Source organism: Arachis hypogaea, chromosome 3 (assembly GCF_003086295.3).
Source record: "Arachis hypogaea cultivar Tifrunner chromosome 3, arahy.Tifrunner.gnm2.J5K5, whole genome shotgun sequence".
Lineage (NCBI taxonomy): Eukaryota > Viridiplantae > Streptophyta > Magnoliopsida > Fabales > Fabaceae > Arachis > Arachis hypogaea.
Genome location: NC_092038.1, coordinates 99,153,701 through 99,225,789, shown reverse-complemented (window position 1 = coordinate 99,225,789; position 72,089 = coordinate 99,153,701). Strand labels below are relative to the sequence as shown.

Genomic DNA, 72,089 nt, shown 5'->3' with positions numbered 1-72,089 from the left:
AACACAAAGAAGACTCAAGAACACTTTGAAGACTCACAAGAACAACAAGAACATGAAGAAAGAACACCAAACTTAAAAGTTTTGGAAAACCAAAATAAAATTTTTGAAAATTAAAGAAAAATTAACAAGAGAACACCAAACTTAAGGTTTAGCACAGGATTTAATCAAAGAAAAATTATTTTTGAAAAAGTTTTAAAAGGAAGATACCCAATTACCAAGAACACAAGCACACGCTTTAACCAACTGAGCAATAAATTTAACGTGTTTTAAAAAGGTATTTTTAAAGGAAAACAAAAACATGCAATTCGAAAATTGAAAGATAAAGAAAAGCATGCAATTGACACCAAAATTAAAATATGACACTAAACTCACAGAAAAAACTCAAAATTAAAAAAGAAAAATAATATTTTTGAAAAATTTTTGAAAAGAAAATAAAGGACTCTGACCCAAAAGACAAAATTTTCCTAATCTAAGTAACAAGATTCACCGTCAGTTGTCTAAACTCAAACAATCCCAGGCAACGGCGCCAAAAACTTGGTGCACGAAATTGTAAATCACACTTTCACAATTTGTACCACTAACCAGCAAGTGCACTAGGTCGTCCAAGTAATACCTTACGTGAGTAAGAGTCGATTCCACGGAGATTGTTGGCTTGAAGCAAGCTATGGTTATCTTGTAACTCTTAGTCATGATATAAATTATAATTATCAGTTGACTTGCAAATGAACAAGAGAGCATGGACTAAATAATACTTGTTATGCAGTAATGGAGAATATGTTAGAGTTTTGGAGATGCTTTGTCTTCTGAATCTCTGCTTTCTCCCTGTCTTCTTCTTCACGCACGCAAGGTTCCTCCTATGGCAAGCTGTGTGTTGGTGGATCACCGTTGTCCATGGCTACCATGCGTCCTCTCAGTAAAAGTGGTCCAGGTGCGCTGTCACCGCACGGCTAATCATATGTCGGTTCTCACTCATGCTGGAATAGGATCCATTGATCCTTTTACGTCTGTCACACCGCCCAACCCTTGTGAGTTTGAAGCTCGTCACAGTCATTCAGTCCCTGAATCCTATTTGGAATACTACAGACAAGGTTTAGAATTTTTGGATTCTCAAGAATGCTGCCAATGGATTCTAGCTTATACCACGAAGATTCTGATTAAGGAATCCAAGAGATACTCGTTCAATCTAATGTAGAACGGAGGTGGTTGTCAGGCACGCGTTCATAGGTTAAGAATGGTGATGAGTGTCATGGATCATCACATTCATCATATTGAAGTACGAATGAATATCTTAGATAGAAACAAGCGTGTTTGAATAGAAAACAAAAATAATTGTATTAATCTATCGAGACACAGCACAGCTCCTCACCCCCAACAATGGAGTTTAGAGACTCATGCCGTCAAAGAGTACAAAGTTCCGATCTAAAATGTCATAAGGTACAAAATAAATCTCTAAAAGTTGTTTAAATACTAAACTAGTAACCTAGGTTTATAGAAAATGAGTAAACTGAGATAGATAGTGCAGAAATTCACTTCTGGGGCCCACTTGGTGTGTGCTGGGGCTGAGACTTGAGCTTTTCATGTGCCTGGGCTGTTTCTGGAGTTAAACGTTAGGTTGTAACCTGTTTTGGGCGTTTAACTCCACATTGCAACCTGTTTCTGGCGTTTAACGCCAGAATGGAACATGGAACTGGTGTTAAATGCCAGTTTACATCATTTATCTTCGAGCAAAGTATAGACTATTATATTTTTCTGGAAAGCCCTGGATGTCTACTTTCCAACCCAATTGAGAGTGCGCCAATTGGACTCCTGTAGCTCCAAAAAAGACATTCCGAGTGTAGGGAGGTTAGAATCCAACAGCATCAGCAGTCCTTTTTCAACCTTAATAAGATTTTTGCTCAGCTCCCTCAATTTCAGCCAGAAAATACTTGAAATCACAGAAAAATATACAAACTCGTAGGAAAGTCCAGAAATATAAATTTTGCCTAAAAACTAATAAAAATATACTAAAGACTAACTAAAACATACTAAAAACTACATGAAAATACCCCCAAAAAGCATATAAAATATCCACTCATCAATAGCTCGTACAACTCAACCAAAAAGAAGAGTATGTAGCTGTTGAGGAGCAATATACTTTGGCTGATTGGTAGGGAATGAAATACCACTATTCTTTATATGTCAAGTGACTCATTCTTCAGTAGAATTTACCTTAAATCTTATATGATAATAGAAAGTTGAAAACTCACTGCTGAGTTTTGAAAAACATAATATAATGATTTGATGATGAAAAACATTAGTAGTTTAGGTTAAAAACCCAATAGAGAGTGTAATGTATTTAGTTTTTGTACAGAAAATTGTTATTGCAACCAAACAGGCCCAAATGCATTGACAAACATTTCATATCCCTCAACAGGCCTTGATGCCTAACGAAACTATGCTCTTCAACCTAGGTGAAAGGGACTTTGCAAACAAAAACAATCATGTTCAAATTAGGTTCAAGCAAAATAAAAAGGAGATCACCCAGCCTTATCACAATAGAAGAAATAGAGGGAAAGGTCAAATGTTGGATCCAAAAGGAAAATCAAAATCTAATTTGGTGCATAAGCTAATCAAAGAGTTTGAGTTGCCATTCTTATGCAAACTAATAGCTTGTTGGAGTTACCATTTTCTCTACTACACTACTTTGAGTAAGAAGAATAAAAAGGAACTCTTTTCTTTTGATTCAAATGGAAGGCTTCAATTGAAACTTAGAGCCAAAGAATGCATCAACGATACTGATCCTTTGAAGGCAAAAGAAAAGGAAGAAAGAGAAGAAGCTAGGTCAAAAACCAAGTCAACTCTACCAGCCATGAAGCTCTGCTGAAGTCACATTTCTCCTCTGCATTTTTGCTTTGATTTTGCGGAAGAAGACAAAGTCAAAAGGTGCTCCACTGTTCAGAATCGGCATCCACACCAAATTCAAGTTTTGGAAACTTTACCCATATATGAAAGAGTAAACGAACAGGAATTAAAGTAATGAAAGAGAGCACACTATTTGGGTCCTTATAGAATTTCAGCTATACCGTCTTTTTCTTTATGGTTATTCATTGAATATTCTGTTCTTCAGGTTTATCTTTCTTTATTTCAATCAATGGGAAAAGGAAAATTAGTGAGGTATCAGTAAAATCCATTGAGAGAAAAGGTAAAGAGAGGTAGGTTGGACAAAAGCCAAAAAAATTATGTCAACCTCTTTTGTAATCATTTCGGTTTTGGTATCATAAATTTGAGAGGTTTTCCTTGCTAAGTTGGGTGATCACTTAGTGTTGAGAGTCTAGGGAGTGAACCTAGCCAAATGAAGCTTGGTTAGAAGTTTGGTTTGTCCTTGATAGGAATAGGAAGAATTTTTTGGAATTGTTGTTTGTAATATTTGAAGAATATATTAAAAATTCTACCATAGTTGTGGTGGAGACTGGATGTAGGCCACATTACTCAAGGTGGCTGAACCAGGATACATGGCTGTGTCTTTTTCTCTTATCTGCTCTTTCTGATTCACTCGCTATGAGACAAAATGAAATTGTCTCTTTCATAATCAACTTTGCAGACATCACAACAACACATGTTAATTCCTCGTCTCTAATTTGATTCTGTTTCATTCATTAAGAGACAAAATAAAATTGTCTCTTGCATAATTAATAGTGCAGACATCATATCAACATTGTCTGAAAATTTTGGTTTGAAGTTTAAGTTCACAAGTTTAAAAGATGTCATATATTCAAACCCCCTTTCTGGTTTTTAGGCCATTGAAAATCTTCAGTCAGATATAGTTGTCTTCATGTGAAGTTAATATTTAAAAATTTTTAGATGATTTAACAAGTTTAACTAAATCAACATCTAATAACTCTCAATTATCAACTTTATACAAACACATTTATATGTGAGAAACAATGAATGTTTGATATATACACTAAAGAATGATGATTGTAAATTTTAATTTATTTTTTAAATTATTTATTTAATATTTAAATAGATAAAAATTTAAATATATATTATTTTTTAAAATATTAAAAAATTAAAAAACTAAATTTTTTATTTAAAATTAAAAAGATAATTAAAAAGATGAATTAGGACATCTAATTATTTTTTTCTCATATAATAAATCCAGGGGACCATGTTATTTCACTTGAGCAATTGCGGAATAAATTCCCACACCTTCTTTTGCTTAAATTTTTTTTAACAAGACGCAAATAAACCAACTTTAGTTTATATATTAGTAAGCATGTCATTGTCTAGTAGTAGGTACTAGGTAGTGCATTAGTGATCTCATCAACCCACATATAACTTTTGTTTTGTTTAGAAAAATATAAAAATAAATGACGGACTAATCATCACCGTCCAATTTGCAGGTGCTATAGGCATTCCAGGCTAGTGTGAATAGCATCTTTAGTACGAAACAATAATCTTATGTAACATACTAACGTATCATTGACTTCACAATTTTTTAACTGAACAAAAGAAAAAAAAAATCTGTATAATTCTTACCTATCACAACCAAACTGCGTTTAATATGATTTCCTATGTTGCTTTACTACTATGTGCAAAGTCCATGCATCAAAGGCTGAAAACTAATACAACCACTACAACATTTTAGGTCTATAGTCACGGTTTTTTTAGTCACGGTATAAAATTGTGATCATAGACCCTCTATAGTCACGGTTTTAGAGTGACAAAAAAAAATTATTGTTACGGTTTTTTTGGAAAGAATAACCATAGAGTACTTATGGTCACGGTTTTTTAAAAAATGATAGCCTAAAAAGATCTATGGTCACGGTTTTGAGGGGTGACCTAAATGAGTCTATGGTCACGATTTTTTACAATGATCAAAAAGGGTCTATGGTCACGGTTTTTCAAAAAAGAGTGACTTAAAAGGGTCTACGGTCACGGTTTTGGGGGGTGGCCTAAAGGGATCTATGGTCACGGTTTTGGGAGGTGGCCTAAAAGGGTCTATGGTCACGGTTTTTTACAATGACCAAAAAGGGGCTATGGTCATAGTTTTTCAAAAAAGGGTGACCTAAAATGGTCTATGGTCATGGTTTTGGGGGGTGACATAAAGGGGTCTATGGTCACGGTTTTGGGAGTGGCCTAAAAGGGTCTATAGTCACGGTTTTGGGGGGTGGCCTAAAGAAGTCTATGGTCACGATTTTGGGGGGTGGCCTAAAGGGGTCTATAGTCACGGTTTTAGGGGTGACCTAAAGGGGTCTAGTCACGGTTTTTTACAGTGACCAAAAAGAGGCTATGGTCACAATTTTTAAAAAAAGGGTGACCTAAAAGGGTCTATGGTCACGGTTTTGGAGGGTGACCTAAATGGGCCTATGGTCACGGTTTTGGGGTGGCCTAAAAGGGTCTGTGGTCACAGTTTTGGGGGTAACTTAAAGGTGTCTATGGTCACGGTTTTTTATAGTGACCAAAAAGGGTCTATGGTCACGGTTTTGAGGGTGACCTAAAGGGGTCTATGATCACAATTTTTTAAAGTGACCACAAAATGTCTATGGTCACGATTTTCCAAAAGGGTAACCTAAAATGGTCTATGGTTACGGTTTTGGACGGTGGCCTAAAGGGGTCTATGATCATAGTTTTAATCATTTGAGTTTAAATTAATGAAGATTTTTATGTATTTTTTTATAATTTTAAATATTTTATCTTTTAAAAATTTTAATAATTAAAAACTAATAATAATTTTATATGATTTATTTTAAATATTAAAATTTTAAATTTAATTTTATAAATAAAAAATTAAGTTGAATACTATTAATTTTAAATTAAAAAAGATTTAAAACTTAATAAGAGCTTGAGAAACAGTTACAACTTGCACAGGAAACTATTGCTAACCAAGTATTTGTATGGATTCATCTTAGACTAGTTTTTGAAGGACTTATAGTTGTACTTATTAATTACAAGGCTTAATAAGAATTCAGTGAACCATTAAGATATGCTTTTAGCCATTTTTACTTCTTATGTTTCTAGAGCGCATTATTATGGATTCATGGTTCTCCCTATTTGGCAAATCGAAGAGCACGTTAGGCAACATAATGCTCTAATATATGGTTGTATATGTTTTCAGTTATTCTGATATTCAACAGAAGAATTAATGTAAACATGAATTCTTATTCTCTCGTTTCCTCGATAAACTTGAGCTCTTATTCAAAATTTTCTTATGTTATTCTTGTGACCAGTTGAGCTGGAGAAGTAATCATTTTGTGATCTTAAAGTTGTGAATAACAAAGAGAACTATGTTGCTTTCAAGGTACTTTTTTAAACTACACATTCTGCTGTGAATTTTATGATGCTTGTATTTGTTTCTCTCCACCCGAGTGCTGTTTCTTTCTGATTTTATCTAATTTCAATGTTATGTTATTGCTGTTTTGTAGGTCAAGACCACTTCACCAAAGAAGTACTTTGTACGGCCTAACACTGGTGTTATACAGCCATGGGACCCATGTATCATCAGAGGTGCTCCTTGCTAATATTGCCTAGTCATTTTTAAGCCCTTTTCTTTATTCTTTAACCAAAAACTATTATCTAGTTCTTTGATAGATATATTCTTTTATGCTGTCATTAATAGATTAAGATCTTTTCTTTTTATATTGATTATGTATTATTATACTACTCTTTTTATAAACTGTTTAGAGGAATGGTTCTGGTTCTTATTTTTTCCTTCCTAAAATGTATTTTGCTCCATCCTCAGCCCGCAGCTCTTACTCATTTTCATGATTAATTGAACTTGATTTTTACTGAAGAAGTTCTATTGATTTGTCATGAATATCACAGCCTTCACAATATTTTGTTGTTAATGGTGAAAGTGAAAAATTGTACAATTTGCAGTAGGAATTTCTGCATATATTGATTCTGTGTTTATGTCTAATGTGACTTTATTTTGCATATTAATGAAGTAGGTGCTGAGCTTTCAAATGGTAAAGTGGCTGAAACAAAAGTTCTCGAGCGTTGAGAAGAAAGAATAGCACTACCAGAAACAATTTATCCTAGCAGAGTCTAAGTTGTATTGCTCTCACGCCTATGGAACAATTCTGTTAATAGTGTCTATTTAGTGTTAGTGTATATATCACCGTGTATAAAACTAAGGTTGAGACAAGTGTATTCACTGGTGCACGAAAATTACACTCACACTATGTAATTCCACACAACTAACCAGCAAGTGCACTGGGTCGTCCAAGTAATACCTTACGTGAGTAAGGGTCGATCCCACGGAGATTGCCAGCTTGAAGCAAGCTATGGTTATCTTATTATTCTTAGTCAGAATACCAATAGGGTTCTTTAGTTTCAATTATAAAAAGTGAAAGAGCATGAAATGAGTGTTTGTTACATAGTAATGGAGAATATGTTGGAGTTTTGGAGATGCTTTGTCTTCTAAATTTCTGCTTCCCCCTGTCTTCTTCTTCACGCACGCAAGGTTCCTCCTATGGCAAGCTGTGTGTTGGTGGATCACCATTGTCAATGGCTACCATCCATCCTCTCAGTGAAAATGGTCCAGGTGCGCTGTCACCGCACGGCTAATCATCTATCGCTTCTCACTCATGCTGGAATAGAATCCATTGATCCTTTTGCGTCTGTCACTACGCCCAACCTTGTGAGTTTGAAGCTCGTCACAGCCATTCAATCCTTGAATCCTACTCGGAATACCACAGACAAGGTTTAGACTTTCCGAATTCTCAAGAATGCTGCCAATGGATTCTAGCTTATACCAGGAAGATTCTGATTAAGGAATCCAAGAGATACTCATTCAATCGAATGTAGAACGGAGGTGGTTGTTAGGCACGCGTTCATAGATTGAGAATATTGATGAGTGTTGGTGCATGAAATTGTGATCATCAATGGCGCCATCAACATGGTACGCTCAATTGCAATCTCAACTCTTTATCACAACTTCACACAACTAACCAGCAAGTGCACTGGGTCGTCCAAGTAATAAACCTTACGCGAGTAAGGGTCGATCGCACGGAGATTGTTGGTATGAAGCAAGCTATGGTCATCTTGTAAATCTCAGTCAGGTGGATTCAAATGGTTATGGAGGATTAATGATTAAAAGATAAATAAAACATAAAATAAAGATAGAGATACTTATGTAATTCATTGGTGAGAATTTCAGATAAGCGTATGGAGATGCTTTGTCCCTTCCGTCTCTCTGCTTTCCTACTCTCTTCATCCAATCCTTCTTACTCCTTTCCATGGCAAGCTGTATGTTGGGCATCACCATTGTCAATGGCTACAATCCCGTCCTCTCAGTGAAAATGCTCAACGCGCTCTGTCACTGCACGGCTATTCATCTGTCGGTTCTCGATCATGTTGGAATAGAATCCAGTGATTCTTTTGCGTCTGTCACTAACGCCCCACAATCGCGAGTTTGAAGCTCGTCACAGTTATTCGATCCCTGAATCCTACTCAGAATACCACAGATAAGGTTTAGACCTTCCGGATTCTCAAGAATGGTTGCCAATGGATTCTAACTTATACCACGAAGATTCTGATTAAGGAATCCAAGAGATGTCCACTCAATCTAAGGTAGAACGGAGGTGGTTGTCAGGCACACATTCATAGGTGAGAATAATGATGAGTGTCATGGATCATCACATTCATCAAGTTGAGGTACAAGTGATATCTTAGCACAAGAATAAGCTGAATTGAATAGAAGAACAATAGTAATTACATTAATACTCGAGGTACAGCAGAGCTCCACACCTTAATCTATGGTGTGTAGAAACTCTACCGTTGAAAATACATAAGAACAAGGTCTAGGCATGGCCGAGAGGCCAGCCCCCATGATCTAAGAACTAGACGTCCAAAGATTAAAATACAAGAGCAAAAGGTCATATTTATAGAGAACTTGTAGCTTAGGATTTACAAAAATGAGTAAATGACGTAAAAATTCACTTCCGGGCCCACTTGGTGTGTGCTCGGGCTGAGCATTGAAGCTTTCATGTGTAGAGACTTTTCTTGGAGTTAAACGCCAGCTTTTGTGCCAGTTTGGGCGTTTAACTCCAGTTTTTGTGCCAGTTCTGGCGTTTAAACGCCAGAATTCTTAAGCTGACTTGGAACGCCTGTTTGGGCCATCAAATCTCGAGCAAAGTATGAACTATTATATATTGATGGAAAGCCCAGGATGTCTAATTTCCAACGCAATTGAAAGCGCGCCAATTGAATTTCTGTAACTCCAGAAAATCCACTTCGAGTTTAGGGAGGTCAGAATCCAACAGCATCTGCAGCCCTTTTCAGCCTCTGAATCAGATTTTTGCTCAGGTCCCTCAATTTCAGCCAGAAAATACATGAAATCACAGAAAAACACACAAACTCATAGTAAAGTCCAGAAAAGTGAATTTTAAATAAAAACTAATAAAAATATAATAAAAACTAACTAAAACATACTAAAAACATACTAAAAACGATGCCAAAAAGCGTATAAATTATCCGCTCATCACAACACCAAACTTAAATTGTTTCTTGTCCCCAAGCAACTGAAAATCAAATAGGATAAAAAGAAGAGAATATACAATGAATTCCAAAAACATCTATGAAGATCAGTATTAATTAGATGAGCGGGGCTTTTAGCTTTTTGCCTCTGAACAGTTTTGCCATCTCACTTTATCCCTTGAAGTTCAGAATGATTGGCTTCTATAGGAACTCGGAATCCGGATAGTGTTATTGATTCTCCTAGTTAAGCATGATGATTCTTGAACACAGCTACTTTATGAATCTTGGCCGTGGCCCAAAGCACTCTGTTTTCTAGTATTACCACCAGATACATCCATGCCACAGACACATAACTGGGTGAACCTTTTCAGATTGTGACTCAGCATTGCTAGAGTCCCCAATTAGAGGTTCCCAGGGTTCTTAAGCACACTCTTTTTGCTTCGGATCACGACTTTAACCGCTCAGTCTCAAATTTTCACTTGACACCTTCACGCCACAAGCACATGGTTAGAGATAGCTTGGTTTAGCCGCTTAGGCCTGGATTTATTTTCTTGGGCCCTCCTATCCATTGATGCTCAAAGCCTTGGATCCTTTTTACCCTTGCCTTTTGGTTTTACGGGCTATTGGCTTTTTCTGCTTGCTTTTTCTCTTTTTTGTTTTTTGCCATTTTTTTCGCAAGCTTTTGTTATTCACTGCTTTTTCTTACTTCAAGAATCAAGTTTATGATCCTTCATATTATCAATAACATTTCTATTGTTCATCATTCTTTCAAGAGCCAACAATTTTAACATTCATAAATAACAAGATAAAAAATATGCACTGTTTAAGCATTCATTCAGAAAACAAAAAGTATTGTCACCACATCAATATAATTAAACTAATTTCAAGGATGAATTCGAAACTCATGTGCTTCTTGTTCTTTTGTATTAAAAATATTTTTCATTTAAGAAAGGTGAATGATTCATGAAATTATTCATAGCCTTAAGACATAGCCACTAGACACTAATGATCATGTAATAAAGACACAAACATAGACAAACATGAAGCTAAAAAAACCGAAAAATAGAAAAATAAGAGCAAGGAGATTAAGGAATGAGTCCACCTTAGTGAGGTAGTGTCTTCCTCTTGAAGAACCAAAGGTGCTCTTGAGGTCCTCTATGTCTCTTCCTTGCATCTGTTGCTTGATCCCTAGTGATTTTGGTGCTCCTATCCTTAGTTGCTTCTAATAATTGTGTGGAGGAAAATGTATCCCCTGAGGTATCTCAGAGATTTCTTGATGAGAAAATTCCTCATGCTCTTGTTGAGGTCCATGAGTGGCTTCTCTTGATGTGCAGTCAAATGCTCTACTACTGAGCTATGGACCCTTGAGATGAATCTCTCCATCTCTCATGACTTAGAGGTGGAAGCTTTTGTCTTCTCTTTCCTCTTTCTAGTGGTTTCTCCGGCCTTAGGTGCCATAAATGGTTATGAAAAAAAAAAGCTATGCTTTTACCACACCAAACTTAGAATGTCGCTCACCCTCGAGCAAAAGAAGAAAGAATAGAAGAAGAAGATATGGAGAAGATGGAGAGAGGTGTGGGTTTCGGCCAAGGGGGAGAAGAGAGGGTAGTGTTGTGTGAGAATGAAAAAGAGATAAGTGGGGTAGGTGGGGATCCTGTGGGATCCACAGATCTTGAGGTGATCCTGTGGGGTCCACAGATCTTGAGGTGTCAAGGATTTCTCATCCCTGCACCTTTCTGGCGTTAAACGCCCAAATGTAGCCTGTTTCTGGCGTTTAACGCCAGCCTGATGCTTATTTCTGGCGTAAAATGCCAGACAGATGCTTGTTTCTGACGTTTAAACGCCAGACAGCTCTTCCTCCAGGGCGTGCTATTTTTAATTCTGTTTTTTATTTTTCTTTAATATTTGCAATTATTTTTGTGACTTCACATGATCATCAACCTAAAGAAAACACAAAATAACAATGGAATTTTAACATGGATAGATAAAATTGGGTTACCTCCCAATAAGCGCTTTTTTATCGTCTTTAGCTGGACTATTACTAAGCTTTAATCAAGTCTCAGTTTTGAGCATTCTTGCTCAAAAATTTCTTTCAAGATAATGTTTGACTCTCTGTCCATTAACAATAAATTTTTTGTTAGAGTCATTATCCTGAAGCTCTACATATCCATATGGTGACACACCTGTAATCACATATGGTCCTCTCCACCGAGATTTCAATTTCTCGGGGAATAATCTGAGCCTAGAATTAAACAACAAAACTTTCTGCCCTGGCTCAAAGACCTGGATGACAGCTTCTTATCATGCCATATTTTTGTTTTCTCTTTGTAGATTTTTGCATTTTCGAAAATATCGAGTCTGAATTCCTCTAGCTCATTTAACTGGAGCAATCTTTTCTCTCCAGCTAACTTTGCATCAAGGATTAGGAATCTAGTTGCCCAGTAGGCCTTGTGTTCCAGCTCCACTGGCAAGTGACAGGCTTTTCCACACACAAACTGGTATGGAGAGGTCGCTATAGGAGTCTTGAATGCTGTTCTGTATGCCCACAGAGCATCATCCAAGCTTCTTGCCCAATCCTTTCTACGGTTAATCACAGTCCGTTCCAGGATTCTTTTAAGTTCTCTATTAGAGACTTCAGCTTGCCCATTTGTCTGTGGATGATATGGAGTTGCCACCCTGTGGCTAACTCCATATCGAACCATAGTAGAGTAAAGCTTTTATTGCAGAAATGAGCACCCCCATCACTGATCAGTACTTTAGGGACACCAAATCTGCTGAAGATGTGTTTCTAAAGGAATTTCAGCACTGTCTTAGTATCATTAGTGGGTGTTGCAATAGCCTCCACCCATTTGGATACATAATCCACTGCCACCAGAATATAAGTGTTTGAGTATGATGGTGAAAAAGGCCCTATGAAGTCAATACCCCATACATCAAACAACTCAATCTCCAAGATTCCTTGTTGAGGCATGGCATAACCGTGAGGTAGATTGCCAGGTCTTTGGCAACTGTCACAATTACGTACAAACTCTCGAGAGTCTTTATGGAGAGTAGGCCAGTAGAAGCCACATTGGAGGACTCTTGTGGCTGTTCGCTCACTTCCAAAATGTCCTCCATACTGTGATCCATGGTAATGCCAGAGGATATTCTGTGCTTCTTCTTTAGGCACACATCTACGAATTACTCCGTCTGCACATCTCTTGAAGAGATATGGTTCATCCTATAAATAGTACTTTGCATCCGAGATCAATTTATTTGATTGCTGCCTACTATACTCTTTGGGTGTGAATCTCACAGCCTTGTAGTTTGCAATGTCTGCAAACCATGGTACTTCCTGGATGGCAAAAAGTTGCTCATTCGGAAAGTTTTCAGAGATCTCAGTAAGAAGGAGGGACGCCCCTTCTACTGGTTCTATTCGGAACAGGTGATCTGCTACTTGGTTCTCTGTCCCTTTTCTGTCTCTTATTTCTATATCAAACTCTTGCAGAAGCAACACCCATCTTATGAGTCTGGGTTTTGAATCCTACTTTGTGAGTAGATATTTAAGAGTAGCATGGTCAGTGTACACAATCACTTTTGATCCTACTAAATAAGATCTGAACTTGTCAATGGCATAGACCACTGCAAGTAACTCTATTTCTGTGGTTGGGTAGTTCTTTTGTGTGTCATTTAAAACACGACTGGCATAATAAATGACGTGCAGAAGCTTGTCATGCCTTTGTCCCAACACTGCACCAATGGCATGGTAACTGGCATCACACATTAGTTCAAATGGTAATGTCCAGTCTGGTGCAGAGATGACTGATGATGTGACTAGCATAGCTTTTAGAGTCTCAAACGCCTGCAGACACTCCTTATCAAAGATAAATGGTGTGTCAGCAGCTAGCAGATTACTTAGAGGTTTTGCAATTTTTGAAAAATCTTTTATAAACCTCCTATAAAATCCTGCATGCCCCAGAAAACTTCTGATTGCCTTAACATTGGCAGGTGGTGGTAATTTTTCAATTACCTCTACCTTAGCTTAATCCACCTCTATTTCCTTGTTCGAAATTTTGTGCCAAAAGACAATTCCTTCAGTCACCATAAAGTGACATTTCTCCCAGTTTAAAACCAGGTTAGTCTCTTGGCACCTTTTTAGAACAAGTGCTAGATGGTTAAGACAAGAGCTGAATGAGTCTCCAAATACTGAAAAGTCATCCATGAAGACTTCCAGAAATTTTTCCACCATATCAGAGAAAATAGAGAGCATGCACCTTTGAAAGGTTGCAGGTGCATTGCACAGACCAAATGGCATTCTTCTGTATGCAAATACTCCAGATGGACATGTGAATGCTGTTTTCTCTTAATCCTGAGGATCTACTGCAATTTGATTATATCCTAAATATGCATCCAAAAAGCAGTAGTAATCATGACCTGCTAGTCTTTCTAGCATCTAGTCTATGAATGGTAAAGGAAAATGTTCTTGTAGGAACTAGTTCATTTTTTTCATTATGAACCATTGTCATGCCACCCTTCTTAGGGACGACTTGGACAGGACTCACCCAGGGGCTATCAGAAATAGGATAAATAATCCCAGCCTCTAGTAATTTAGTGACCTCTTTCTGCACCACCTCCTTCATGGCTGGATTCAGCCGCCTCTGTGGTTGAACCACTAGCTTAGCGTCATCCTCCAATAGGATCTTGTGCATGCTTCTGGCTGGGCTAATGCCCTTAAGATCACTGATGGACCACCCAAGAGCTGTCTTGTGTGTCCTTAGCACTTGAATTAGTGCTTCCTCTTCCTGTGGCTCTAAGGTAGAGCTTATGATTACAGGAAAAATGTCACCTTCTCCCAGAAATGCATATTTCAGGGATGGTGGTAATGGTTTGAGCTCGGGTTTAGGAGGTTTCTCCTCTTCCTGATGGATTTTTAGAGGTTCTATTATTCCCTCTGGTTCCTCCAGATCAGGATGAACATCTTTAAAGATATCCTCTAGTTCTGATTCGAGACTCTCAGTCATATTGACCTCTTTCACCAGAGAGTCAATAATATCAATGCTCATGCAATCGTTTGGGGTGTCTGGATGCTGCATAGCTTTGACAACATTCAACTTAAACTCGCCCTCATTGACTCTCAGGGTTAATTCCCCTTTTTGGACGTCAATGAGGGTTCCTCCAGTTGCTAGGAAAGGTCTTCCTAGAATGAGAGTTGCACTCTAGTGTTCCTCTATTTCTAGCACCACAAAGTCAGTGGGACAGGCAAATGGCCCAACCTTGACAATCATGTCTTCAATCACGCCTGATGGGTATTTAATGGAGTCATCAGCAAGTTGGAGACATATCCGGGTTGGTTTGACTTCTTCAGTCAAACCAAGCTTTCTGATAATAGATGCAGGTATTAGGTTGATACTTTCTCTAATATCACATAGAGCTTTCTTAGTACAAGTACCCTCTAATGTGCATGGTATCATGAAGCTTCTGGGATCTTTAAGCTTCTCTGGTAAGCTTTTCAGAATGACTGCACTGCATTCTTCAGTGAGGTAAACTTTTTCAGTTTCTCTCCAATCCTTCTTTTGACTTAAGATCTCTTTCTTGAACTTAGCATAAGAGGGTATTTGCTCTAGTGCTTCTGCAAACAGAATCTTTATTTCAAGAGTCCTGAGATAGTCTGCAAAGCGGGCAAATTGCTTATCCTATTCCGCTTGGCGGAGTTTCTGACGATAAAGCATTTTGGCTTTGTATTCCTTAACCTTAGTTGCTGCAGGTTTATTTCCTACAGAGGTGGTTGGGAAACCCTTCTTAGAGGGGTTGCTATCAGCACTTGTATGTGTTTGATCCCCCACTAGCGTTTGAATCCCAGGGTTGGAAGCTGGAGTGGCGTTAGACGCCAACTCCTTACCTGTTTCTGGTGTCTGAACGCCAGAACTGAGCTTCCTTTGGGCATTCAACGCCAACTCCTTACTTGTTTCTAGCGTTTAAACGCCAGAACTGAGCATGGGTTGGGCGTTTAATGCCAGCTCTCCACCCTCTTCTCGCGTTTGAGTGCCAGGATTATTCCTCTCTGGGCTCTTACTGTCCTCAGAGGGATTTTGAGTAGCAGTTTGTTCATTGCTTGGCTTCCTGCTACCTTGAAGTGAGGTATTTAGTGTTTTCCCACTTCTTAATTGAACTGTTTGGCATTCTTCTATTATTTGTTTTGATAACTGTTGTTCTGTTTGCTTCAACTACACTTCTATATTCATATTAGCCATTCTTGTGTCTTGTAGTATCTCCTTGAATTCGGCTAGCTGTTTTGTTAGAAAATCTAATTGCTGATTGAATTCAGTAACTTGTTCTGCAGGACTGAGTTCAGTAGTTACTGTTTTAGCCTCTTCTTTCATGGAGGATCACTACTCAGGTACAGATGCTGATTTCTAGCAATTGTATCAATGAGCTCTTGAGCTTCTTCAATTGTCTTTCTCATGTGTATAGATCCACCATCTGAGTGGTCCAAAGACATCTGAGCTTTCTCTGTAAGCCCATAATAGAAGATGTCTAACTACACCCACTCTGAAAACATTTTAGAAAGGAATTTTCTTAGCATCTCTTTGTATCTCTCCCATGCATCATAAAGAGATTCATTATCTCCTTTTTTAAAGCTTTGGATAGCCAGCCTCAGCTGTGTCATCCTTTTTGGAGGGAAATATTGATTCAGGAATTTTTCTGACAGCTGTTTTCATGTCCTTATACTAGCCTTGGGTTGGTTATTTAACCACCTCTTAACTTGATCTCTCATAGAAAATGGGAATAGTAACAGTCTGTAGACATCCTGATCTACTTCCTTATCATGTACTGTGTCAGCAATTTGTAAGAACTGTGCTGGAAACTTACTAGGATCTTCTTGTGGAAGACCAGAATACTGGTAATTTTGCTGCACCATGATAATGAGCTGAAGATTTTTAACTTAAAACTACTGACTCCGATGGAGGGTATACAGATACTACTCCCGTATGAAGCAGTAGTGTGGTTAGCATATGACTCCAGAGTCCTTCTGGACTGTTCATTTCTACTTAGGTCCATGATGGAGAAAGGGAGATGACGTGGATATATTTTATTTATTTTATTAAAAACTTCTCGAAATAATAAAATAAAATAAAATAAAATAAAATATTTTTGAAAATATTTTATGAAGATTTTCGAAAAAGTGAGGAGAGAGAAAGTGGTTAGGATATTTTTGAAAAAGATATGATTTTAAAAATCTTAAAAGGATATGAGTTGAAAAATTTTGAAATTGAAATCTGAATTTTTATGAAAAATTTCGAAATAATTGCTTAAAATAGTTAGAAAATATATTTTGATTTTTGAATTTTATTATGAAAGAGAAAAACACACAAAAGACACAAGGCTTAAAATTTTTAAATCCAATGCTCCTTGTTTTCAAAAATTTTGGAGGAAAAACACCAAGGCACACCAAACTTAAAAATTTTAAGATCAAAACACAAAGAAGACTCAAGAACACCTTGAAGATTCACAAGAATAACAAGAACAAAAGAAAGAACACCAAACTTAAAATTTTTAAAAAACCAAAATAAAATTTTCGAAAATTAAAGAAAATTAACAAGAGAACACCAAACTTAATGTTTGGCACTGATGACAAGTCATCATATGCCTATTTTTCAAGCTAATTTCACTTGTTTCACTAGTTTTTATGCACTTTCTTGAACTCCAAGTAATTTGGAATGGAAATGCATGGTTTCTTTGAATCAAACAACCACCATTTAATTGATGCTAAATCATGAGGTTTAAGCTAAATTTAATTGTATTTTAATGATTTATAAACCTTGTGAATTTGGTGATACTTTGATTGGTTGTTTTGATTATTTGTAGGTGAAGAAAAGAAGAAAAGAAGAAAGTGTGGAAAAGAAAATGAGGAAGCGCGACGCATGGAAGGTGGAAGCACACTGCTTTCCCCAAGAGCACAATGCTCTCCAAGGGAGCACAACAATGAACCAAGCATGCAAAGCTTCAATGCTCTGCCCTCCCTTGAGAGCGGAGTACAAATTTAAGCCAAGAAACAAGGAAGAGCAAAACATTGCTCTACTCTCCTTGAGAGCATTATCGGGCTCCATCCAAAACAATTCAAAGAAAAAAGGTTTGCCAATGCTCTCCCCAAGGATCAAACCAAACACCTAAGGGAGGAAGGGGAGCACTACTCACAAGGAAAATAAGCCACACTTGGCCAAAATGCCACCTCCAAGGATCGAACACAGCACCTTGAGGAAGCAAGGAGCAAGGCGCTACAAGAAACCAAGGAAATTTGCACCAAAAAGCCACCCAGCAAGTTTCGAACTTGGGACCTCCCCTTGGAAGCACCAATGCTCCGCTCCCAAGGAGAGCAGAGCGCAACAATGACACGGCCAGGGAGATTCGAGCGCGCACATTGACTCAGCCAGGGTGGCTTGGAGCGTGCAAGACATGAGAACAAGCCACTGCTCCACTCTCCACAAGAGCAGGGCAATCTCCTGATGCCTCTCGAAGCCTTGGCGCAACAAGGATCTCCATCATAAGCCACTGCTCCGCTCTCCACAAAAGGAGAGCAGCCTCCTAGGAGCAACTTGGGCTGAAATTCAATTAAAAATACAACTTAAGTTACTTCTTCACCAAATTAAAAGCCCATCCAAATTCTAAAATCCAAGAATAGAAAGTGTATAAATAGAGGCTAGTTTGATTTAGTTAGAAGATCTCTTTTTACCTTCATTTTTTACTTTTACCTCTAGACTCACTTAAAAATTTTCTTTTGGGAGCTTTTACTTTTAAATTTAGATCTTAGAGAATTGGGAAGGAGAATTGATCTCTCTTCTTCCTTGTTCTTGTTTGAGCACTTTTTATTTTTCTTGCTTTGGATCTTGGGTGGAGAATTGAAGAACTTCTGTTTCAATCTCACCTTGAGATCTCTTGTTTACTTTTTCTGCATAATTGAATTTCAATTTCTGTTTACTACTTCATCTCTTCTTTTCTTCTGCAATTCACTTTTCCATTCTCCTTTGCAATTGTTCTTGTTGGATCAAGGAAGGATTTGAGATCTAGACTTCATTTCTAGTCTCTTCCACTCCTGAGATCTTCAACCATCTTTTAAATTGCTGTAATTAAGCATAAGTCATTTTCTGTTTTACTTCTCAAAGCATTTTACTCTTCTGTTTGAGATCTACTTCAATTTAATTCATCTTTTTCCTTTTCGCTTGTTGCAATTTATTTCTGCTTGTCTAAATTCTGCAATCCCAATTCCCAATTCCTTTTATGATTCAAGCAATTTACATTTCTTGCACTTTAAGCTTCTGCCATTTATATTTCTTGCAATCTAAGTTTCTGCACTTTATATTACTTGCACTTTAAGATTCAGCTTCTTTACTTTCTTTGCTCTTTAATTTACTGCAATCCTTCCCTCTCCCTTTTCATTTCAAGCAATTTAGCTTCTGTCAATTACAAACCACTCAAACCAATACTTGATTCGCTTGACTAAATCAACCACTAAACTAAAATTGCTCAATCCTTCAATCCCTGTGGGATCGACCTCACTCATGTGAGTTATTATTACTTGATGCGACCCGATACACTTGCCGGTGAGTTTTGTGTTGGATCGTTTTCCACACATCAAGTTTTTGGCGCCGTTGCCGGGGATTGAAATAGATTGACAATGATTAAGTGAGGTGGTAGTTTAGATGAAGCACTTTTTCTTTAATTTTGATTAATTTACTAACTGTTTGAGATTTTGTCTCAACTAAATGCACTCAATTTTCAAGAGTGATGCTGTTTGTTTCTTGTGATTGTGTGTATGTCACAGGTAAGAAGAGAGAATCCTCACTTCTCTGAGCAAGACGAACAAACTCTCAGGAGGTTGAGAAGAGAAAGAGGAAAGAGTGTTGTTGGAGAAGAAGAAGGTTCAGAGGAAGAAGAGTATCACGAAATGGAAGGGAATCCCTCAAATTCAAATCCAACAGGGGGAGTGTCCAACAATAATCCTCTTCAAAGAAGAGTTCTAGCTTCTTACACATTTGCAAACCCAAGACATTGTGGGAGCAGCATTATCACTCCCAATGTCAATGCAAACAATTTTGAGTTGAAGCCACAACTCATTACACTTGTCCAGAACAATTGCTCTTAAGGAGGAAGCCCATTGGAAGATCCAAACCAGCACATATCCACCTTCTTGAGGATTTGTGACACTGTCAAATCCAACGGTGTGAATCCTAAAACTTACAAGCTTCTGCTATTCCCATTCTCATTGAGAGACAATGCTGCACAATGGCTTGAGACCTTCCCCCAAGGAAGTATCACTAGTTGGGAAGATCTGGTGACCAAATTTCTAGCCAAATTCTACCCATCCCAAAGGATTATCAGGCTGAAAACTGAGGTGCAGACATTCACCCAATTGGATGCTGAATCTTTGTATGAAGCATGGGAGAGATACAAAGCTTTGATCAGAAAGTGTCCTCTAGAGATGTTCAATGAATGGGATGTGCTGCAGAATTTCTATGAAGGCTTAACATTGAAATCCCAAGAGGCATTAGATCACTTTGCTGGAGGTTCATTACAACTAATGAAAACTGCTGAAGAAGCCCAGAATCTTGTAGATATGGTGGCCAACAACCAATACTTCTTTGCTCATCAAAGAACCCAACAACCATCACAGAGGAAGGGAGTACTAGAACTGGAAGGAGTGGACTCCATTTTGGCTCAAAACAAGATGATACAACAACAAATTCAACAATAATTTGATCAAATGGCCAATAGAATTGACAGTCTTCAAGTAGCAGCTGTGAATACAAGCCAATCATCAACTACATGGGTGAAAAATGAAGAGAACCAAGAAGAACAACAACAGGAGCAAGTACAGTACATGCATAACCAAAGTTCTGGACAGAATGAGGTCTATGGCGATACTTACAATCCTTCCTGGAAGAACCACCCAAACCTTAGGTGGGGAGATAACCATAACCAAAGCCAACAGCCATGGCAAAGAAACACAAACCAAAATAACTCAAGGAATAACCAGCAAAATAACAACCAAAATTCATTCAGAAAACCACAAAACACTTACCCTAACTCTAACCATTATCCAGCCCATAACCAGTCCACCAACCAAAATGCTTACCATCCATCACCCACATCTCACAACCAACCACAAGCATCACCAGAATCCCAAAGAATCACCAACCTAGAAGCTTTGATGGACAAAATGTGGAAGCACCAAGAGATGATAGCTAAGAATCAAGAAGCCTCCATAAAGAATGTGGAGAGGCAAATTGGCCAGCTCTCTAAATAATTTGCAACAGAGAAGCCATCAAGTTCCTTGCCAAGTGACACAATTCCCAATCCTAAGGAAGAGTGCAAGGCTGTGCAGTTAAGAAGTGGGAAAACATTGATGAGCAACAATGACACCACAAAGAAGCAAGTGGAGTGCAGCAAAGGGCCAATAAAAAGGAAAAGTCAACAAACACAGAAGAAACCAAGGATCAAGATGTGATGCCAAACAAGAACACAGAAAAGCAAAAAAAGAAAGAAGACAAGCCAACCAATTCACAAGAGAGAGAGGAGAAATTAATTCAAGGACAACAACAAAAGGAGAAAGTCTTCACTCCTTCACTGCCATATCCACAGAGGTTCAACAAAGAAACCAAGAATCAACATTTCCACAAATTCCTAGAGACTTTCAAGAAATTGAAAATCAACATCTCCTTGGCTGAGGCATTGGAGCAAATGCCTTTATATGCCAAGTTCCTAAAGGAGCTCATCAACAAGAAAAGGAGTTGGAGTGAGAAGGAGACTGTAATGCTCACTGAAGAATGCAGTGCACTAATCAGAAAAGGACTCCCTCCCAAGCTTGAAGATCCTGGACGTTTCTTCCTACCTTGCACCATTGGAAGTCTATTCATCAAAAAGGGGATGTGTGACTTAGGAGCAAGTATAAATCTAATCACATCCTCTTTAGTGAAAAAGCTTGGCATATAAGAGGTGAAGCCAATACAGATGTCCTTGGAATTGGTGGACCAATCAGTAGTATACCCCAAAGGGGTAATTGAAAACCTTTTAGTTAAGGTTGACAAGTTCATCTTTCATACAGACTTTGTGATCCTGGATTCAGCAGAGAATGAGAATGACTCCATAATACTTGGTCGATCATTTTTGGCCACTGCTAGAGCCATCGTAGATATAGAGCAAGGAGAGCTAACCCTCAGGATGCACGAGGAAAGCATTACCTTGAAAGTGTTTCTAGAATCACAAATTAATGAAGAAACAAGCAAGACAAGTAGTGACTGTCTTCCAAGGCAAGAAACCAACAACACAGTAGAGCAGAAGAATGAGCAGGTACAAGGAGGAGAAGGAATTCAAAAAGAAGTTGGGAAGATAAACAAAAAGGGAGGTATCACAACTCAAGCCACTGTCAAGGAAGAAATATCAACAAGAAAAAAAAGAAAAACAAGAAGAAGGCTTACAAAGGGTGGAAGAATAAAAAAATCCCAACTGAAGGATTTTCCAAAGGTGACAGGTGCAACTAGTATATCAACAGCTGGGAACAGAAGATCACTACACTATCAACCAAGTACTCTCTCTTGAGCACATTGAAATTGAGCATCAAGGCACACAAAGGAAGCTTACAGTGAGAGGGGATAAGCTCCGACATTTCAGCCATCAACCACCCTAAGGGGATCAATGTCAAGCTAGTGACAATAAAAGAGCGCTCCATGGGAGGCAACCCATGATTTAATATTCCTGCTGTTTAAATCCAATAAGCTATGATCACCTAGTATGATTTTGCATTCTCATAAACAGAATTGATAAACGCATGCATTGTTTTGAAGCATATGTCAGATTTCTAAGTTTGGTGTGCCTTAAGGCACATCTTGATTAGTTTTTCAAAGTATTCTTGAAACATGTGCTTAGTCATCCTGGAAGAAGCATATGACCAAACACTAAGTTTGGTGTCGGCATATGTAACAATTTTCAGAAGATCATTTCTTGTTCATGAAATCAAGATCATATATAGATGGATCATGCATCATTACATTTTAGAACTCTATGATAGAAAAATTATATCTTATCATAAAGGTATCAATTGTGAGAAATTATCTACATTTTGCAGTCATCTCTCAGCAAGAGACAAGTTTGGTGTTCACCAAACCTTGGCTCATTTATTGAAGGACACAATTGATCCTTTATAAATAAGCAACAAAAATATTTTCTTCTTTATTGCAACACACTTACCACCATACACAATTACATCATAAGGCTAGCTTGTTTTGCTTTAATCAGGGAAAGGAGATAGAGATAAAGACAAGAAGAAGAGGTGGCATGACAAGAAGATCTCAAAGAAAGAGTTCAAGCCAGGTCAGCAAGTGCTCCTATATAACTCAAGGCTCAAGATCTTCCCTGGCAAGCTCAAGTCCAAATGGACAGGTCCGTATCTAATAACAAAAATTTTTCTTTATGGAAGTCTTGAGCTGCTAGATAAAGCTACACAGAGCCACTTCATAGCAAATGGACACAGAGCAAAGCCTTACTTAGGAGGACAATGGGACAAGGAAAAAGAAGTTCAGAATCTTAACTGAACAAGCATGGAAGACGTCAAGCTAATGACAATAAAAAAGCGCTTGTTGGGAGGCAACCTAACCTGAGGTAGTTTTCTTTTCATAGCTTTTTCAATAAAAATGCTGAATAATTAGTATGCATTGCAAGGAGCTAAGTTTGGTGTTGCACACCAAAACAATTTAAGGGAGAATGAAGGATTCTAAGTTTGGTGTTCCACCAAAATCTCACTTAAAAGCACATTCTCACTTTCTGCACAATGCTAGCTCCAAGCAATCAGACAAATCATCCATGAATTTTTCAACTATTTAACAGCTTTCTAGCTTTAATTCCATAACCTCTAGCAAAGACACAAGGATTTCACATATGGTTAACTTGTTGCATCAGAGGCAGTAGCAAGGAATTAAGTTTGGTGTTCCCACACCAAAATAAATCCAAAAGACACACTCAATTTATGCATACTAACCATTCATTTAAGGGCTTGAGAAGCAAGCAACTTTTGAGAATTATGCAGGAAATTAGCCAACAATTGAAGACAATTTACATTGTGACTCAAAAAGGATACAACAAGAGGAAGAATGAAAAGCTGCAACCCAAAAGGTTGTATCTACACTTAATCCTTGTTGTTGTAAAATGTTTTAATTCAGGAAAAGAAAGAAGAAAAAGCTAACAAGGAAAATAAGCAAAAAGTAAGGTGTTGTAGCAGCAACCTTGGTGAACCCTTCAGGAGACATTGTTTGTTTTGACAGCAAGTAATAAATAAACTACTATTGATCTGCATAAAACCCCATAAACCAAATTCAACTATCTGCTTAATAAGGACATATATACTTCTCTATTTCATTCTATCTTCTCTTATGTTTAGTGCTTGCTTGGGGACAAGCAAGATTTAAGTTTGGTGTTGTGTGATGACAAGTCATCATATGCCTATTTTTCAAGTTAATTTCACTTGTTTCACTAGTTTTTATGCACTTTCTTGCACTCTAAGTAAGTAATTTGGAATGGAAATGCATGGTTTCTTTGAATCAAACAACCACCATTTAATTGATGCTAAATCATGAGATTTAAGCTAAATTTAATTGTATTTTAATGATTTATAAACCTTGTGAATTTGGTGATACTTTGATTGGTTGTTTTGATTATTTGTAGGTGAAGAAAAGAAGAAAAGAAGAAAGTGTGGCAAAAAAAAAATGAGGAAGCGTGACGCATGGAAGGTGGAAGCACACTGCTCTCCCCAAGAGCACAATGCTCTCCAAGGGAGCACAATAATGAACCAAGCATGCAAAGCTTCAAGGCTCTGCCCTCCCTTGAGAGCGGAGCACAAACTTAAGCTAAGAAACAAGGAAGAGCAAAACATTGCTCTGCTCTCCTTGAGAGCATTATCGGGCTCCATCCAAAACAAGTCAAAGAAAAAAGGTTTGCCAATGCTCTCCCCAAGGATCGAACCAAGCACCTAAAGGAGGAAGGGGAGCGCTACTCACAAGGAAAATAAGCCACACTTGGCCAAAATGCCACCTCCAAGGATCGAACACAGCACATTGAGGAAGCAAGGAGCAAGGCGCTACAAGAGACCAAGGAAATTTGCACCAAAAAGCCACCCAGCAAGTTTCGAACTTGGGACCTCCCCTTGGAAGCACCAATGCTTCGCTCCCAAGGAGAGCAGAGCGCAACAATGACACGGCCAGGGAGATTCGAGCGCGCACATTGACTCAGCCAGGGTGGCTTGGAGCGTGCAAGACATGAGAACAAGCCACTGCTCCACTCTCCACAAGAGCAGGGCAATCTCCTGATGCCTCTCGAAGCCTTGGCGCAACAAGGATCTCCATCATAAGCCACTGCTCCGCTCTCCACAAAAGGAGAGCAGCCTCCTAGGAGCAACTTGGGCTGAAATTCAATTAAAAATACAACTTAAGTTACTTCTTCACCAAATTAAAAGCCCATCCAAATTCTAAAATCCAAGAATAGAAAGTGTATAAATAGAGGCTAGTTTGATTTAGTTAGAAGATCTCTTTTTACCTTCATTTTTTACTTTTACCTCTAGACTCACTTAAAAATTTTCTTTTGGGAGCTTTTACTTTTAAATTTAGATCTTAGAGAATTGGGAAGGAGAATTGATCTCTCTTCTTCCTTGTTCTTGTTTGAGCACTTTTTATTTTTCTTGCTTTGGATCTTGGGTGGAGAATTGAAGAACTTCTGTTTCAATCTCACCTTGAGATCTCTTGTTTACTTTTTCTGCATAATTGAATTTCAATTTCTGTTTACTACTTCATCTCTTCTTTTCTTCTGCAATTCACTTTTCCATTCTCCTTTGCAATTGTTCTTGTTGGATCAAGGAAGGATTTGAGATCTAGACTTCATTTCTAGTCTCTTCCACTCCTGAGATCTTCAACCATCTTTTAAATTGCTGTAATTAAGCATAAGTCATTTTCTGTTTTACTTCTCAAAGCATTTTACTCTTCTGTTTGAGATCTACTTCAATTTAATTCATCTTTTTCCTTTTCGCTTGTTGCAATTTATTTCTGCTTGTCTAAATTCTGCAATCCCAATTCCCAATTCCTTTTATGATTCAAGCAATTTACATTTCTTGAACTTTAAGCTTCTGCCATTTATATTTCTTGCAATCTAAGTTTCTGCACTTTATATTACTTGCACTTTAAGATTCAGCTTCTTTACTTTCTTTGCTCTTTAATTTACTGCAATCCTTCCCTCTCCCTTTTTCATTTCAAGCAATTTAGCTTCTGTCAATTACAAACCACTCAAACCAATACTTGATTCGCTTGACTAAATCAACCACTAAACTAAAATTGCTCAATCCTTCAATCCCTGTGGGATCGACCTCACTCATGTGAGTTATTATTACTTGATGCGACCCGATACACTTGCCGGTGAGTTTTGTGTTGGATCATTTTCCACACATCAGGCACAAGATTTAATCAAAGCAAAATTATTTTTTGAAAAAGTTTTAAAAGGAAGATACCCAATTGCCAAGAACACAAGCCCACGCTCTAGCCAACTGAGCTATAAATTTAATGTGTTTTAATAAGGTATTTAATAAATAAAAATTTTTTGAAAACTAAAAATTTGAAAATGCACAAGAAAAACAAGAAAAGATACAAAACACGACAGACCAAAGATCAAACAAGAAAAATTGACAAGAACAATTTGAAGATCAAGGAAGAACAACAAACATGCAATTCGAAAATTGAAAGACAAAGAAAGGCATGCAATTGACACCAAACTTAAAACATGATACTAAACTTACAGAAAAACTAAAAATTAAAAAAAATATATTTTTGAAAGATTTTTGAAAAGAAAATAAAAGACTCTGACCCAAAAGACAAAATTTTCCTAATCTAAGCAACAAGATTCACCGTCAGTTGTTCAAACTCAAACAATCCCCGGCAACGGCACCAAAAACTTGGTGCACGAAAATTACACTCACACTATGTAATTCCGCACAACTAACCAGCAAGTGCACTGGGTCGTCCAAGTAATACCTTACGTGAGTAAGGATCTATCCCACGGAGATTGCCGGCTTGAAGCAAGCTATGGTTATCTTATTATTCTTAGTCAGGATACCAATAGGGTTCTTTAGTTTCAATTATAAAAAGTAAAAGAGCATGAAATGAGTGTTTGTTACGCAGTAATAGAGAATATGTTGGAGTTTTGGAGATGCTTTGTCTTCTGAATTTCTGCTTCCCCCTGTCTTCTTCTTCACGCACACAAGGTTCCTTCTATGGCAAGCTGTCTGTTGGTGGATCACTGTTGTCAATGGCTACCATCCGTCCTCTCAGTGAAAATGGTCCAGGTGCGCTGTCACCGCACGGCTAATCATCTTTCGGTTCTCACTCATGCTGGAATAGGATCCATTGATCCTTTTGCGTCTATCACTACGCCCAACCATTGTGAGTTTGAAGCTCGTCACAGTCATTCAATCCCTGAATCCTACTTGGAATACCACAGACAAGGTTTAGACTTTCCGGATTCTCAAGAATACTACCAATGGATTCTAGCTTATACCACGAAGATTCTGATTAAGAAATCCAAGAGATACTCATTCAATCGAATGTAGAACGGAGGTAGTTGTTAGGCATGCATTCATAGATTGAGAATAGTTATGAGTGTCACGGATCATCACATTCATCATATTGAAGTGCGAATGAACATCTTAGATAGAAACAAGCATGTTTGAATAGAAAACAGAAATAATTGCATTAATTCATCGAGACGCTGCAGAGCTCCTCATCCCCAACAATGGAGTTTAGAGACTCATGCTGTCAAAGAGTACAAAGTTCAGATCTAAAATGTCATTAGGTACAAAATAAATCTCTAAAATTTGTTTAAATACTAAACTAGTAACCTAGGTTTACAGAAAATGAGTAAACTAAGATAGATAGTGCAGAAATCCACTTCCGGGGCCCACTTGGTGTGTGCTGGGGCTGAGACTTGAGCTTTTCACGTGTCTGGGCTATTTCTGGAGTTAAACGTCAGGTTGTAACTTGTTTTGGGCGTTTAACTCCAACTTGTAACCTGTTTCTGGCGTTTAACGCCATAATGGAACATAGAACTGGCGTTAAATGCCAGTTTACGTCGTTTATCTTCGAGCAAAGTATGGACTATTATATATTGATGGAAAGCCCTGGTTGTCTACTTGCCACCCCAATTGAGAGCGCATCAATTGGACTCCTGTAGCTCCAAAAAATCCATTCCGAGTGCAGGAAAGTCAGAATCTAACAACATCAGCAGTGTTTTTTCAGCCTGAATCAGATTTTTGCTCAAATCCCTCAATTTCAGCCAGAAAATACCTGAAATCACAAAAAAACACACAAACTCATAATAAAGTCCAGAAATATGAATTTTTCATGAAAACTAATAAAAACATACTAAAAAGTAGCTAGAAGCTACTAAAAACTACCTAAAAACAATGCCAAAAAGCGTATAAATTATCCGCTCATCATTCACTCAACTATATTGATATGTTAGCTGGTTACTTTAATTACAACTTATCTTAATTGTTGATTATATTTTTTTATTTTTAGATTTATTTTGTAATTATCATCATTTTGGGATGTGATTATGCTTAAAAAAATTAAATCTCATAAAACAAAATAGGCTATGGTCACAGTAAAAACTGTGGCCATAGATAAGGCTATGGTCACGGTTTTAAGATGGGGTGACTATAGAGCTATGGTCACGGCAAAAACCGTGACCATAGATAAGGCTATGGTCACGGTTTTGAGGAGGGGTGACCATAGAAGCTATGGTCACGGCCAAACCCGTGACCATAGATAAGGCTATGGTCACAATTTTAAAGAAGGGTGACCATAGAGGCTATGGTCACGGCCAAAATCGTGACCATAGATATGGCTATGGTTAGGGATAGCAACGGGTCCCCATGGGGGCGGGGACATGCCCCCCACCCCCCACCCCCCACCCCCAATTACTGTCCCCGTCCCCGCCCCGTTCCCATGAAGGGTAAGGGGGACCCCGTATCCGCCGGGGACCTGAGTCTCCGCGGATATCCATGGATTTTTGTAAAAATAAGTAAAAATTGAAAAAAATGAAAAATATTAGAAAAAATCAAAGATAATCTTCAATTGTCATTACAATCATAATATCCATAGTCTTTAAAGACTTAAATAGCAATAACAACAAACATAAACATCCAAACATATCCATAAACAACCAAATATTACATAAACAACCAACCATATTCATAAACAACAAAATAAAGTTCATGACATCATAAAAACATAATTCCACCATCTCAATCTTCCTTTCATCCCATAATGGTAGTGATGGTAGATTCTGACTTACTTGAATCCTACATTGACAAGAAAATAATTTAAAGTTAAAATCATATAATAACTCAATAAGTCAATAATATAAAAACATAGTGTATTATATTTAATTTAATAGTTTACTTACGTCAACATCTCCTTCAATGTTATGAATTGTGTAGCACTCAAATCCTATGTTAGTTGTAGTGCCAAGTTCATTCCAAAGCCAATCTTGATTACACATTAGAGCCTCTAATGTGTCCGGACGCAACCTACTACGATGTGGCGTAACAAATCGACCACCCGTACTAAATGAAGATTCAGAGGAAACGATAGAGATAGGAATCGCCAAAAAATCTCTAGCAATAGCTTGCAAAGTAGGAAACTTCGCTCCATTTGACTTCCACCAATTTAAGATATCAAAATCATGTTCAGTTTGTGGTACCGGTCTCTCTTCAAGATAATAATCCAACTCGCTCTTTGTATCAATAAATGCGGATTCCTCACTTACATGTGCAGCAAAATCAGCTTGCCAATCTTCATGACTGAACTTCCTCTCCTTTGAACTTGAAGGAACTGATGGTGGTGGCGGCATATCAAATTGAGCAGCTTGGTCTCTCTCTCTTCCCTTTGTTGCATATTCTAAAACTAAATCTTGCACTACCCTTTTCACTTGACCAATTACAACACATGCTTCCATCTCACCATATATTTTACGAAAAAAGAAATTCAATAAATACATCTTGTACCTAGGATCCAAAAGAGTCCCAATAGTCATAACTGTATTAATCACACCCCAATACTTTTCAAACTTAGTTATCATACTAGTAGCCATCATTTCAATTATCTCATTTCCATAATTTTTCCACTCCATCAAAGCCAACTTAATCACACAAACCTTAGGAAAATAAAGATTTGATGTAGGATAAGTTGTTCCAGAAAATAATTCAATCACATCAAAAAATACCCTCAATCTTTGAAAAATCTCATCCGCCATATCCCAATCCTTCTCACTAGGCAAAGATTTATATTGACTCTCACGCAATGACAATCTTTCAAATACATCTCTATACATAATTGCAACTTCAAGCATCAAAAATGTTGAATTCCACCTAGTTTTACAATCAAGACAAAGATTTTTTGTGTAGGGTATTTTAAGTTGCGCACATGTTTCCTTAAATTTTTCTTCTCTTTTAGGTGTTGCAGTCCAATAATGAACACTATCTCTCACCCTTTCAATAGCATGTGAAATAAGTTGTAACCCATCCTTAACAATCAAATTTAATATATGCGCACAACATCGCATGTGAAATAATTTACCACCCAAGATAAAGTTTCTATCTGACATTTTAGTCAAAATATTCTCAATCATAACGTCATTAGTACTGCAATTATCAACAGTCAAAGTGGATACCTTCCTATCAAGATTCCAATCCATCAAACAATCCACAAGAACCTCTGAAAGTACCTCAGCCGTGTGGGGAGTCGGCACATATATAAACCTGTAATGATAATTTAGTACAATTATAACCAGCTTTGCAATTATATAAACATTCGGAAGAACCTATAATGATAATATTATTACCTCACAAGACGACTTTGCAATTTCCAAGAATCATCAATGTAATGAGCTGTAATAGCCATATAACCTTTGTTTTGGTTGCTTGCTGTCCACATATCAGTCGTAATTGTAACTCGACTTTTATTACACTCAAGGACATTCATTGTCTTCAATCTCTCATCGTTGTAGAGCTTCAAGATGTCACTCTTTAAAGTATTGCGAGTAATCACCTTGAAGAGAGGTTGCAAAGCATTGCAAAAGAATAAAAGAACTAGAAGCAGGATAGCAGAATATATATATATATATATATATATATATATATATATATATATACTAAATTAAAGAATCTCAGCTACTGAAGCTTGAAAAAGAAGAACGTAAGAACACAAGGAATGAACAAGAAAAATAGTAGAAAAATCAGAATAAACAAAGATAATTTCTTGCAGATTAAGTAATCAATCAAATGAGTATATACAATTTCTTGTATGTAATATTCTTACACTAGTGTATTAAAACATAATTAGACTCATACATCAGGGAGGAAAAAACTAATAAACACAACTACTCTTATATAGTGCTCCAAGTTTATAATAACTGAGCTACTACTGCTGTTAGAACAGAAAAACATAAAACAATTTCTAACGAATTTCTTGGGTTGCTTCTTGATTAGCTTCAGTTTGTTTTCCTTTTCTATCTTCAATATAGACCTTCTCCACCAAGCTTAGTTGGGGTGTGCCTGTGTGTTGATGAGAGGAAGGGGTGGATTTTTTTCCTATAAGTCCAATGTCCAATACTCCAATCCCTTTTAAATTGTATTATGTGCCTCACTTTTATATGTTTATTTGGCCTAATTCATTCAGACTTAACTGCCAAGACAGTAATCACCACTCAATATCATATCTAATGTAATCAAATATTCAAATAGGAATAACTCTTCACTAGAATAAAAATGCAAATATTGTTTATCAAATTATTTTGCAATGACTTTTAAAAAGAATGAAACCATTTGGACTTAGCATAATAAACTTTTATGCAGAAACAAACATGGCAGTATGGCACCGATAAACTATGAGGCATAGTTTTGAAAATTAGGACGACCCAGAAAATTAGTCCAATTTAGAATATTAACTCAGAAATACCAATTACACAACCAGAAATTCATAATCGGAATCAGATTAACCTAACTTTAGATTAACTCAATATTAACTCAAATATTAATCAGAATCAAAAATCAAATTCATATCAACCTAACTCAGAAATATAAATTACACAACCAGAATCCAAAAATTCATAGTCAGAAATTCAGCAACCTAATTAGAAATTCAGCAACTCAAAACTCAAAAATCCAGAAATTCAAAACACAAAAATTCAGATCAATAGGAATCTCATTAATTCAGAACACCCAAATTTGTTACCCTAATTCAGAAATCTAAATTCAGAGAAGGGGATGGAAGACCAGTGAAGACCAGGGCTAACTTACCTGAACCTGATGGAGAAAAGGGGAAGGAAGACCAGCGTCCAGCGAAGACCGGCGACGCGAACAGGAGAAGATGACGACCACGACCAGGAAAAGACGACGACGTTGCTGAGTCTGGGGTGGGAGGCAGCGTTGAGAGACCAGAGGGTGGAAGGCGGCGGTGACAGTCGGCGGTCGGCGGTCAGCGGGAAGGAGGCAGGAGGGGCTAAGGGTTTGAGGAGGAGTGGAGTGTGGAGACGAGACTCTCAGGTCTCAACTCAGTTCTCACTCTCTGTCTCTCTCTGAAGCAGGACGGCTAGAGTTAGGTTCAAATGAGAGTGGCTCACATATAATATATATATATATATATATATATATATATATATATATATATATATATATATATATATATATATATCAGGGCATTCTTGTCTTTTCACACAAACGGGGATTTAACGGGTCTCCACGGGGCGGGGACCTTTACCCCCGCCCCCGCCTCATTTATTATACGGGGCCCCGTCCCCTGTCCCCGCGGGTAAAAATTATCCCCATACCTGCTCCCCGACAGGTAAATCCCCGCGGGTACCCGCCCCGTCGGGGATTTTTGCCATGCCTAGCTATGGTCACGGTTTTTATGCGTGACCATAGATTGACCTATGGTCACGGTTAAAAATCGTGGCCTAAAGTGTCAGAATTTGAAAATTGTAACTGTGACCATAGAAACCGTGACCATAGGTAAAAAAACCGTGACCACAGACCTATGGCCACGACGGAATAGGCCACGGTAAAAAACCGTGACCATAAGTCCAAAACAGTGACCATAGATCTATGGTCACCCTTTTTCACTAGCTATGGTCACGGTTTTTTACCGTGACTATAGGCCTTTTTTGTAGTGAACAAAGAAATACAGTTCATATATGGTTTACTATACATCGAAAAATTTTAACTAAGCGACGCAAGTTTAAACTGATCATTTATATATCTTGATCATATAGTTTTTCTTTATAAATAAAATAAAAAACATGATAGAATTTAAGGTTGTGAAAACTGAATTGATTAAGCAACTGATTTAATGATTCAATAGTCTAATCAGAGTTGAATCATAGTTAGACCGATTTAATTAAATATACAATAAAATTATTAAAAATTTAATATAAAATTTTAAATATTCAAATAAAATAATTAGCATATACAATACTCACCATAAATAATAATTTTAAATATTAAAAATTTCTAATTAACTCAAATTCTAATAAAATAATTAGCATAAATACCTAAAATAAACACTCACACTTCAAATCCAGACAAGTCAGAAAATCCAAAAGCATCAAAAAATTTAGCAGTTCAATAATCAGAAATTGAAATTCAGATACACTCACAATTTACATTCGCATTTCAAATTCAGTAAATAACACCACCAATAACCTTAATTTAGAAAAAAAAATAGCAACTCAATAATTACAGTAAGTCCGAATCAATAAAATAAACAAAATGAACAAACATAAATTGAAGCAAGCATAGATTTCAACAGTGCATACTCATAATCATAAACATTATTCGTTTCCAGAATCATACAAAAATAGAAACTCAGAATCATAAAACTCAGAGACAGGTGAGACAGAGATAGACGAGGTTGGAACAAAACTCAACTACTGGTGAAAGAGGAACAGCAAGACAGAGACAGAGACGAAAGAATAACAAAATTCAACTGTCGGGGATAAAGAACGGCGAGACAGAGACGAGGATATGATTCAAATTGACAGCGCCTCGATCTGCATGTCCACGACAACAACGATGATGTAGAGAAGAGTAGAAGACAGAGTTTTGATATGCAAGTCCAGAGGTGACGGCGTGGAGGAGAAGAGGATCGATGACCAAGAGTTTCGAGTTGACCCTCTGTCTGTCACTGCTGGCAACAACGGCACCTTTTCGCTGACGAGAAGAGTTCGGCGGCGGCGAAAATGGTGACTGCTGCTGCTGGTGGCTGAGAGAGAGAGAAAGAGAATAGTGGCTTAGAGTATTTGTGTGAAGGAAGGGAACTGAGAAGACATGCTTCAACCTTTTATGTGCTGATTTTTTTTTAATTAAAATTTCGAAAACCATTAAAAAATTGTCCGATTCTATTAATTTGCTAGTTTATTGTTGGCTTGACTGATTTTTTGTCAATTTTTTATTAGACAATTTTCTATGTCAACTGAAACAACTATAAAATTAGTTTTCGATTAATCTAGTCGTGTTGTGAGAAGAATGAAAGATGAGGTGGATGACCATCATTAATTAAGGGTGTTTGATTTCAATGCTGAATGGCTCAACTCCTCATGGCAAACTTAAATTAATGAAGTTGAATTTGTAAGCTTCACACACCTATAAATAGTGAAGCAATCTGAGAAACTATACACAGTAATAAAATTCTCTCTCTCTCTTATAGGACTACCACATTCTTCTCTCTCTTTATATTTCGTTATTTTTCATTTGTTACCTCTTCCTTGTTTATTTATTTAGTTATTTTACAACACGTTATCAGCACGAAGCTCTAACGAAATTTTAGGAAGACTCCAGGTAATAAATTTTCATTATGTTGAAGCTCTCTCATCTTAAATTTAATGCTCTAGATATATTTCAAAATAATTATTTATCATGGATACTAGATGCTAAAATCTATCTTGATTCAATAGATCTTGGAGATACCATTAAGGCTGAAAATAATACATCCTAGAAGGATAAAGCCAAATGCATGATTTTTCTTCGTCGTCATCTTGAAGTATGATTGAAAAATGAATATCCCACATTAAAAAATCCTGCAAATCTGTGGAAAGACCTTGAAAAAAGGTACAATCATCAAAAGACGGTGATACTTCCTCAAACCCGATATATTAGAGAAAACTTTCTCGACCTTCCATGCCTTGAATGTTCTCCTGCAGCAGCAGTATCGAGAAAAAGGATTTAAAATTTTTTGAGCTAATCTCTTGCTTTCTTGTTACTGGGCGCAACAATGAGTTGTTCTTAAGAAATCATGAAGCGCGCCCCAGCTGGCGCCACCCCATTTTCTGAAATAAATGCGGCAAATTATAACCCCAGAAGAGGTAAATGGCAAGGTTTTGATAACAAGAAAAATTATGGAAGGAAAAGAAATTACGTTCACAAGAAAAGATCTCACCAGAAGTGGGATAAAGAAAGAAATAATGGGCAAAGTATATCAATTGAGGATAAATGCCTCTGTTGTGGTGGAAAGGGCCATTGGTCACGTACCTGTCGTACCCCAAGGCACCTAGTTGATCTTTATCAAGCATCCTTGAAAAAGGATGACAAAGGAAAGGAAATAAGTTTTGTTTCAAATGATGAAAATTCCACCACTCATTATGATGTCTCTAATTTCTTTAAGGATTCTGAAGGAAATATTGTCTATTTGATCAATGATGGAATAGTTTGATAAATGTATGTGTTTGTTAAGTATTCATGTGAATAATTTTACTATACATGTACTTCTACTCATTTTATTATTATTATCATTTGTCTTTGAAGAAAAATGGCAAGGACATATTCTGAAGATATTTGCCTTGCGGATAGTGCAAGTTCGGACACTATTCTTAAAAGTGATATATATTTTACCCATCTTGTGCCAAAAGAAGAATATGTTAATACTATTATTGGCTTAGGAAATGTGATAGAAGGCTTCGAAAGAGCTATAATTTTGTTTCCTGGAGGAACAAAATTTATAATAAATAATGCACTATTATCTACCAAGTCTCTGAGGAACTTGTTGAGTTTCAAAGATATTCACCGAAATGGATATTATATTGAAACAATGAATGAGGAAAATCATGAGTATTTATGTATCACAACTCATTATTTAAATAAAAAGGTTATATTAGAAAAGTTACCCTCACTTTCATCTGGGTTGTATTATACCAAGATTAGTGCAATTGAATCACATGCCATTGTAAACCAGAAGTTTACTAGCCCAAATGAATTCATAACTTGGCATGATAGATTGGGTCATCCGGGAACAACCATGATGAGGATAATTATTAAAAACTCTCATGGACATTCACTAAAGAACCAGAGGATTCTTAAATCTAGTGAATTTTGTTATGTTGTATGTTCTCAAGGAAAGTTAATTTTAAAGCCATCACCAATAAAGATTGGATTTGAGTCCCCTGAATTCCTAGAAAGGATTCAAGGTGATATATGTGAACCTATTCATCCACCATGTGGATATTTTAGATATTTTATGGTCCTGATAGACGCATCTTCGAGATGGTCACATGTGTGCTTATTGTCTTCTCGCAACCTGGCGTTTGCGAGATTACTGGCTCAAATTATTCGATTAAAAGCACAATTTCCAAAAAAATCCAATCAAAGCAATTCGCCTTGATAATGCTGATGAATTTAATTCCCAAGCTTTTGATGCTTATTGTATGACTAATGGAATAAGTGTTGAACATCCAGTAGCTTATGTTCACACAAAAAATGGGTTAGCAGAATCACTTATTAAGCGCCTCCAATTAATTGCTAGACCCTTGCTTATGAGAACAAATCTCCCAACCTCGGTTTGGGGGCATGCTATTTTACATGCCGCAGCACTTATTCGTTTGAGGCCAACGAGTTACCATTAGTTCTCTCCTATGTAATTAGCTTTTGGCTAGCAGCCAAATGTTTTCCATTTAAGAATATTTGGGTGTGCGATATATGTTCCCATTGCACCACCTAATCGCACCAAAATGGGATCCCAAAGAAAATTGGGGATATATGTTGGATATGATTCTCCCTCTATAGTGAGGTATCTTAAGATACAAACTGGAGATGTATTTAAAGCCCAGTTTGCGGATTGTCACTTTGATGAATCAAAATTTCCAACATTAGGGGGAGAGAATAAGCTTCCTGACAAGGAACTTAATTGGAATGCATCATCGTTGATGCATTTAGATCCCCGATTAGGGCAATGTGAACTAGAAGTTCAAAAGATTATACATTTGCTAAGAATAGCAAATGAATTACTTGATGCATTTTCCGATACAAAGAGGATAACTAAATCTTATATACCAGCAAAAAATGCCCCAATTCGAATTGATGTCCCAGTAGGACAAGTAGCCACTGAGGCAAATTCACGCCAGAAGCATGGTAGGCCTGTCGGTTACAAAGACAAAAATCCTTGAAAAAGAAAAGAGGTAAATATGAATCCTGTTGAAAAAGACATAGTAAAGACACCTGTAGTTGTCCAAAATTCTGATATAGTTTTAACGCCAGAAGACGTTCAGGTACCTGAAAATTGTGAAAATGACGAGATCTTGATAAATTATGTCTTTACAGGAGAGAAATGGGACCGAAATAAGACAATTGTCAATGAAATATTTGCATATAATGTGGCATTAAATATCATGCATGAAAGTAAGGATCTTGAGCCAAGATCAGTCGAAGAATGTCGACAAAAGAATGATTGGCCAAAATGAAAAGAAGCCATAAAGGCTGAGTTAGACTCACTTGCAAAACGTGAAGTCTTTGGACTTGTAGTCCGTACACCAGAAGATGTAAAACCTGTTGGATACCGGTGGGTATTTGTGAGAAAACGAAATGAGAAAAATGAAGTTGTGCGCTACAAAGCCCAACTTGTGGCACAAGGTTTTTCACAAAGCCCCGGTATAGATTATGAAGAAACATATTCCCCTGTAGTGGATGCGATAACATTGCGTTATTTGGTCAGTTTATCTGCATATCATAAACTGCATATGCATTTAATGGATGTGGTAACAGCCTATTTGTACGGCTCATTAGATCGTGATATCTATATGAAAGTTCCTGAAGGATTAAAGATATTTAAACCATCCAATGAATATTCGCAAGGGTTATACTCAGTCAAATTTCAAAGATCTTTATATGGTCTGAAGCAATCTGGACGAATGTGGTATAATCGTTTTACTGAGTATCTGGCCAAAAATGGATTCAAGAATGATGATATCTGTCCATGCATTTTCATAAAGAAATCTGCATCTGGGTTCATTATAGTTGCTGTGTATGTTGATGATTTAAATATCATTGGAACTCCTGAAGAGATTCCAACAATTATAAAAATTCTAAAAGAAGAGTTTGAGATGAAAGATCTTGGAAGAACAAAATTTTGTCTCGGCCTGCAGATCAAGCATGTAAAAAATGGGATCTTTATTCATCAAACAACATACACAGATAAGATCTTGAAAAGATTTTATATGGATAAGTCACATCCCTTGAGTACCCCAATGATCGTAAGATCTTTGGATGTGGAAAAGAATCAATTCCGTCCTAAGGAAGAGAATGAAGATATCTTTGGTCCTGAAGTACCATATCTTAGTGTTATTGGCGCACTAATGTATCTTACTAATAATACACGACCTGATATATCATTTGCTGTGAATTTACTAGCAAGATATAGTTCCTCTCCAACCAGAAGACATTGGAGTGGAATCAAACAGATCTTTCGATATCTTCATGGAACGGTTGATATGTGATTGTTTTATCCATATGGATCCAAGTCACAATTAGTTGGCTATGCAGATGCTGGATATTTGTCTGATCCACATAAAGGGAGATCTCAAACAGGATACCTATTCACATATGGTGGTATAGCTATATCATGGAGGTCCACGAAACAGACGATTGCAGTAACATCCTCTAATCATGCTGAAATACTAGCGATACATGAAGCTAGTCGTGAGTGTTTTTGGCTGAGGAGTGTGATCCAATATATTCTGTCATCATGTGGACTGATTGATCAGAAGACAGCTCCAACTGTCCTATTTGAAGATAATACAGCATGTATTGCTCAACTTAAAGGCGGATATATCAAAGGTGATAGAACAAAGCATATTTCTCCCAAATTCTTCTTCACTCATGATCTTCAAAATCAAGGGACAATTGATGTCCAACAGATCCGCTCAAGTGACATTCTGACAGATTTATTCACAAAGTCACTCCCAAAATCCTCATTTGAAAGATTGGTAGATCATATTGGGATGCGTCGATTACGAGATGTTAAATGATATCGACAAGAAGGGGAGACTATACTCTTTTTTTCTTGGTCAGGATTTTTTTCCCATTGGGTTTTTCTTGACAAGGTTTTTAATGAGGCAATCCCATCACTAAAGGATATTGTACTCTTTTTTCTTCACTAAGGTTTTTTTCCACTGGATTTTTCTTTAGTAAGGTTTTAACGATGCAATAATCCTAAATGGTCATCAAAGGGGGAGTGTTGTGATAAGAATGAAAGATGAGGTAGATGACCATCATTAATTAAGAGTGTTTGATTTCAATGCTGAATGGCTCAACTCCTCACGGCAAACATGAATTAATGAAGTTGAAATTGCAAGTTTCACATGCCTATAAATAGTGAATCAATCCGAGAAACTATACACAGCAATAAAATTCTCTCTCTCTTATAGGACTACCACATTCTTCTCTCTGTTTATATTTCTTTATTTTTTATTTGTTACTTCTTCCTTATTTATTTATTTAGTTATTTTACAACAAATCGAACTAGCTAGTCGGTCTGATTCAATTTTCAAAATACTATTATAGATTCATTTGTTTATTCCAAATTGAGTACGCAATAGTCAATACATTTAATTATGATTGAACGTGGAATATTAATGGAATGGAATACACACCATGACCATACTGTAAAGAGAAAAAAAAAAAAGATGCATCATCGTTTCCACGTTTCATAATATTTTCCACGAAGCTAATAACTATACCTTGGACAGCAACAGGCCAACAACATTGATACTGTACCAACAACTATACATTACGCAACAATCATATCATCGCTTCCTCCTATGGGGAAGAAGAAAGCCACGAATCCATAACATATATTAAATCAATGGCTACCGTGCCGCCATGTATATTATTCCTCTTCTTGGTGGCGCGAACAAGCATAGGCATAGCAAAGGCTCAGTTCTACTGTGAAAGCATATCATGCGGGAAGGGAGGAGTTTCAATTGAGTTCCCGTTTTACCTGAAAGAAAGTCAAATCCCTGGATGTGGCTACCCAGGGTTCGAGCTCTCATGCGCCAACACCACCACGGAGCCCTTGCTGACTCTCCCAGCTGAACCAGGTCACTTCACTGTGAAACTCATCTCCTTAGAAGACCAACAAGTTTGGATCAACGACCCTCAGGAATGCCTCCCAAAGCGTTTGATGCGTGACCGTGGCCTCAATCTCCAACGCTCACCCTTCCAATTAAGCTCTGCTTACTCGCATGTCAACTACACCTTCCTCAGATGCCCTTCAAATTTAACCGCTTTGTCTATGGTACAACCAATACCCTGTTTGAACTCAGGGTTTAATAGTAGTAGCAAATCTTCGGTGGTGGCGATCTTGTCGAATCCGCCGTTTCCAACGCCGTGGACGTCGCCGTGCCACGTCATATCGTGGGCTATGATCCCGGTTGCCGGTTTTCCGTGGCTGTTTTGGACGGATTACTATTCTGACATAAAGTTGGAATGGGATAACCCAAATTGCGGAAGTTGCGAGGCACGTGGAGGACGGTGTGGGTTCGTTGGGCCAACGCTTCGGGACACTGCTTTTCATGTTGGTTGTTACGATCTTCCCACTCAACTTCAAGGTATGTCCATTACAGTTTCTTATGATTACTTAACGAAAAAGCCTTCAGAACCAACATGACACTTAACATTAAAACAAGGAAAAAAAATTAAAAACTCCTAAAAATAAAACCATTCAAAACTCAATTAAAAAAATATTTAAAAATTCAATCTGAACAGAAATTTATCTTTAGTGAATTTGTTTGACAATTTATTATTAACAATTAGTTCTCTTGTATTACTTTTTTTTTAATTAAAAAGAATAATTATATTCAACTATGTTTATTAAAATTAGCTATTAATAATATAAAATATAAATAAATATTAAAAATAAATTAAATTACGTATATATTTATATTCAAATACATTAGTGACTAATTTTAATAAATGTATTTTTTGTTATAATTTTAAATTGTTTTTTGCTTTGTAGGTCTTTCGAGGAAAACCAAGTACGGTTTAGGTATGGGCTTAGGAATACCTGGAGCCTTGTGTATTATTGCGCTTGCATATTTGTTCTACGCCAAGATGAAGACACATGAGCAACAGAGGCTATCAAGAAGTGATTTTTCGACCATAATTTTACCGCGTCTTCCTGCTCAAATCATGGGATTGGATGCTGCTAGCATAGAAAAATACCCCAAAACCCTTCTTGGTGAAAGTGGGCGATTGCCTAAGCCTAATGACAATCTTTGTTCCATATGTCTCTGTGAATACCAGCCCAAGGAGACCTTGAGGACCATACCTGAATGCAATCACTATTTTCATGCCAATTGTATAGATGGATGGCTGAAGATGAATGCTACTTGTCCTCTGTGTCGCAATTTACCTGAAAGATCTGTTGCATCATTAACCCCGTCTATACCTGCATCTCCCACTTATTAGGATTTCCCCATTGTATTTCTAATAACTTTGTTAGACACGATCACAATGTACTATACATTCTTTTATTTCGGTGGAAGTTTCTATCTATACAAAATTCCTACACTTATACTCACACTAGTGAAGGTTATACACTTTTAATTTTGAGATTAAAAGTAACGGATAAATATAAAAAATAAAAAATATCACTTATTTTATAAAAAAAAAGTGTATGAAAGAGGGATATAAGAAAAATTCTGCAATCATCATTTTTATGGAGTAGTGTTAGATAACTATTTTTTCTCGTCTAACACCAACTAATATTTTTAAAATTATTTTATTTATTTTAAATTATAGATTCTAAATTATAAATATTTAGAATTCACTCAAGAGTTAAATTCTTTTTCTTACTTTAAAACAACTAAAAATAAATCATTTGAATTTTTTTGAGAATTCTAATTTTCATTTTTTTATTGGTAAATTAGACCATAAAGAATCTAATTTTTAAATTAATTCTCACACCCTTCAAATTCAATATGTCAAATATTTAAAATATTCTTATTTACAATTCATAAAATAACTTTGTCAAAAATAAAATTATAAAATAAATTTAATTTCATATAAAAATTTAGGACAAATGACTAAAATAAATTATTTGAGTGTCAAATTTATCTAGATACAATTTTTGTATATTCCATAGCCTAATGCAATTTTTCAATAAACTATAAATCGCGAGAGGGTCCCGAAATCCAATTGAACATAAACCGCCACATTTGACAATTCTTTTTGCATTACCATTAAGAAATATATGCAATCAGAACACACATACCCCCTACTGGTTTCATCAATATACAATCATAGTTTTAATGAAATGATTGAAAGTTCCCCTGCTATAACAGCCACCATCCATGACTGCAGTAACTAAATTTTGCTCCATGAATTTGAATCTTTATTAAAACTATGAAGCACCAGGGACCAAGATTCAAACTTTAAAAGGAATCATAAATAAACTTAATATTCTATCAGAAAAACATACATGGCTTTTTTTTTTCCATTAAGACTGGCTGTTAGTTATACTGGATGTACAAAAGTTGCAATCATATAGCTTACTTGCACTTTTGAGGAGCTAGGGCCAGATTTCTTTGAAAAGCCACTATCCATTCCGAAGTCAGACAAAAAGCTTGATGACTTTGGCGGAGCAACATAACCAATTACCTGAGAACCTCCAGAGTTTACCTCAGACGATTGGACATTTTCAACATACTCAAATCGGGAAGTTATAGATGGAGCGAGCACATTATTGTTTGTTGCCAATGGAACTGGAGCAGGTGGTTCTTCCGACTTCTGTTCACAGAAAGACTCACTTGGTTAATGTCCATTTGACGAATACACAGAAACTGGAGCTCCTGTCGGTTTTTAGCCATTTCATTTCCAAAGTAAATGGTTGGAGGGTGTAGCAGTTTAAGTTTAATTAGAATTTGTAGGCCCCTTTTCTGATTTATATAGTTTATTGAAAAATTACATTTGCCTGTGCATTATACAAATATTTTGGATAAATTTAACGCTCAAATAATTTATTTTAATCATTTGTCGTAAAAATTATTCTAAACTAATAAATTAAATTCATTCTATTAATATATTATAGTTATTCTAACTCATGGAATTAAATTTTAAATAAAAATAAATAATTACTTTAAAAAAATAGAATTCTTTTTTTATATTAAATAGTTTTTAAATTAACTTTTAATTCTAAATCCTAAATTATAAACCGAATATCTGAAATTGGTTAGCTAACTAAAAATTAATTTCTTATATTTTTATTTTTTTAAATTAGTGTAGTTTCTTTTTTATAAATCCATATTAAAAAGGAGTAAATATATCATTCCTTGATTAATAATATCATTATCCTATTATAAATTCAGACTAAACTAACTAATTGTGAATATAATTTTAGAACGTTATGTTGGAACTTTCTTATAGGGTTCTCTCCTCAAAAGAGAATTTGCTACAACGCACTAAAAAAGTCAAATCTCAAGAGAAAATTGATCTTAATCAACCCGTAGAAGACTCTGACTAGGAGTGATAACACTACCCAAATCCGTGGGTATTTATTCCGCTTATACCCGCTTGGGACGGGTAATTATCTGTTCTAAAATTCGGTTAATTTGTGGTTAATTAACTCATAAATTAAAATATATTATAGAAAGTGAAAATGAGGCTTTTATGGCCTAATGTGGTAGAGAAATTCAAAAAGAGAATTTCGACACTAATTTTAAAAAAATTGGCCCAAAATTGGGCCGAACGGGCCAAACTAAGCCAATTGGATCCAAGTTGGACCCAAGGCCCAGCCAAGCCTCATTTATTAATGAGAGCTCAGCTCTCTTCTCCCTAAAACAAACACACACGCGCTGGAAACAAAGAAAGAAAGAGGGAGGAGATTGAAACCCTTGTTCTTATTCATCTCAATCTTCCATGGTTGATAACTTTTTATCCAGAGATCCGATTGACGCACCGTTTGTGGCCACGCGATCGTAGCGTCGAGCGCTACAAAACTCATACAAGCAATCTTGAGATAATCCAAGTTTTCTTCTTTGAATTCCCAGCCTTGATTTTCGAGTTTTTTAGGCAAAATGTTGAGATTTTGAGCTCCTTTGTATTATAGAATAAAATTAGCTTGAGGAGAAGGCTTGTTCTTGCTCCCTTGATTCTTGGGTAAGGTAAGACACCTTAAACCCTAGTAAGAATATTGAATTTGAGGTATTGGGTATTGAGTTATTGTGTTTTGATGTGATATTAATGGCTTAGGCTTTATGTATATGCGTATTGGAGCTTGATCAGTGGTTTTGAAAAGCTTGGAAAGGAATTTGGTGCTTGGAGATCTATTATTGAGGCTTTGGGAACCTTGAAAGGTGGAAATCTAAGTGTTCCGGGTGGAATGGAAATCGGCCAAGGTATGGTTTTGGTTTTCTGTATCTAAAATGTAATGTGGTTGTGAAAACGTGGGCTAGTGGCCCTAGGATAGGATTTGGAATTATTGATGTGATTAATGGATGATGTGACTTGTATTAGTATGTATACATTTTTGGTGGATTGTGAGATGTTGATGTAATTGCTTGGATGATGTGAATTGAGTGGAATATATGAGTGATGATGATGATGGTTGGTAAAGTATGTGATGTTGTATGGATATATGGATTGATATGTCTAATTGATGGAAAGGTTGAAGCTCTTGTTGATGAGCATGCTTTTGAGTATGATATTGATATGTGAAAATATATGGTGATTGATGAAATTGGTTGTTGTTTTGGAAATTGAGAGAGGGAAGGATGAGTATTGAATTGAGTAATGAAATATTGATTATGATGTGAGATTTGGTTAAATATGGTGGGTTGATGATTGAAAGGGGTTTGGGGATGATGGAGAGTTGGAATGGTTGAGTGTTGAACTGATTTGGTATGAATTGGTAAGTGTATGTCTTAAATGGGGAGTTTATAAGTTTTTGTGAAAATTGGAATTTTGACGAACTTCAACAGATCATATCTTGAGCATGTGTTTTTAAAATTTGATTATTTTTATATCAATGGAAAGATAATTTTATAAGCTTTAAAATGGTTTAAATTTGGTGGAAATACAAATTTTGTGGAAGGAGATATGATCGTTGGAAATTTGGGTTAAAAATCTTAATTCTACAACTTCTGCAGAATTTGTGATTTCTGGTTTGTGTGCGCACGCACAGCCCGGTGTGCACACACACTCGGCAAAAATTTGGTCCTGTGCGTACGCACAGCCTTGTGCGTACCCACAGGCAAAGACAAGACCCTAGCATGCCCTATGCACACGCGCAACCAATGAAGGATTGCGAGCTGTACGTATAAACAAGCATGTGCGCACGCACACGATGGGAATGGCATACTGGTGGTGGCGCTAGCACACGTTGTGCGTGCGCCCCACCCTGAAGATTTTGCTTTCTATGCATACGCACACATTTAAAAATATTTCTGGGCGTGCGCACGCACACCCCTGTGCGTACGCACATGACCTAGTTCATTTCTAAAACTTTGTTTTCAACCTCTTCACATTCCCAACAAGCTCGTAACCTTCCGAGATGTTATTTCACGCTTATAAACCCCCGAATTCACTCGTTAAACCTTAAATTGGTATAGAACGCCTAGTGATTATGAGAAGACTAGGGAAGAGGGTAATTTGTGGGTGAAGAAAAGGGATGTTATGATGAATATGATGAATGATGATGATATGAGTAGTTGAAGAGGGTGGTGGAGTGCTGTATATGAGATGAACCGAATGGCTGAGCATGTTATGAGCCGAATGGCGGTGTATGATGGTGATTATGGCTGATTATGTACTATGAATTGAAAAGGCGGAAGGCTGAGATGAACATTAATGTATGGCTGTGATTTAATACATATATGCTGAATTGAATTGTTGATATTATGATTTTTTACATTTGTTATGGTTCAGTTATATTTATACACTTTGATTATAATTGAGAAGTTCTAGGATTGGCTTCGGCTTTTCTAGGATATTACATGTTAGATATTTGGGCACTGTTACCATGCTGAGAACCTCCGGTTCTCACCCATGTGGATTTTTGTGGTTTTTAGATGCAGGTCGTGAGGCTCCTCGCTGAGGCGTGCTGGAGACTTCCTTTTGGCGGAGATCCTTAGCTTTTGGGTTTTATTTTGATCATTTTATACTTGTTAGATTCTTATATTCTCCCATGTATATATATATATATATATATATATATATATATATATATATATATATATATATATATATATATATATATTGCATTGACTCCTCTTAGAGGTTATTTTGGAGAAACAGGATTTGCGTAATGTCTTTTGGGTTGTCTTTTGGGATTTTCTTACTATATATGTATGTATACTGTATGCTCGGACCAGTTATCTTTGCAAGTCGAGTCCCGAGTCTTGATATATGTATTTTGGCACTCTTTTGTATATCTCTTCGCTTTAGCTTAATCTCTATCTGTTCGTTTACGTCATCGATCGGAGTGTTGCGCTTTTGATTTGGCGGTCTTGTTTTACCCACTTTTCTTCACAGGCTCCTAGTTATGACCACTTTTGCAATACTATACGTACTAAATTTTATTTTAGAGGTCGTAATACCTCGCCACCTCTGTTTTATGACTTAAGCATAAGACTCTGTGTGGTAGGGTGTTACATCTGTTCTATACCAAAGTGGATTTTTAACGGGCCGCAGATTCTTGGGTAGGGGGGAGTGGGCTTGGATTTAGGTTAAACCTGCCTTGGTATATATATATATGTAATATATGTAAAATAATTAGTAAAATGATTAATAATATTGTATCACATTAAAATTTTTATTTTAACTTATGTTATGTATGTAATTATAGTTATATAAATTTTAAAATTTAATTTTATTTGTTGGATTTTAATAATTATAGGGGCGGGTAAAAGCGGGAAGGGTATCCGCAGGGACAAGTTTGGGTTTAACTTTTTACTACCTGCGGGTAGAAGCAGGGCGAGGCCTGGTACCCGCCCCTACCCGCCCTATTGCCACCCCTAACTTTTGCCCAGGAAGGAACCAAGGGTATTATACAAGGATTCCTTGATGAAACCAATTGGTCCTGACTCATGAGGTTGAGAATCTGACTGAATCTGAGGAGGACATTGATGAGCATATCCAAGAATCTGAAAATTGATGGTACAAAGATACTACGGAGAATAACGAAGAGGACAAACCCATTGATCCTTGTCCAATCATTAAAGTGACTAAAGAGAAATTCGAAGAATGGTGCAAACCATGGAAGGCAGCTTTGATCATGAAAGTCCTAGGAAAAAGAGTGGAATTAGGCTTCATAGAACAACATTTGAAAAGGATTGGGTAAGAAAAGGAAATATAAATGTCATTGATATGGATCGAGACCATTTTCTTGTTGATTTTTTAGATGAGGAAGATTACACTCATGCATTACAGGAGGACCTTGGAAGATAGCCAGGCATTATCTTATTGTTCAGCAATGGAGACCTTTCTTTTTATCATCTAAACAATTAGTAAAAAAGATTATAGTTTAGATCTGAATTTCAAATCTACCCATTGATTTGTTCAATCAACGATTCCATTGGAGCACTATAAAAAATGCGCTGAATACTGTTGGATTTAACAATGGACGTTACCGGCAAATTTAGTGGCAGATTTTTTGATAGCTAAGTGTGAAAATTCATCTCTTAAAAAGGTTATCGTCGGATTTTAAATCCCGTAACTAAATCCGATGGTAAATAGAGGCATGAAAATTAAATTTATCAATGCCAAAGTTAGTGTCAGATATTTCGTCAGAATTTTTCAATGGTAACACGATTTAGTGAAATGCGGTGTATAGGCAACGATGAGTACCATCAGATTTACTGTCGGATTTGTCAAATAAATCCAATGTAATCAATTCACCGTCAGATTTTCTATCAGAAACAATCGGACAGTATAACCATTGCTGGTAAATATTTACTGTTAGATATTTTATGTCCGATGGTAACTACCGTCGAATTTTGTGACGGATAACCAGCTCGAAAAACCAATTGGTTACCAGCAGATATTTCCGACGGTAATGTTGGCGCCAAAAATGTTGTTCCGCGCCATATTACCGTTGGATGATTCCAACAGTAATTTCGACAGTGATGTCAATTTTTTAAAAAAATATTAAAATTAATGGTCAATTTTAATTTTAAATTTATATTTTTTCTCACAATTAGTAGTCAATTCATAAATAATGAAGAATTTTTATTTAAATAAATAATACAATGATAAAATAAGTTAAAAGTCAGGTACATCAAATAAATACAATGAAACAATAAATAAAAAAAACTAATATCTATAAATCCAAGTAGTCGTCGTCGTTGTCGTCAGGTGGCCCTGAGTCGACAGCGCAGAAGATGGCGATGTCCGTGGGCCACCAGCAACGGTACTACCATCAGCAGGGTCGATGCTACCGGCACATCTATGCCTAGTACACTTCCATCTGAACCTCCATACGCTGCATCTGCTCTAGCGACTCCCTAAACTCTAGCCTGACCTCATCGGTAGACGTCGCGTAGGTGAGGATCTCCTGATACCTCTCCCAATAATCGTTAAACTCCTTCGCCTGCTGGTGAATCCATCCAAATCAATCTAAATCCACTAAACAGGAATAAATTTTTAGGAACTTTCAGCAATAATAGAAACCATATCGTTAAAACTAGAAATCATTAACTAGCATTCCAAATCAACCTAAATTCACTAAACAGGAATCAATTTTCAAGAACTTTTAGCAATAACAGGAACCATAATCATTAAAACTAGAAAATAATAACCAACATTCTAACCTAAATCAACTACACTAGAAACGATTCAAGTACTTTCAGCGATAACCATAAACAGAAAATACGTGAGCATTGAACGTAATACTTACCCCGTGCCGCCATCAGGCCAAACACGCAATTGTACGATGGGTGGTAGTGAAGGGGCATCAGTTGCTGCCTGACTTCTGTGGCTGAACTCCAGGGCTGTGGTGGCATCCATCGCTAGAGGCTGAGTCACAATGGATGCTGGTTGCTGAGCGGTAGGAAGCGGCGTCCTCGCCGTGGACAGAGGCACGTGGTTGGGGTTAGGGGCTATGATGAACGGTTGGTCTACGCAATGTTGTCAAACTCGCGAGTCTAGATAAACTCGTGAAGCTGACATAGACTCGACTCGTATATAAGGGCGGAAAAAGGCCAGGCGGCCTACCAAGGACCGGGAGCTTGGCCTATTATAAAATAGGCACATGCTTAGGCTCTCATAAAAACCTTATTATGTTAATAGGCCAGGTCCAGGCTCACTAATTAGCCTTATTGGCCTATCAGGCCTGCCTAGGCCTGTTAATACATAATTACATATATAAATAATTTTTTTATTATTAACAAAATTATGAGATATTTTAAATTTATTATATTTAATTATAAATAATTTTGTATATTTTGAATACTTTAAAGTTTAAAAATTCTTATAAATATTAAATATGACATTTTACATAAAAATATGTTTATTAATTTTTTTAAATAATATTTTTATTTTTGTAAAAAAATTAATAGGCCTTTTAACAGGCTTCAGGCCAGACCAGGCTGAATACTAGGTTAGGCTCAGGCTAATTAACTACATGATAGGCTAGGCCTGTTAAGAGCAAAGCCTGGCCTGCCCTGGCCTGTTTTCACCCCTATTCGTAGACTCGATTCGTAGACTCGTATGAGTTTACTTGTTATACATTTTTCATAATATATATATATATATATATATATTTACTCAAATATATGCATTCAAACTTAACAATTTCAACATCAAAATACATAATAAATTAACATAATACTACAATTACAATAAGTACTCTAGACTACACATTTAAATCCTTTACAAGTATGTGTCTAGTTCAATATATAACACACAATCACACAGTCAAAACTTCATATAACATAACCAAAAAACAAAAGAAAACAATAAAGCAACAATTAATGTTCTAATAAAGTCTAAAACTGAAATCTTCCAATATCTTCATTTTCCACGGCATCAACGTCATCATCTTCACCATCTTCATCAGAAACATCATTTCTTTTAGGTTCAGGTTTGACACGGCCAACAAAATCATCATCATTCACATATTCATCTTCTTCCTCCATTAAATTTTGTTGTGGATCCCCAATGAATTCATTCTCACCTCCCTCACCCATGTTGAATTCATTACTATTCATACTTGGAATAGCAAATTCATTACTATTTGGATCATCATTATTATTGTCATTCGTTGGCAAGTGAGAATGCTCAACACTTTCAGCAAGATTCTCATTAACATTTTCAGTTATCCACTCATCATCAGAATGCATTGCATCAAATTTAAGTTTTGGAGTTTTTCTAATTTGCTTGCCCTTTAACTTCAAATTATACATCACATACACTAAATCATTCATTTTCTTTTGATGCAACCGATTTTTTCTCTTTGTATGAACCTAAAAACATATACTACCAATAGTTAATAAATATAAAAAAATTAAAATTAAAATAAATAAAAAATAGTTCTAGGAATCACCATTTCAAATGCACTCCAATTACGCTTACAACCTAAACTCATAAACTCGTACGAGTTTACGAGTTAACTTGCAAGTTTGACAACAATGGGTCTATTAAACTTGCAACCTGTGGCATAATATGGTTATCATAACCTACGAGTTTAGAGCATTTCAAGCATAATAGAATAAGGGAAGTGTATGTTCCTTTTTGTGTAACTGTGACATAGCATTTTATGTTAGTGTGTGTGTGTTCTAAACCGTACGCAACTTAGAATGCACATTCACTTCTATCCATGTCACACACTGATCCACTCACTTCATTCTAGTGATTATTACCTCATTCCAATATTGTATGCTTTCTTGCTTTTGCATTCACCTTTCTCACTATCCTATTTTCTATTTTCAGGATGTTTTGTCATAAGCAAAAATGGAAGCGGGAAAAGAAAACACAACAACCGATTGACCTACCAGCTGAAGGTAGCAACTCGAAGAGTCGCCGTACCCCCTTGTTCATCCTAGAATGCACCGAGGATGGGGCAAAATTTTAAGTGTGGGGAGGTCGTCCGACCAGTTGGCATTTTTGGTTGAGAAATTTCTAATCCCGACACTTTTGCATTTCATTTTTAGGTCTTTTTTAGGATTTTTCATTATATTTTCTTATTTTGCACATATATATAATGATCTTAGTTAAAATAATGAAATTTTCCAAGAAAAACATTCTTAATAGGGAATTGACATCCCAATTGATTGAGTAAAAGTTATTTTACATTGAACTTGCTTGAATTATATATTGTTGAACATGATTTTTGAGCTAAGAACACAAGCTTGTGAGTTTTGAGCCTAACTGTGTGGTTACATCTTATAACCACTTACTTTCCTTCTTGTGTGCATTATTCTCTTTCTATGATTATAATCTCTGATTTGTTTGATTCTTTATGTCCATTATTCCAAGTATGCATGCATTTATATGATTGAGGCCATTGTTTCATTTAGCTCACTTATCCAAATAGCCTACCTTTCATCAACCATTGTTAGCCAACTTTGAGCCTACGATTAACCCTCTTTGTTCTTTAATTTAACACATTACAAGCCTTAAAGCGAAAAAATAATAAATGTCCTTAATTTGGATCTTTGATTAGCTTAAGCTAGTGAGTGTGTGTATCATTCAAGTGTGGAAAAACTTGGGACATTGGTTGAGGTAAAAAAGTGTTTTTGTATTTTGTTGAAAATATTGAAAATTGGGTATATACTCATGTGTTAATTAAATATTTAAACCATATGCATTGATACCTTTGTATATAATTGCATCAAAAAAAAAGAGAAAAACAAAACAAAAATAAAAAATAAAAAAAGAGAGAAAAAAAAGAAAAAAATAATAAATAAATAAATAAATAAATATAAAAAGAAAAGAAAAAAGAGAAATGCAATAAAAAGGGGATAAAATGCCCCAAAGTAAGTTCAATATGAATCAATACATATGTGTGGTAATCAAAAGAGAATGTGTGAGTATGTAAAAAAGTGAAGAATAGGTAGTTAGGATTGTTTAGAATTTTATAGGTTGTTATATAGGTTAGGTAGAAAGATTAAGTTAAACAAAGATTCAAATTTCAAGCTCACTTGACCATATGCATCCTACCTTGACCCTAACCCCATTACAACCTTATGGAAAGACCTCATGATAATTATATGCATGCATGAAATAAATATTGATTGTTAGATGAAAAACAAATCTTGGAAAGCATGATTAGGGGAGAATTGAGTGAATCGACCCTATACACTTGAGCGACTAGAGCGGATAGCATCCGGTGAAGGTTCGATTGCTCAATTACATGTCTCCACCTAGAATCATCACTTTTCTTACAAATTTGTAAAAATATTTAATAACTCACTTCAATTGTGGATTTGATGTGATTGCTAATACTTTAGCCCTTGTGCTTATATATGTTTTCTTACGAATTGATTTATTTTGGCCAAGTGGTTGCATTCATTTAGATAGATTGCATGTAGATAGGTTGCATATAGATTAGTTTACATTGAATAAATGTCGATACCCTTTGTTTCTTTCTTGATTCTAGCATGAGAACATGCTTGGTTTAAGTGTGGGGAGTTTGATAAACCCCAATTTTGTGGTTTATCTTGTGCTTATTTTGGGAGACTTTATCATCTTTTCTCACATTTATTCAATGAAATGGCATGGTTTCACGATTTTCTCCTAATTAGTACTTAAGTGTGAAAACATGCTTTTTAGGCCTTAATTTGCTAATTTTAATCCACCTTTGATTCCACTAGATTCCTTGATGTGTTTGTTAGTGAATTCATGTTGAAAAGGCTAGGAATGGATCAAAAGAGTGAAGAGAAAAGCATACAAAGTGGAGAACTCATGGAAAATCAAGGATTTGGAGTGCATGAATCGACGCGCACACGTGACATACGCGTATGTGAAGATGGAAAAATGTCAAGCGACGCGTACGCGTGACCCACGTATACGCGTTGATGCTCGCACGTGACCTCATTAAAGTGAAAACGCTGGGGGCAATTTCTGAGCTGCCCAGGTCCAAATCTAACTCATTTTCTGAGCCTATTACATGCAGAATTGAGGGGGGATAATTGATACACTAAGTTTTAGAGAGAGATGCAGAATTCTAGAGAGAGAGACTCTCTCCTCTCTCTAGATTAGGGTTCTTAGTTTTATTTTCCTTTTAGATCTAGATTTCTTTCTTCCTTTGCTTTAATTTTCCATACTAGTTCTATCAATTTATTTCTCTTGTAGTTCCTTTATATTGTTAATTTTAGTTTATGAACTCTTTTGTTGATTTATATTTTCTTTTAATGCAATTTATGATTTTCATGTCTTCTTATCTTTGCTTTAGTTTTCTATTGTTGATTTCTTGCCTTTGTAGTTATAGCTTCCTTTAAGTCTTGCAATTTGTGATGTTTACCTTTATTGTCTTCTATGTGTTTGATGAAATGCTTCTTTTAGTCATAGCTTAGATTTTTCTCCTCTTGGCTTGTGTTGAGTAATTGGTGACTCTTGAGTTATCAAACTCCTTTGTTGATTGGTAATTGAAAGTCACTAGTTGACTTGAATGCCACTAAAGCTAGTCTTTCATTATGATTTGACTAGGACTTGTGGTCTCAAGTTGATATCCACCTGACTTTCCTTCACAGTTAGAGGTTAACTAAGTGGAGTAATGAACAATTCTTGTCACAATTGATAAGGATAAGAAGGATAGGATTTCTAGTTCTCATGCCTTGCCAAGAGTTTTCTTAGTTGTTAGTTTATTCCCTTTGCCTTTTACATTTCTTGTTCCTTACTCCAAAACCCCAAAACATATCTTCATAGCCGATAACAAGAACACTTCTCTGTAATTCTTTGAGAGACAACCTGAGGTTTAAATACTTCGGTTATTAATTTTATTGGGGTTTGTTACTTGTGACAACCAAATTTTTTTATCGAAGAATTGTTTGTTGGTTTAGAACTATACTTGCAATGAGATTTCATTTGTGAAATTCTTTACCGACACAACAAATTTCTGTTCATCACTTACTCAAAGCCATTCAATCCTGGATGGAGAAACCATCCAAATTTTGGGTGGGGAGGTCAACAAAGCTACGGGCAAAGGAGCAGTGATTTCAACAACAATTTCTTCAATATAAACAATTTCAACCACCAACTAACCAATCAAAACCAATTCAAAAACCCACAGAATGCACCTTTCTAATCCCAAAACAATATACAACCACAAAATAACCAATTTCACTCCCAAATTAACCCAAGCTAACCACCACAACCTACACAACCATCTTTAGAAATTCAAAGACTTTCTAGGCTGGAACTACTCTATGAAAAGTTTATGAAAGATGTAGAGAATTCTAGAGAGGAGATGAAGAGCTTTAGAGAAGAGACAAGGTCCATCATGCAAAATCAAAGTGCTTCAATAAGAAAATTGAAGGTGTAAATTGGCCAAATATCTAAGCAACTAGCCAAACTTACCAACATCTTCCCCAGTGACACTAAAATTAACCTATGGGAAGAGTGTAAAGTCATCATACTAAGAAGTAGGAAGATGGTAGAAGAAGTATCTAGAAGCCAAGAAACACAAGGTAAAAAAGCTAACAAGAAAATTAGCAAATCAAAGGAGAAAGTGACCCCTGAACCAACTCCACCTAAAGAGAAAGAAGTTTTGAAGCTTTATGTGTCAAGAGCTCCCTACCCTCAAAGGTTTCAAAAGGGTGTGAGGGACAAGCAGTTTTTCAAATTCCTTGAAATCTTCAAGAAGCTTCAAATTAATATCCCCTTTGTTGAAGCATTAGAGCAAATGCCTCTATATGCCAAATTCTTAAAGGAACTCATGTCTAGGAAGAGGAGTTGGAAAGAAAAAGAAATTGTGGTTTTGACCCAAGAGTGTAGTGCTATCATACAGAAGAACCTTCCCCAAAAATTGAAGGATCCAGGGAGTTTTCAAATTCCTTGCAGTATAGGGGATATCACCATTGAAAGAGCACTTTGTGACTTAGGTGCTGGTGGACGAAATTGTGATCACTTGTATGTATTTATAAAAGATGTATACTCTGAGGGCATTGTTTATTTTCTTCACAATCTCGTTCAACTAACCAGCAAGTGTACTGGGTCGTCCAAGTAATAACCTTACGTGAGTAAGGGTCGAATCCACAGAGATTGTTGGTATGAAGCAAGCTATGGTCACCTTGTAAATCTCAGTCAGGCAGAAGAAAGAGGAATTGTAATTATAATAAATAAAAAGGAATAATAAAAGGGATAGAACACTTATGCAGATTCATTGGTGGGAATTTCAGATAAGCGGATGGAGATGCTGTAGAGCCCAAGGACGCCTGCTCTCCTACTCCTTCTACTCAATCCTTCTTACTCCTTTCCATGGCAAGCTTTGTATAGGGGTTCACCATCAACTGTGGCTACTTTCATTCCTCACGGGGAAATAACCTGTGCGGCTGTCACTCGCACAGCTAACCAGTCTGGAGGCATCACCCGTGGCTGATGGCTACATCCCATCCTCGCAGTGAAAACTATGCAACGCACTCTGTCACAGTACGGCTAATCACCGGTTGGTTCCCGCTCCTACTGGAATAGAATCCCTCTTTTGCGTCTGTCACCAACGCCCAGCAGGTTAAAGTTTGAAGCACGTCACGGTCATTCATGATCGGAATCCTACTCGGAACACCACAGACAAGGTTGGACTTTCCGGACTCCCAGGATCCTACTCGGAACACCACAGACAAGGTTGGACTTTCCGGATCCAGATGAATGCCGCCAACTATCTAACTTATACCACGAAGATTCTGTTGGGGAATCTAAGAGATACGCATTCAAGCTCTGTTGCATGTAGAACGGACATGGTTGTCAATCACGCGCATTCATAAGTGAGAATGATAATGAGGGTAATCTGACTCATCACATTCATCATGTTCTTGGGTACGAATGAATATCTTGGAATAAGAATAAGAGAGAATTGAATAAAAGATAATAGAATTGCATTAATACTTGAGGTACAGCAGAGCTCCACACCCTTAATCTATGGTGTGCAGAAACTCCACCGTTGAAAATACATAAGCAAAGAGTTCAGGCATGGCCGAATGGCCAGCCCTCTCTAACGTGATCACAGGATCAAAATACAATCCAGGATGTCTAATACAATAGATAAATGTCCTATATATACTAGACTAGCTACTAGGGTTTACATGAGTAAGTAATTGATGCATAAATCCACTTCCGGGGCCCACTTGGTGTGTGCTTGGGCTGAGCTTGATGAATTCACGTGCTAAGGCATATCTTGGCGTTGAACTCTGAGTTATGACGTGTTTTGGGCGTTCAACTCCGGATCATGACGTTTTTCTGGCGTTTAACTCCAGACAGCAGCATGAACTTGGCGTTCAACGCCAAGTTACGTCGTCATTCTTCGAATAAAGTATGGACTATTATATATTGCTGGAAAGCCCTGGATGTCTACTTTCCAACGCCGTTGAGAGCGCGCCAATTGGAGTTCTGTAGCTCCAGAAAATCCATTTCGAGTGCAGGGAGGTCAGATTCCAACAGCATCAGCAGTCCTTTTGTCAGCCTTCTTCAGAGTTTTGCTCAAATCCCTCAATTTCAGTCAGAATTTACCTGAAATCACAGAAAAGCACACAAACTCATAGTAAAGTCCAGAAATGTGAATTTAACATAAAAACTAATGAAAACATCCCTAAAAGTAGCTCAAACTTACTAAAAACTATATGAAAACAATGCCAAAAAGCGTATAAATTATCCGCTCATCACAACACCAAACTTAAATTGTTGCTTGTCCCCAAGCAACTGAAAATCAAATAGGATAAAAATAAGAGAGTATACTATAAAGTCCAAAATATCAATGAATATTAATTTAATTAGATGAGCGGGACTTGTAGCTTTTTGCTTCTGAACAGTTTTGGCATCTCACTTTTTCCTTTGAAGTTTAGAGTGATTGGCTTCTCTAGGAACTTAGAATTTCAGATAGTGTTATTGACTTTCCTAGTTAGGCATGTTGATTCTTGAACACAGCTACTTTATGAGTCTTGGCTGTGGCCCTAAGCACTTTGTCTTCCAGTATTACCACCGGATACACAAATGCCACAGACACATAACTGGGTGAACCTTTTCAGATTGTGACTCAGCTTTGCTAAAGTCCCCAGTTAGTGGTGTCCAGAGCTCTTAAGCACACTCTTTTGCTTTGGATCACGACTTTAACCACTCAGTCTCAAGCTTTTCACTTGGACCTTCATGACACAAGCACATGGTTAGGGACAGCTTGATTTAGCCGCTTAGGCCTGGATTTTATTTCCTTGGGCCCTCCTATCCATTGATGCTCAAAGCCTTGGATCCTTGCTACCCTTGCCCTTTGGTTTTAAGGGCTATTGGCTTTTTCTGCTTGCTTTTTCTTTCTATTTTATATTTTTTTTTTCGCCATTTTTTTTTTCTTTTTTTTTTCACTGCTTTTTCTTGCTTCAAGAATCAATTCATGAATTTTTCAGTTCATCAATAACATTTCTCTTTGTTCATCATTCTTTCAAGAGCCAACAATTTTAACACTCATAAACAACAAGATCAAAAATATGCACTGTTCAAGCATTCATTCAGAAAACAAAAATTATTGCCACCACATCAATATAATTAAATTAAATTCACTAATAATTTCGAAAATTATGTACTTCTTGTTCTTTTGAATTAAAACATTTTTCTTTTAAGAGAGGTGAAAGACTAATGGATTTTATTCATAGCTTTAAGGCATGGTTTACACACTAATGATCATGAAGTAGAAACACAAAAACATAGATAAACATAACACTTAAAACCCGAAAACAGAAAGAAAATAAAGAACAAGGAATGAATCCACCTCTTAGTGGCGTCTTCTTCTTGAAGGACCAATGATGTTCTTTAACTCTTCTATGTCCCTTCCTTGCCTTTGTTGCTCCTCTCTCATAGCTCTTTGATCTCTCTTATTTCTTGGAGAGTGAGGGCGTGTTCATGGTGTTCCACCCTTAGTTGTTCCACGTTTTGGCTCAAGTCTTCTAAGGAGGTACTGAGTTGCTCCCAATAGTTGTTGGGAGGAAAGTGCATTCCATGAGGCATTTGTTGATGAACTTCCTCATGTTCTCCTTGGGGGCCGTGAGGGACTTCCCTTGTTTGCTCCATCCTTTTCTTGGTGATGGGCTTGTCTTCTTCAATGGAGATATCTCCATCTATGATAACTCCAGCTGAATAACATAGATGGCATATGAGGTGGGGGAAGGCTAGCCGTGCCATGTATGAAGGCTTGTCAGCTATTTTGTAGAGTTCATTGGCTATGACTTCATGAACCTCTACTTCCTCTCCAATCATGATGCTATGAATCATGATTGCCCGATCCACAGTAACTTCAGATCGGTTGCTTGTAGGGATGATGGATCTTTGGATGAACTCCAGCCATCCTCTAGCTACAGGCTTGAGGTCCAGTCTTCTTAGTTGGACTGGTTTGCCTTTGGAGTCTACTCTCCATTGGGCGCCTTCCACACAAATGTCCATTAGGACTTGGTCCAACCTTTGGTTGAAGTTGACCCTCCTTGTGTAGGGGCGTTCATCACCTTGCATCATGGGTAGATGAAACGCCAACCTCACATTTTCCGGACTGAAATCTAAGTATTTCCCCCGAACCATTGTGAGATAGTTCTTTGGATTCGGGTTCATACTTTGATCATGGTTCCTAGTGATCCATGCATTAGCATAGAACTCTTGAACCATCAATAATCCGACTTGTTGCATGGGGTTGGTTATGACTTCCCACCCTCTTCTTTGGATCTCATGTCGGATTTCCGGATACTCATTCTTTTTGAGCTTGAAGGGGACCTCAGGGATCACCTTCTTCTTTGCCACAACATCATAGAAGTGGTCTTGGTGGCTCTTGGAGATGAATCTCTCCTTTTCCCATGATTCGGAAGTGGAAGCTTTTGCCTTCCCTTTTCCTTTTCTTGAGGAAACTCCGGTCTTGGGTGCCATTGATGGTGAATGAAAAATAAAAAGCTAGGCTTTTTACCACACCAAACTTAAAATTTGCTCGTCCTCGAGCAAAAAAGAAAAGAAGAGTAGAAGAAGAAGAAGAGAATTTGGGTAGAGAAGGAGAAGAGGGGTTCGGCTATATGAGAGAAGAAGGGGTTATGTTGTGTGAAAATGAAGAAGAAAAGGGAGGTATTTATAGGGAGGGGGGAAGGGTTAGGTTTCGGCCATTTTGGGTGGGAATGGGTGGGAAATTGAATTTGAATGTAGTGGGGGTAGGTGGGGTTTATGGGGAAGAGGAGGTTGATGTGAGTGGTGCATGGGGTAATTGGGAAGAGAAATTGATGTGATTGGTGAAGGTTTTTGGGAAGGGTGACATTGAGAATGAGATTTGGATTAGGAGAGTGTGAATAGGATTAAAAGAAAAGGTAGGTGGGGATCCTGTGGGGTCCACAGATCCTGAGGTAGGGATCCTGTGGGGTCCACAGGTCCTGAGGTGAAAAGAAATACCATTCCTTCACTTTATAGGCGTGTAAATTGCCTTCATGCACCATTCTGGCGTTCAAACGCCCATTGGTGCATGTTCTGGGCGTTAAACGCCCATGTGATGCTTGATTCTGGCGTTGAACGCCAGTTTCAAGCTTGTTTCTGGCGTTCAGCGCCAGATTGTCCTCTGCGTGCGCATCCTGGCGTTAAACGCCAGGATGTAGCTTGTTTTGGGCGTTCAGCGCCAGGAAGATGCTCTGTTCTGGCGTTGAACGCCCGCCAGATGCATCTTCTGGGCGTTGAACGCCGGCCCGCGCGTCCTCCAGGGTGAAAAATTTTTTTCTTCTGTTTTTGACTCTGTTTTTAATTTTTTTGATTTTTTTCGTGACTCCTCATGATCATGTACCTAATTAAACATAAAAATAACAAAGAAACAAAATAAAATAAAATTAGATAAATAAAATTGGGTTGCCTCCCAACAAGCGCTTCTTTAATGTCAATAGCTTGACAGTGGCTCTCATGGAGCCACAGAGCAATCAAGTCAATGTTGTCTAGTCCCAACACCAAACTTAGAGTTTGGATATGGGGTTTGAACACCAAACTTAGAGTTTGGTTATGGCTTCACAACACCAAACTTAGAGTTTGACTGTGTGGGCTCTTCTTGACCTTGAACTGAGAGAAGCTCTTCATGCTTACTCTCTTTTGTCACAGAGGGATTGCCATGTGCTTGAAACACAAGGTATTCTCCATTTAATTGAAGGACTAACTCTCCTCTGTTGACATCTATCACAGCTTCTGCTGTGGCTAGGAAAGGTCTTCCTAGGATGATGCATTCATCATCTTCCTTCCTAGTATCTAGGATTAGGAAATCAGCAGGGATGTAAAAGTCTTCAACTTTTACTAGCACGTCCTCTACTATCCCATGAGCTTCTCTCATGGATTTATCTGCCAATTGTAATGAGAACAAGGCAGGTTGTACCTCAATGATTCTTAGCTTCTCCATTACAGAGAGTGGCATAAGGTTTATCCCTGACCCAAGATCACATAGAGCTTTCTCAAAGCTCATGGTGCCAATGGTGCAAGGTATTAAGAACTTGCCAGGATCTTGTTTCTTTTGAGGTAGAGTTTCCTGAATCCAAGTTTCTAATTCATTAATGAGCAAGGGAGGTTTACTTTCCAAAGTCTCATTACCAAACAGCTTGGCATTCAGTTTCATGATAGCTCCTAGATATTGAGCAACTTGCTCACTAGTCACATCTTCATCCTCTTCAGAGGATGAATAATTGTCAGAGCTCATGAATGGCAGAAGGAGATTGAATGGAATCTCTATGGTCTCTGCATGAGCCTCAGATTCCTCAAGATCCTTATTAGGAAGCTCCTTCTTGCTTGGAGGACGTCCCAGGAGTTCTTTCTCACTAGGATTTTCGTCCTCCTCCTCCTTTGTGCTTTCGGCCATGTTGACTAAGTCAATGGCTTTGCACTCTCCTTTTGGATTCTCTTCTGTATTACTTGGGAGAATACTGGGAGGAGTTTCAATAACTTTCTTACTCAGCTGGCCTACTTGTGCCTCCAAATTTCTAATGGAGGATCTTGTTTCATTCATGAAACTGAAGGTGGCCTTTGACAGATCAGAGACTATATTAGCTAAATTAGAATTATTTTGTTCAGAATTCTCTGTCTGTTGCTGAGAAGATGATGGATATGGCTTACTATTATTCAGCCTATTGCGTTCACCATTGTTAAAACCTTGTTGAGGTTTTTGTTGATCCTTCCAGGAGAAATTTGGATGATTTCTCCATGATGGGTTATAGGTATTTCCATATGGTTCACCCAGATAATTAACCTCTGCCATGGCAGGGTTCTCAGGATCATAAGCTTCTTCAGAAGCTACCTCTCTAGTACTGTTGGATGCATGTTGCAATCCATTCAGATTTTGAGAGATCATGTTGACCTGTTGAGTCAACACTTTGTTCTGAGCCAGTATGGCATTCAGAGCATCAATTTCAAGAACTCCCTTCTTCTGAGGGACCCCATTATTCACGGAATTCCTCTCAGAGGTATACATGAACTGGTTGTTTGCAACCATGTCAATGAGTTCTTGAGCCTCTTCAGGCGTTTTCTTCAGGTGAATAGATCCACCTGCAGAATGGTCCAGTGACATTTTCGAAAATTCAGAGAGACCATAATAGAATATATCTAATAGGGTCCATTCTGAAAACATGTCAGATGGACATCTCTTGGTCAGCTGCTTGTATCTTTCCCAAGCTTCATAGAGGGATTCACCATATTTTTGCTTGAAGGTTTGAACATCCACTCTTAGCTTGCTCAGCTTTTGAGGAGGAAAGAATTTATCTAAGAAGGCAGTGACCAGCTTATCCCAGGAGTCCAGGCTATCCTTAGGTTGTGAATCCAACCATATTCTAGCTCTGTCTCTTACAGCAAAAGGGAAAAGCATGAATCTGTAGACTTCAGGATTAACTCCATTCGTCTTTACAGTATCACAGACTTGCAAGAATTCAGTTAAGAACTGATAAGGATCTTCAGATGGAAGTCCATAAAACTTGCAGTTTTGTTGCATCAAAGCAACTAGTTGAGGCTTAAGCTCAAAGTTATTGGCTCCAATGGCAGGAATGGAGATGCTTCTTCCATCAAATTTGGATGTTGGCTTTGTGAAGTCACCAAGCATTCTCCTTGCATTATTATTATTATTATTTTCGGCTGCCATCTCCTTCTCTTGTTCGAAAATTTCTGAAAGGTTGTTTCTGGATTGTTGTAATTTAGCTTCTCTTAATTTTCTCTTCAGAGTCCTTTCAGGTTCTGGATCAACTTCAACAAGAGTGCCCTTTTCCTTGTTCCTGCTCATAAGAAAGAGAAGAAAACAGAAAAGAAAGAGGAATACTCTATGTCACAGTATAGAGATTCCTTTATGTTAGTAGAAGAAGAAAGGGGTAGAGTGGAAAAGAAACACAACTGTGAGGATGGCAGAGATGTGAGGATGTGAATGAAGAGAGGTGAAGAGAAGTGTTAGTAATTAAATAATTAAATAGAAGAAGAAAAGAGAAAGAAATTTTCGAAAATAATTTTGAAAAAATGGTTAGTGATTTTCGAAAATTAAAGATGAGATGAGATTAAAATTAGAATTTAAAACAATTAAAAAGAATTTTTGAAAAAGAGGGAAAAGTAGTTAGGTGGTTTTGAAAAAGATAAGAAACAAACAAGGAGTTAGTTAGTTGATTGAAAAAGATTTGAAATCAAATTTTGAAAAAGATAAGAAGATAGGAGGTTAGATAAGATATTTTGAAATCAAATTTTGAAAAAGATAAAATTTTTGAAAAAGATAAGATAAAAGATAAAAAGATATATTTGAAAAAGATATTTAAAAAAAAAAGATTTAATTTTAAAAATTACTTAACTAACAAGAAACTACAAGATAAGATTCTAGAATTTAAAGATTGAACCTTTCTTAACAAGAAAGTAACAAACTTCAAATTTTTGAACCAATCACATTAATTGTTAGCTAATTTTCGAAAATTTGATAAAAAGATAAGAAAAAGATTTTGAAAATATTTTGAAAAATATTTTTGAAATTTTCGAAAATGCTAAAAAAAATGAAAAAGATATGATTTTTGAAAAAGATTTTGAAAAGATAATATTTTTAAAATTGAAATTTTGACTTGACTTGTAAGAAACAACTAATTTTTAAAAATTTTTGACCAAGTCAACCCAAAATTTCGAAATTTTAGAGGAAAATAAGGAAAAGATATTTTTGATTTTTAAATATTGAATGAAAAACACAAAAATGACCCAAAACATGAAAATTTTGGATCAAGACACAAGATGCATGCAAGAATGCTATGAATGTCAAGATGAACACCAAGAACACTATGAAGATCATGATGAACATCAAGAACATAATTTTGAAAAATTTTTGATGCAAAGAAAACATGCAAGACACCAAACTTAGAAATCTTTAATGCATGAAAATTATGAATGCAAAAATGCACATGAAAAACAACAAAAGACACAAAACAAGAAATCATCAAGATCAAACAAGAGGACTTGTCAAGAACAACTTGAAGATCATGAAGAACACTATGAATGCATGAATTTTCGAAAACAATGCAAGAAAAATTTTAAAAGCATGCAATTGACACCAAACTTAAAAATTAACACAAGACTCAAACAAGAAACACAAAATATTTTTGATTTTTATGATTTTCTAATTTTTTTGTATTTTTATTGATTTTTTTCGAAAAACATTTTTGGAAAAACGAAAAATAAAAGAAAAATTTTGAAAGAGATTTTTGAAAAGAAAATTACCTAATCTGAGCAACAAGATGAACCGTCAGTTGTCCATACCCGAACAATCCCCGGCAACGGCGCCAAAAACTTGGTGGACGAAATTGTGATCACTTGTATGTATTTATAAAAGATGTATACTCTGAGGGCATTGTTTATTTTCTTCACAATCTCGTTCAACTAACCAGCAAGTGTACTGGGTCGTCCAAGTAATAACCTTACGTGAGTAAGGGTCGAATCCACAGAGATTGTTGGTATGAAGCAAGCTATGGTCACCTTGTAAATCTCAGTCAGGCAGAAGAAAGAGGAATTGTAATTATAATAAATAAAAAGGAATAATAAAAGGGATAGAACACTTATGCAGATTCATTGGTGGGAATTTCAGATAAGCGGATGGAGATGCTGTAGAGCCCAAGGACGCCTGCTCTCCTACTCCTTCTACTCAATCCTTCTTACTCCTTTCCATGGCAAGCTTTGTATAGGGGTTCACCATCAACTGTGGCTACTTTCATTCCTCACGGGGAAATAACCTGTGCGGCTGTCACTCGCACAGCTAACCAGTCTGGAGGCATCACCCGTGGCTGATGGCTACATCCCATCCTCGCAGTGAAAACTATGCAACGCACTCTGTCACAGTACGGCTAATCACCGGTTGGTTCCCGCTCCTACTGGAATAGAATCCCTCTTTTGCGTCTGTCACCAACGCCCAGCAGGTTAAAGTTTGAAGCACGTCACGGTCATTCATGATCGGAATCCTACTCGGAACACCACAGACAAGGTTGGACTTTCCGGACTCCCAGGATCCTACTCGGAACACCACAGACAAGGTTGGACTTTCCGGATCCAGATGAATGCCGCCAACTATCTAACTTATACCACGAAGATTCTGTTGGGGAATCTAAGAGATACGCATTCAAGCTCTGTTGCATGTAGAACGGACATGGTTGTCAATCACGCGCATTCATAAGTGAGAATGATAATGAGGGTAATCTGACTCATCACATTCATCATGTTCTTGGGTACGAATGAATATCATGGAATAAGAATAAGAGAGAATTGAATAAAAGATAATAGAATTGCATTAATACTTGAGGTACAGCAGAGCTCCACACCCTTAATCTATGGTGTGCAGAAACTCCACCGTTGAAAATACATAAGCAAAGAGTTCAGGCATGGCCGAATGGCCAGCCCTCTCTAACGTGATCACAGGATCAAAATACAATCCAGGATGTCTAATACAATAGATAAATGTCCTATATATACTAGACTAGCTACTAGGGTTTACATGAGTAAGTAATTGATGCATAAATCCACTTCCGGGGCCCACTTGGTGTGTGCTTGGGCTGAGCTTGATGAATTCACGTGCTAAGGCATATCTTGGCGTTGAACTCTGAGTTATGACGTGTTTTGGGCGTTCAACTCCGGATCATGACGTTTTTCTGGCGTTTAACTCCAGACAGCAGCATGAACTTGGCGTTCAACGCCAAGTTACGTCGTCATTCTTCGAATAAAGTATGGACTATTATATATTGCTGGAAAGCCCTGGATGTCTACTTTCCAACGCCGTTGAGAGCGCGCCAATTGGAGTTTTGTAGCTCCAGAAAATCCACTTCGAGTGCAGGGAGGTCAGATTCCAACAGCATCAGCAGTCCTTTTGTCAGCCTTCTTCAGAGTTTTGCTCAAATCCCTCAATTTCAGTCAGAATTTACCTGAAATCACAGAAAAGCACACAAACTCATAGTAAAGTCCAGAAATGTGAATTTAACATAAAAACTAATGAAAACATCCCTAAAAGTAGCTCAAACTTACTAAAAACTATATGAAAACAATGCCAAAAAGCGTATAAATTATCCGCTCATCAGGTGCTAGCATCAACTTGATGCCTCTGTCAGTGATGAGGAGAATGTTGATTGAAGAAGTTAAACCATGGCCCTCTAACTGGCTGATAGATCATTCAAATTTCCTCATGCAGTAGTGGAGAATCTGCTAGTGAAAGTGGGTGAATTTATCTTCGCAGCTGACTTTGTGGTGGTGGATATAGAAGAGGATGTCAATGCCTCAATCATCTTGGAGAGACCATTCTTAGCAACTTCCAGAGCTATCATTGATGTTCAAAAGGGGGAACTAGTTCTCAGAGTTCATGAAGAGAAGATAGTATTCAATGTCTTCAAGGCAATAAACTACCTAAGTGAACCTCCTGAAGAATGCATGAGGGTTCATGTTATTGAATCCTTGGTGCATAAGGTCTTGGGAGAAGAGAAGTTTGATGCAGCTTTTGAAGTGGCTCATGAGTCATGTAATGAGGAACCAGAGGAGATCATAGCCACCCCAATTGTGCTAGAGAAAAAGAAAGAAAAAGAGGAAGCACCCAAGCTTGAACTCAAGCCATTACCCTCCAATCTCAAGTATGCATTCTTGGGAGATGATGATACCTTCCCAGTGATCATTAGCTCTTCACTGAGTAAGGAGGAAGAGAATGACTTGCTTCAAATTCTGAGGAGCCACAAGGATGCCATTGGTTGGACTATTTCTGATCTAAAGGGAATTAGTCCAATAATGTGCATGCACAAAATCCTTCTAGAAGATGATGCAAGACCCATAGTTCAACCACAAAGAAGACTGAATCCTACAATGATAGAGGTTGTGCAAAAATAGGTGTTGAAATTATGGGAGGCAGGGGTGATCTATCCTATCTCTGACAACTCATGGGTGAGTCCGGTCCAAGTGGTTTCCAAGAAAGGTGGTGTCACTGTGGTACCTAATAAGAAGAATGAATTGATCCTAACAAGAACTATGACTGGTTGGCACATGTGCATAGACTATAGGAAGCCCAATGAAGCCACCAAGAAGGATCACTTTCCTCTTTCATTCATGGATCAAATGTTGGAAAGATTAGTAGGACATGCCTACTATTACTTCTTGGATGACTATTCAGACTACAACCAAATTATGGTAGATCCTAAAAACCAGGAGAAAACTTCTTTCACATGTCCATATAGTGTTTTTGCATATAGGCACATGATGAGTGTATAGTTTATACGCTTTTTGGTATTATTTTCATATTATTTTGGTTATGTTTTGTTTAAGTTTCATTATATTTTCATAGATTTTAGTGCAAAATTCATATTTTTGGATTCTAATTTGAGTTGTTGTGTTTTTTGAAGATTTCAGGTAATTTTTGGCTGAAATTGAGGAGTTTTGGTAAAGTCCGATTCAGAGGCAAGGAAAGCATAGCATATGCTGTCAGATTCTAACCTCCATGCACTCAAATAAGCATTTCTAGGGCTAAAAAGGTCCAAATGATGCGCTCTTAATGGGATTGGAAAGCTGACTTTCAGAGCTTTTCAGCAATATATAATAGTCTATACTTTTCTTCGAAGGAGCCTGCCTATATTGGGCGTTGAAGCCCAAGTACTACCCCCTTTCTGGCGTTCAACGCCCCAAAGGAACTCAAGCCAGCATTGAACGCCCAAACACCCCCTTTAGGGCATTCAATGCCCACCAAGAAGCATGAGGCAGTGTGGATCAACCCTTAGTGGGCGTTCAATGCCCATCCCTCAAGTTGGACGCCAAGCTCAGCCCAAGTACTCAATCAAAGTGGGCCCAAGAGTGGACTTTCGCACCTTTAGTCTAGTCTATCATACGTTTGTACTCCTTACTTATTAGGTTATTATATATAGAAGAAAGATCATCATTTTTAGGGATCTTTTACCCCTTTGCACCTTTTACTATTACTTTCTTTAAGCTATGAGCTACTAAACCTCCTATGTTAGGGTTAGGAGCTCTGCTGATTCTTATGGATTAATAATATTACTGTTTCTATATCAATACACATTTAATTCCATTCTCTTGTGCATTTTTTGTCTTCATCTCATGAATTAAGGATGAACCATGACATTCATCCTTGTTCTACATGGGTTCTGTGTGAGTCCTGACCCAGATAGCATTGAACCACAGCTAGAGAGTGCACTGCAGATTACAAGAGCATACCTGGGCGACTTTGGATAAGTGACATAAAATCTCATTGACTGTGGGTTACTGAGGTCTTTGTGGTGTTAAGCCTAGAGTCAGAGAAGCAACATTCCCTGATCTGGAAGATCCGAACTTGTCTGTGGCGTTTTGAGTAGGATCGCGAAGGGGAGTGGATTGCTTAGGTCTTCACCTTTGGCTATAGTGGGAATCCTTGAGTTAAATTGATGAGAGGATATGAGTTGCTCAGATATGGTGGACTGCTATGGTTTAGAAGAGATTAACTCGATGAGAGGACATGAGTTAATCACTTACGGCTGTCATTGAATGAATCATTCGTTATTAAAGTAGACAGTACGAAAAGTTAAACCGGAAAGAATATGTATCTCCAAAGCCTTAACTATATCTCTATCACTGTTTTCACATCAACCGGTATTTCGTTCTTTACTATTTTTATTTATACTTTCAAACAAACAACCATCTTTTCTAATCGCCTAACTATGATTTACAAGATAGCCATTACTTGCTTAATCCGACAATCTCCGTGGGATTCGACCCTCACTCACCAGAGGTATTACTTGGAAGACCCGGTGCACTTGCCAGTTAAATTGTGCGGAGTTCAATTTTGAACACCAAGTTTTTGGCGCCGTTGCTAGGGATTGTTCGAGATTGACAAACTACCAGACTATCTTATTGCTTAGATTAGGTACTTTTTACAGTTTAGTTACTCTTTTGATTGTGTCTTTTGTTTTTGTTCCAAAAATTTTTTCAAAACCTTTTCTTTTCTTTGGTAATCTTTGTCTTTTGTTTGAGTCTTGTGTCAGTTTTTAAGTTTGGTGTCTCGTCTGTTTTCATCTTTTTCTTTAAATTTTCGAAGGTGTTCTTGTTTTCTCTTCTTGATATTCGAATTATTCTTGGTAATTTTTCTTGTTTGATTTTAAAAATTTTAATTTTGGTGTCTTTTAGTTGTTTCTCCTTTATATTTTTGAAAATTAGTGTCATTTGATCTTAAATTTTTAAGTTTAATTTGGTGTCTCTTAGTTGTTTTTCTTTTTCTTTAAAATTCGAAAATCCCAAAAAAATATCTCTTTTATCTTTGTCTACATTTTCGAAAATCTTGCTATCTTTTCTTATCTTAATTTAAAAATTTTAAGTTTGGTATTTTCTTGTTAGTAAAGTTTAAATTTTAATTTCAAATCTTATCTTTTCAATTCTTTTTCAAATCTTTATCTTAACTTTTGTGTATCTTTCTTTAAATTTCATATATCTTATTTTATCTTATTTTAATTTCAAATTTCAAAATCTTTTTCAAATCTTTATCAAATCTTTTTACTTTAAATCTTCAAAATTTAAAAATTTTAAATCTTATCTTTTTAAATCTTTACTTAATCTTTTAAAAGTTTGATTCTCAAAATTTTAATCTTATGTTTCTAAATATTTTTAAATCTTTATCATATCTTTCTTTTTAAATTTTAAAACTTACTTATCTTATCTTCTTTTTAAATTTAAAACTTTTAAGTTTTAATTCTCTACTTTCTTTTAAAATTGAATTTCAAAATCAAATCTTTTATTTTCAATTCTTGTTGGTTAGTTAGTTACTTGTTTTACCTTATTCTCTTTCTATTTCCTTTCTCTTTCTTCTTTTTCAAAACCTCCTAACTACTTTATCTTTCTCCTTTTTCGAAAATTTCATCTCTCTTTCCGTCTCCACTTTTGAAAATATCTCTTCTTTTCTCTTTATTGATTTTCAAAAACTATCCTTATTGAAGGACATCTTCTTTTCTTTTCCTCTTGACTTATCTCTCTAACAAAGGACCTCTATACTCTGACATAAAGAATCCTTTCTTCTTCTCTACTTGCATTCTTTTTTGTTATTTATGAGCAGGAATAGGGAAAAAGAACCTCTCCTTGATCCTGATCCTGAACCTGAGAGGACTCTAAGGAGGCGTTTACAACAAGTTAGAGCATAACACTCCAGAGAAAACCTTACGGAGCTTTTCGAACAAGAAACAGAGAATACAGACATGGCAGCCATTTCCAATGACAGAGGAGACGCAAGGAAGGTCCTAGGTGACTTTATTGTACCCACTTCTGATTTCTATGGATGCAGCATCTCTATACCTGCCATTAATGCAAATAATTTTGAGTTGAAACCTCAACTGGTCACTCTAGTTCAATAGAAGTGCCAGTTTTATGGACTTGCACAGGAAGATCCAAACAAATTCATTTTTGATTTCTTGAAGATCTCTGATACTGTCAAAACTAATGGAGTGAATCTAGAGATTTACAAGCTTATGCTTTTCCCTTTTACTGTAAGGGACAGAGCTAGGTTATGGCTGGATTCTCAGCCTAAGAAAAGCCTAGACTCTTGGGAGAAGGTGGTAAATGCATTTTTGACCAAGTTATTCCCACCTTAGATGTTGAGCAAGCTTAGGGTGAAAGTTCAGACCTTTAGACAGAAAGAGGGTGAATCCCTCTATGAAGCATGGTAGATGATGAGCAGATATTTTATACATTTTTTGGCATCATTTTCATATAGTTTTTAGTAGTTTTTATTTAGTTTTTATTGATTTTTTATAGGTTTTAGTGTTAAATTCACATTTTTTAGATTCTACTATGCGTTTTTGTGTTTTTGGGCAATTTTAGGTATTTTCTGGCTGAAATTTAGGAGCTAGAGCAGAAGTCTGATTCAGAGACAGAGAAAGCGCTGTAGATGCTATCCAGATTTGACCTTCTTGCATTCGAAAGAGCTTTTCTGGAGCTGCAAAAGTCCAAATGGAGCGCTCTCAATGGTTATGGAAAGCTGACTTCTGGAGCTTTCCAGAAATATATAATAGTTTATACTTTGCTTCAAATTAGAAGGCCCAAAACTGGCTTCCAACGCCAGCTTCCTGCCCCCTTCCAGGCGTCCAACGTCCAAAGAGCAGAGTCCAGATCTTTGGGCATTTGTACATTGGTCTTTGAAGGGGTGCCAATCCATTGTAAGTCTATTCTTGGTGCCAATCCAAGGAATGTGGCTACAAATTTCAAGACAATCAACAATTGACGAATCTCTTCAAAGACATGGAAAGAATAGTTCAGATGCTTTTATATTTGATGCATCTCACACAAGAAAATTGATTGCCAAGTCCATTTGTGTGCATGAGTATCCTTTGTCATATGTGGATCATGTGGCAACAAGAAAAGTGTTTGCTTCAATGCAACCAATGTTTAAGATGCCAAGCCGAAACACAATAAAGAAGGATATCTTTGAAATGTACAAAGTGGAGAAGCTTAACATAAACAAGATGATGGATGCAAATGATAGTCGAGTGACTATTACAACTGACATGTGGACTTTCAACTAGGAAAAAAGATACATGGTTGTTACAGCACACTACATTGATAGTTTATGGAATTTGCAAATGTGAGTATTGAGGTAATACCTTAAACTTTGCTTCTAGTATAAGATATGCTTTCTAATTCTTGATGTACTTATGATATTTTTTTATCTGATATATTTTTAACAATTTTCAGCTTTACTTATGTTCATGCTCCTCATTCAAGTAAAGTTCTCTCTAATGCATTAATGAAAGTTTTGTTGGAGTGGAACTTAGATAGAAAATTATTAACTATTACATTGGATAATTGTTCTACAAATGATGCTACGATTGATGTGTTTTTGGGACGTCTAGACTTAAATTATTAGTTGCTAGGGGGTAAGTTATTGCATATGCGTTGCTGTGCTCATATTTTAAACCTAATTGTGAAGGATGATTTCAATTTAGTTATAGAACGTGTGGAGAAAATTTGTAATAGTGTAGTGTATTGGATTTCAACTAGTAAAAGACATGAAACCTTTGTGAGTTGGTGTAGTAAGTCAGGTGTTCCCTTTACAAAAAAAAAATTATCTCTTGATTGTATGACTAGATAGAATTCTACTTATGTGATGTTAGAAACTGCATGATTGTATAGAGATGTCTTTGCTCGAGTAAAATAAAAAGACTCCAATTATAAAAGTGTGCCAAGTAATGAGGAATAGGAATTTGCAAAAGAAATTTGTGGTAAATTAAAACTTTTTTATGATGTGACTTAGTTGTTTTCTGGAACTCAAGTTCTAACTACCAACATTTACTTTAATAAAGTATGTGATGTACATGTTGGATTGGAAAAATGGGTTGTTTCTCCAAACCCAGTTATTAGTAGCATGGCATGTATGATGAAGAGAAAGTTTGATAAGTATTGGGAAGAAATTCATGACATTATGGGTGTTGCTACAATTCTAGATCCTAGGTATAAGCTTGATGGGCTTGAATATAAGTTTGCTAGGGTATATGAAGATCCTAATGAATGCACAAGGAAAGTTGAGAGAATCAAATAGGCATGTTATGAGTTACTTCATTAATATCAAAAGAATACATCTAATTTAAGCAATATGTTAGTGGAATCTACACAAGAGCTTAGGGTTAATGCAGATAAAGATGATGATGTTGGTTATCAATTGTATATTAGACAAAAGAAGAAGAAAAAAGGT

General features: G+C 36.8%; 2 protein-coding genes across 2 annotated transcripts; both read left to right on the top strand.

The window, feature by feature from the left end:
• Positions 1–39,417: 39,417 nt before the first annotated feature.
• LOC112790786 (putative RING-H2 finger protein ATL21A) lies at positions 39,418–41,363 on the top strand. Its single transcript, XM_025833344.3, has 2 exons — positions 39,418–40,392; positions 40,800–41,363. Exons 1-2 carry the CDS (start codon positions 39,648–39,650, stop codon positions 41,249–41,251), a joined length of 1,197 nt encoding a protein of 398 aa, XP_025689129.1. The 5' UTR covers positions 39,418–39,647; the 3' UTR covers positions 41,252–41,363.
• Positions 41,364–54,368: 13,005 nt separating this feature from the next.
• LOC112779118 (uncharacterized) lies at positions 54,369–66,262 on the top strand. Its single transcript, XM_025823375.1, has 2 exons — positions 54,369–54,837; positions 65,580–66,262. Exons 1-2 carry the CDS (start codon positions 54,369–54,371, stop codon positions 66,260–66,262), a joined length of 1,152 nt encoding a protein of 383 aa, XP_025679160.1.
• The last annotated feature ends 5,827 nt before the right edge of the window (positions 66,263–72,089 follow it).

Excerpts from the sequence above, each read along its gene's own strand:
- LOC112790786 (XM_025833344.3), top strand. The coding sequence starts at position 39,648 with ATGGCTACCGTGCCGCCATGTATATTATTCCTCTTCTTGGTGGCGCGA. Across the intron at positions 40,393-40,799 it reads TCTTCCCACTCAACTTCAAG|GTCTTTCGAGGAAAACCAAG; the intron begins GTATGTCCATTA and ends TTTGCTTTGTAG.
- LOC112779118 (XM_025823375.1), top strand. The coding sequence starts at position 54,369 with ATGGTAGAAGAAGTATCTAGAAGCCAAGAAACACAAGGTAAAAAAGCT. Across the intron at positions 54,838-65,579 it reads AGGTGCTGGTGGACGAAATT|TAGTGGAGAATCTGCTAGTG; the intron begins GTGATCACTTGT and ends TTCCTCATGCAG.